A 59,606-nucleotide genomic window follows, 5' to 3' on the forward strand; every position below is an offset into this window, starting at 1 on the left:
GCTAAATTTAGTTTTTCATCCTTGCGTTACTTGTAACACGTTGATACCCACCCCTAGCAAACACACACACACACACAAAATTGCGAGGTTTGCTTTGTGGGCGTTACCATTGCATGATGACGTCAGTCATTGTGTGTAGGAAGAGTGGTTAGTCAGTTTGACTACAGAAGATAGTCTCACATAGCCTGACGATCAGAGATCTCTGCCGTCTGATATGTCTGGTGACACCTAAATTATCTTAAATCAAATGGGTTCAGATCTGAGCCAACGTCTCCTGCAGGAGGCGCGTCTGAACCCTGTCCTGGATGGGAGTCTCCAGACGTAAAAAACAGATGATGCGAGGCGTTGTGAGCTTGTAGATCGGCTATTTTCATGATATGTGTCTGTGCAACCGAAAATGTAATGCCTCAACACCTACAATTCCAAGTGCTTGTCAGGGTGGGGGGGTCCCCAGTTCAAATATGATAATTTTGGGGGGTCATGGCCTGAAAAGGTTGGTTCTCAACCTTTTCAGGCCATGACCCCCCAAAATTTGTGTACTTTTTCCCCCTCAACATTGTTTTGTAAAGAACTAAAGAACTAAAGAGCTGGAGGAAGGAGACCCCTGTTGCTGAACAAACACTCTAACACTCACCAAGTGCCGCGCTACAAACTTGTAGATCTTCTATTTTTTGAAAAATAGTGGAAAATGTGTGCAAATCTTTGAACATATATATATATTTTTTTAACATTTTTAACTCAAATCTTTGCTTCTGGGGGTCCCTGGAACTTATTTTGAGATGGGGGTCTGCGGCCAAATGCATATCATTTGGGGGGTCCTTGATATGAAAAAAGTTTGAGAACCACTGATAGTTTTGTTTTTTTTCAAAAAACTGTTAGGATTTAGAAGACATTTGTAGAATCCCCCAGAAGGAAATATTTTAGTTAAAAATGTTCGCTTTAAAAAAAATATATATATATATATTCAAAGATGTTCACACATTTTCAAACGTTTTAAAAAATAGCAGATCTACAAGCTCATAGCGTGGCACTCGGTGCCGCACTGAGCTTGTAGATCTGGTATTTTTTGAATAGCCAAAGAAATCTAGTATTCATACCAGTGCATTTTGTTTCACTGAAGTGTTCCAACACAAATCTCACGTCTGAACTGACTTTAAGTCTACCCCAAAACATTAAAGGTGATGCAAGTGATACATTTGTAACAAATTATAAATGATGCCTCAAAGCAGAGTTGTCGATGCAAGGTTTATTGAGAGCAATGTACCAGATAACGCACAACTAAATGTGCAGAACTGCATTTAGATCACATTAAAATATCACCATTAGCCAGATAATCATTTCGGGTTCAAAGTGAACCATATAGTTTACACTTTTATCCATAGAGAGTGCAATCATAGAAATATGATTGTCTCGATGTCTCATTTAAATGATTATGCTTTATCATTATACTGTGTGGTCATGTCAGCCAAACATGTTCCTTTCTCTCACACTCCACTCATTATTTTTGAATACATAATAAATATATTATTGGGGAAAATTATGTCAGTCATTCCTTTTTTTTTAACCCATTAAGACAGGTAACGCATACTGTGTCATTTTAGATGTTTAGCTATAACCATTATTTCATACTTTTTGCTATTCAAAAATAGCAGATCTACAAGCTCATAGTGCGGCACTGAGTGCTGCGCTATGAGCTTGTAGATCTGCAAAAAAAAAAAATATCGTTTTTTGCAAATCTTTGAATTTATATGTGTTATTTTTATTTTTTTGAAGCCAACATTTGTAACTCAAATCTTTGCTTCTGGAGGATTCTACAAATGTCTTTTAAATCCTAAGATTTGATCGTTTTGTTGCTATAATCAGAGGTTCTTGTCAAGGACCGGCCAAAATGTATGTGGCCGCGGACCCCCATCTCAAAATGTTCCAGGGACCCCCAGAAGCAAAGTTTTGAGTTACAACTGTATATAATTTATATATATATTCAAAGATTTGCACACATTTTCACGATTGTTTTTTTTTAAAATAGCAGATCTACAAGCTCATAGCGTGGCACTCTGTGCTATGAGCTTGTATATCTGCTATGTTTTAATAGCCAAAGACATCTAAAGTGACGCAGTACTAGCACGTTTAGTGTTCCAACTACAATTGAAGAAGCAGTGTTGGTTGTACGGTAGATAGGAACTATCCTCTCTAGATTCTCAATGGAGGGAACATTTTAGTACTACTATGGGATTAGATCCGAAGCGTGAATTAGACAGTATTTCTCCATATTCAAACCATCACAGGGTGATGGCTTTATGTGGGTGCTAAATAAAAAATAAACAAAAATTTGATTTATAATTTTCGATGCAGTCAAAATGTTTATTTTTTGAGCTAATTATATAGACCCTCTGTTTTTTTTTGTGCAAATATAACTTAAAGTAATGCGAGCAGGCTCATGATTCTTCAAAAGTACTGATGAATGTATCAAAGAGAGCACTGCAGCATCGAAGCTTGGTTGAAAATGTGCCATTAGATGATATCACAGATATAACAGGTTGACATGTAGCTTTAGCAACAGTATGTTTACACTTGGTAAATGCAATTCCATCTTCCAGTGCAGCGATTCTCAACCGGTGGGACGGGGCCCACTGATGGACCACAACGGTATTGCAACTGGGCCCCCGAATAATTGGCAAACACTAAGAATTGAATGATAAATACAACATTAATATAAAAATATTACTTTTTTTTTTCTTCTTTAAAACCTTGAAACGTGTTTTCGTTGTGATACCGACAAATAGCAACTTAAAGTATACTACGTTGGTTCCATCGATCCTAGCCGGAAAACAATCGATTGCTCGATCATTAACCCATTTAGACCAGGAAAGAATCTGTCATTTTTAGATTTATTTGGCTATTAAAAAGAAAATGTTTGTGCATATCTTTGAATATACATATATATTTCAAATCTTTGCTTCTGGGGATTCTACAAATGTCTTCTAAATCCTAACAGTTTTTTGAAAAACGTATGTTTCTATTTCGGCGGTTCTCAAACCTTTTCAGGTCAAGGACCCCTAAAATTATGTGTATTTGGCCGCGGACCCCCAACTCAAAATATTTCGTTCCAGGGACCCACAGAAGCAAATATTTGAGTTATAAATGCTCCCTTTAAAAAACATATTATTCAAAGATTTGCATAAATGTTCACGATTTTAATAAAAATAGCAGATATACAAGCTCATAGCACGGCACTCTGTGCCGTGCTATGAGCTTGTATATCTGCTATTTTTCAATAGCCCAAAGTATAAAATATGGATGAAGTGGTTACACAGATGTGTTCCCGGTCTTAATGGGTTAAAATACACATGCTCTGAAAACACTTTCAGGATGTTCAAGTGGGCCCAGATCCAGAAAAGGTTGAGAAACCACCGTTTCTAGTGACCAAAAAGTTCCTCAAAGTTGACCAGCTGCTTGAGCTGCTCCGTTTGCATGGAGTGACGCCTCAGCAAGTTCTTGACCTTCAGATCCCTCGGGAAGGAAGGGGCGCAGGGTTGGATGGTGGGTTTCGAACCCGCCGCCGCAACCCCGTTCAACGCCTTGCTGCTTCCACCGAAGTGGCCAGAAGCAGAGGCAGGGCTGACCCCGATGTCCGGTATGGGAGCGTGGGGGTTCAGCGGAGGCAGATAGTGGGGTCTAGTGTGAGAGATGTGATCCAGGAGGAGGGCCCCCGATCCCCTGCGCTCCAGCCCAGCGGTGCCACTCCGTCTCTGGACAGCGTTCTCCAGGGACTCCCTGGATCCTGAAAGTAGCATGAAGCATGATTTTTTTAAAGACGGGGTGCCGTGATTTTCAGTGACCCCCCCCCCCTAAAACATAATCATCAGGTATTATGGTTATACTAGGAGGACGATTTTTTTCAAAAAAGTGTACAGAAATTGTTAAAATTATGTTTTTATGCGGACACGCCTCCAGTTCATTAAGTATACCTGGTTCTTACCTTAGCACCTCCTCCACCACCTTAGCACCACCCACCTGTCCTAGTCCCTCCTCCTCCTCATTCCCACACCTGTTGTGTTATGATAATGAGGGGGAGGGTATGTTTTTACTATGTCACTAAAGCACTGTTTCTCTATTGGCACGTTTGACCCTCAAGGTTTCAGCCTCCAGGAAGAAACTCCAAATAGTCAGAGAAGACATAAAACACCATAAAACCACCACCGGGGGGCTTAATGAAGTTCTATCAACCTCATAGACACATGAAAAACAGAAAAGGTGCAAAAACATGGCACCAGCTCTTTAAATATATATGTTTTATTATATTGTATAATATAAAATATTATATCTCTGCTGTCGGGAAGAAACCAGCTAACTCCAAAATGTTCATTTTTCAGGAAATGACAAAAACAAAACAAAAAGTGGAGTTAGGAGGTTTTGTTCATCATTGATAAGAACAGCTGAATGGACCTCCAAGCTCACAATGAGGTTGGGGTCAAAAGGGGGTGGAGCCTGGAGTCAGAAAACCAGCTAACTCCACCCCCCTTTGGTGGACTTAGCTGGTTTAGCAGAAAGTTTGAGGATCCAATGGAGTTAGCTGGTTTTGTCAGAAGTGCTTTTTAATACTTTTCATTGGTTCAATATTTTTTACCAACGAGCAAACGCGTAAAGGGTGTTCAAAAGCGTCAAAATGGAGTTGGCTGGTTTCTGCCAGACAGCAACGATATATTGTATAATATAAAATATTATATTATTTCGTAATTGATTAACCACCTATTTTATACTTCGTTGTACAACGGTGTCTTACAAAAATCACAGATCTACAAGCTCATAATATGTTGTGGGCTATTTTAACTATTTTAGTTTTTCACCTATAATGACAAGCCCAACATATTGATAATCCATAATTGTATTTAAAAAAAATCAATACTTGACCCCAGATTTTTTGTAATCAGTTAAATCCAGTAGTTTGATTAGCTATTTAATTTTCTATTTACGATTTTTTTGCTCCTTCCTCATACCAATTACGGCGTACAGGTCGATACAGAGGATCGGTGCATTGCGTATACAACAATACCGATACCAGCATTTTAGGCATTATCGGACGCATTTCCGATACGGGTGTCTGTATTGGACCAACTCTACCTGTAAGGGGGGAAGATCTGCTGTTGACCAGTTTGCGTCTTTCCAGGCCCGCTCCGGCCCCCGCGGTGCTCTTGGACCCGTCCTCTCGGTGCTCGAACTGTGGCAGCTGGGAGTCGGAGCTGTAGTGGTCCATCCCGATGTTCCGCCTTCGGACCACGTTCCTATCAGGGGTGGAGCAGTTCATCGAAAATAATCGATTTAATAGGCTCTATGCACAGCAGCCATATTGGAAAGAAATTGGGCTTCTTCTTACTTCCTTCACAGGTGTTACCAATGATACTAATGAAGGCTCTGTTCCATTCTGGTCAGGGTGCTGATATCGTGCATGTTGGCTCACTAGAAACACTCCATTTTGGTTCCCAAATGGCCCCTTATCGTGGGTGTGTAACTCTGAGAGTGTACAAATGGAGTTGGTTCCATTTGTACACTCTCAGAGTTATGGGGTCCTTGAAAATAAGACAACCACTATGCCACACTAAATGGAACAGAGCACCTGTGAAGGAAGTAAGGAAGGGACCCAATTAATTCCCAATATGGCTGCTGTGCATAGAGCCTATTGATCTCATAGATCCCCTATTTTGGACACGAAAAGCCTCCAAAAATGTCCCAAAAAACAAATTTTGCACTGCTAAAAATAAAAGGATGTTCATCAATTTGTTGATGAATGTATGTGACGCCCGGGATTCGAACCCGGGTCTCCCGCGTGGAAAGCCAACATCTTAACCACTAAGCCAAAGGCATATCCCTCTCGCACGGGGGAGTTATTAGAATTTCACGCCATCAGGCCGAGGTAGTGAACCACTCTGTTACACCCCCCCTTTTGACCTCCTCCCACGGGGGAACCCGATGCGGGTCACGGCACCATTGTAACGACCGGGATCCGAACCCGGGTCTCCCGCGTGGAAAGCCAACATCATAACCACTAAGCCAAAGGACTATCCCCATCGCTCGGGGGAGATATTAGACTTTCAGGCCATCAGGCCGAGGTAGTGAACCACTCTGTTACATGTAGGCTGTCTGATTCTAACCTGACTTAAGTTTACGCCGACCCGTGCCCTGCAGTCGACCCAATCAGCGGCAGCTACGGGCGGGATCTTGGCGAGACCGGGTGTAATCTCTCAAGAACAGATTCTACACTGCGTTGGAATCTGTCTTGAAGTTTCGTCAGAACGTGTACACACTGTGTGGGAGTGGGCGTGGCTTCAGATCAGGAAGCAGGCCGCGCTTTATCCAATCAAATGTAGTGGGCGGGATTCACGTGTCCGTCATCCTTCCCGACTCGAAACTTAAACCGAAACTAATTTAACAATAGCCAGGGGCGGACTGGCCATTTGGCGTACCGGGCAAATGCCCGGTGGGCCGCTGGGCCAGTGGGCCACTGGGCCCAAAAAAAAAAAAAAATTTTTTTTTTTTTTTTTTTTTTTTTGGAAAAAATATTTTCGCTCCCGTTTTAGGATTATTACGGTAATTTCCGGGTCGCGCGGCCCAATTATTAGTTACGTTAATGTTTGGGCTGGGATGCTTTCCAGTAGGGGCCTCAGTGCGGCTGCAGAGTTCATGTGCAGCAGGGCTGGGCTGAAGCAGTGCAAACCCCCCCCCCCCCCCCCCCCCCCCCCCCGTTGACAAAACGGCCCGGGGGGTGGTGGGCCGCTTCGGACCAAAATGCCAGGGCTGAATTTTGGTCCCAGTCCGGCCCTGACAATAGCGTCCGCGGAGCAGACAACTACGGAAAGATGTTCACATTTGAACTTACTCTTTCATCAAAGAAACAAGTGGGCTTATAACCAAAACCATCCATGTTCTCTGGGAGAAGTGGTGTTAGTGTTCCGTGTAGAAATGTTATCTAGTCGGAATGAAAACGCAAGCTCACCACCGGAAGTGGAGCGATGAAGGCAGACTTAAACCCTGTTTCCTTGCGCACAGGTCCTTCGTTAGCATTGGCCCAGAGTCACACTGAGGAGGACGAACAGCAGAAGTCGCTGTTTTTCCTTTTCAGTGTGTCTCTGGGTTCCGAGATTGGACCGGGTGTGACGTGCCTGAGTAGCACCTGTTCCATGTAGTTCTTTCACTATTCATCCTGGCCGCTACCAGGAACGCTACCACAAACAACAACACTACAAGTTGCGCAGCTACTATATGTCGTGTAGACACTAAAGAGTTAGCTCGTCCAGACGGTGATAGACAGACGGTCTCATCCAATCACCTGCCAAGTAGCTTGAAAAAAGGGATCGCCCTCTTCAGCGGTTGGGCTACCGAGATCCCAGATGGAAGTAGGTTGTGAAACAAATGTGTGAAGCAAGCTCCTTCCATCTGGCGGATTCAGGTTAGTCTGATTCTACCGACAACATCATAATTTTTGAGTATGTATTGTATTGCTGTATAGGAATGTATGATGTGAACTATTACTAACTAAACCGCCTTTGTTTGTCTTTGTATGTTATTTTTCATGTTGCTCTGGACCATGTGTCCTTAATAAAGATTGATTGATTGATCGATAGAACAATCACTAATAAAAGAATCGTTAGTTGCAGCTCTACCTCAGACTGGACACAGCGAGGTGTGGAAGGCATTCCGACGAGCCTTTGTCCGCAGTCTCTTGGGGACGGGGGCAACCGTCGTCCGGGTGGAGGTTTGGGTGAGACGCCGAACTGGTGGCTGTGCTGTCGTATGACATCTTTCTACCCAGCAGGCCTCTCTTCACACCTCCTAGAGCTGACATTTTAGTTGAGGAAAACATTGCACAGGGCAGTTATGACAAATAACTTAAATATCCAAAGAAATTACTAAAACAATAATCAAATTATTCACCGGCTTCGAATGCTATCAATGCATTGAATGGGAGATTATCACATTTTATCAGACCATTGAATGGGCGAAGTAGGCGACATACTGACCTACCCGCGATTTATCAGACCACCATTGAATGGGCGAAGTAGGAGAGATTCTGACCTACCCACGATTTATCAGACGATTCATTGGGCGGAATCAGGAGATACTGACCTAACGGAGGCAGAGCAGTCCCCACAACATGATTCACAATTCTATGCCTATCGGTACATAACTCGGACGGCACTGAGTAGGCTCAAGCGAATGTCACAGCGTTCAGCACGGCAACTCGCTCGCTTAAGCTCGCTCGGTGGTGCTTCACGTGGCTTGAGACTGCGCGCCTCCATCATGGTCCGAAACCGAAACTTAACTTATAAGTCGAGATGTGTGCTTGTAGATGGGCGTCTGCATGTCAACCGCGTTATGTAATAGAGCAGGCTGACATTACTGCCACTAGAGGCCGCTATCCCCCTGGGTCGTGTACGGCATTAGTTTTTTTCTAATGAAAATCCCCATAGGGAAATCTTAGATGATGCAATGTAAGATTTCCCTATGGGGTAGCGGGAGTGACGTCAGGACACTCTTGTGATAGGCCCTTACCTCCTCCAGTGGCCTGGCTTTCAGCCGAGCGGCCCAGAGCCTTCAGAAGCCCAGTGGCGTCTTTGACGTCGATGCTGTGGTGACGCGAGACGGCAGGGGGTCTCCCCCCATGGGCACCACCGTGGCTGCTCACCCTGAACGACGGATCATCCTGTCACCGCCAACACATTTTGGTTAATGATAACGTGTCATTGATTTCATTGTTTTTTGGCATTGAACATTGGAACGTGAATCAAAATAACATTTCTGTTTGAATGTTGGGCTTTGTGAACAAGAATAGGCTCTCTGCACATCAGCCATAGTGTAACTTCCTTCACAGGTGTTACCAATGATACTAATGAAGGCTCTGTTCCATTCTGGTCAAACAGAGTCAGGGTGCTGATATTGTACATGTTGGCTCACTGGAAACACTGTGCTACACCAGTGGGTCTCAAAGTGTGGTCCAAGGACCCTCATGGTTCCTTGAGGGGGTTCCAAATGTCCCCTTACGGGTGTGTAACTCTGAGAGTGTACAAATGGAACCAAATGGACCCGTAACCATTTGGTTCCATTTGTACACTCTCAGAGTTATGGGTGTCCTTGAAATTCAAACGTTTGAGAACCACTGTGCTACACTAAATGGGACAGAGCCTTCATTAGTATCATTGGTAACACCTGTGAAGGAAATAAGGAAGGGCCCAATTTCTTTACAATATGGCTGCTGTGCATAGAGCCTATTTCAGATACTGTATGATGAATCACTTAAAGCGGTAACTTTACGAATTTAATGAATACAATAACATTTTTTCCAATCTGTATGCAAGGGATAATTGTCGTTGTTATAACCCCCTTCAGGTTGACAACACCTCGGCGACAATTATCCCGCTTATTACACGGCTACTTAATAAATACATTAATACATTGACCCAAAAATAGTATAACAACAAAACAAAGTATTTCCTTGCTTAAAGGCATTGTAGGGAACATTAAGCCTAAATTAAAAAAATATTTATATATATATTTTTTGCATTTTTTCCCCTCTATCAGCCACTATATAATCATGCTGGGGTGTTTTCCTGCATTGAAACACAGTACTCTTTCTGAAAACCCTATTTTCCCTGCATTGTTTATGTGTGTGCAGTTGGTTTCCCGGCCACCAGGGCCTCCATAGACTTCCATAGACTTCCTTACGTACCGGACAAACATAACAACAACAACAACAATAGGGAAAATAGGGTTTTCAGAAAGAGGCCTGTGTTTCAATGCAGGAAAACACCCCAGCATGATTATATAGTGGCTGATAGAGGGGAAAAAAATGCAAAAAATATATACAGTGGGTACGGAAAGTATTCAGACCCCCTTACATTTTTCACTATTTGTCATATTGCAGCCATTTGCTAAAATCATTTAAGTTATTTTGTTTTCCTCATTCATGTACACACAGCACCCCATATTGACAAAAAAAAAACAAAATTGTAGAAATGTTTGCAGATTTATTAAAAAAGAAAAACTGAAATATCACATGGCCATAAGTATTCAGACCCTTTGCTGTGACACTCGTATATTTAAATGAGATGCTGTCCATTTCTTCTGATCATCCTTGAGATGGTTCTACACCTTCATTGGAATCCAGCTATGTTTAATAACATTGATTGGACTTGTTTGGGAAAGGCAAAAACCTGTCTATATAAGACCGTGCAGCTCACAGTACATGTCAGAGCAAATGAGAATCATGAGATCGAATGAACTGCCCGAAGAGCTCAGAGACAGAATTGTGGCAAGGCACAGATCTGGCCAAGGTTACAAAATAATTTCCGCTGCACTTAAGGTTCCTAAGAGCACAGTGGCCTCCATAATCCTTAAATGGAAGACGTTTGGGACAACCAGGACTCTTCCTAGAACTGGCCGTCCGGCCAAACTGTGCAATCGGGGGAGAAGAGCCTTGGTGAGAGCGGTAAAGAAGAACCCAAAGATCACTGTGGCTGAGCTCCAGAGATGCTTTGGGGAGATGGGAGAAAGTTCTAGAAAGTCAACCATCACTACAGCCCTCCACCAGTCGGGGCTTTATGGCAGAGTGGCCCGATGGAAGACTCTCCTCAATGCAAGACACATGAAATCCCGCTTAGAATTAAGGCCAAAAAGTTCTATCTTGGTCTCATCAGACCAGAGAATCTTATTTCTCATACTCTGGGAGTCCTTCATGTGTTTTTTGGCAAACTCTATGCGGGCTTTCATGTGTCTTGCATTGAGGAGAGGCTTCCGTCGGGCCACTCTGCCATAAAGCCCTGACTGGTGGAGGGCTGCAGTGATGGTTGACTTTCTAGAACTTTCTCCCATCTCCCCGAAGCATCTCTGGAACTCAGCCACAGTGATCTTTGGGTACTTTTTTTACCGCTCTCACCAAGGCTCTTCTCCCCCGATTGCTCAGTTTGGCCGGACGGCCAGTTCTAGGAAGAGTCCTGGTTGTCCCAAACGTCTTCCATTTAAGGATTATGGAGGCCGCTGTGCTCTCAGGAACCTTAAGTGCAGCGGAAATTATTTTGTAACCTTGGCCAGATCTGTGCCTTGCCACAATTCTGTCTCTGAGCTCTTCGGGCAGTTCCTTCGATCTCATGATTCTCATCTGCTCTGACATGCACTGTGAGCTGTACGGTCTTATATAGACAGGTTTTTGCCTTTCCCTGATTTAAAGGGTGGAGCATTCATTCCCTATTTACATCGTTCCTGTGTTGGCCGGTCCCCGACTAGACCCTCGGCAACCCGAAGGGCTAGACGCTCGGCCGCCCGAAGGGCGGCCGAGCTTCTAGTCAATGTAATTAAACATAGCTGGATTCCAATGAAGGTGTAGAACCATCTCAAGGATGATCAGAAGAAATGGACAGCATCTCAGTTAAATATATGAGTGTCAGAGCAAAGGGTCTGAATACTTATGGCCATGTGATATTTCAGTTTTTCTTTTTTAATAAATCTGCAAACATTTCTACAATTCTGTGTTTTTTTGTCAATATGGGGTGCTGTGTGTACATGAATGAGGGAAAAAAAATTAACTTAAAGGATTTCAGCAAATGGCTGCAATATGACAAATAGTGAAAAACGTAAGGGGGTCTGAATACTTTCCGTACCCACTGTATATAAATATTTTTTAAATTTAGGCTTAATGTTCCCTACATTGCCTTTAAGGTAATGAAATTGTTTTGCTGGGCGGACACGGTCGCCTCGGAAAACAAGGAAGTGTAGTTCATCAAATAGAATGCATTTTCGGTTACTACATTGTCTATTTTTCGCTTCAAATGTCTTCAAAAACATTCTTGAGAGCAATGTTTAGTTGTAAATGACATTGTGTGTTGTGTTTTCATTGCTGCCATGTTGGATACAGCATAACATTGAAGAAGTACAGCAGGTGCTCTGAGTCTTTCATTAGACAGCGGTCTGTTATTGAGCTCATCAGTTATTATTCAGAAATAACACACCGCTGAATTTAGCGATTGACCAATCAGAATCAAGCATTCAACCAAACCATGTAAAAAGGCAAATATTATGCTTATACTCCACTACAATTATTTGAAAACATTAGTTACTAGTTACTTTGTAGATTTTGAAAACATGCCTTGACCACATAAGCCCTATATACATTTTGGCCATTTGAAAATAGCAGATCTACAAGCTCACAATGCATTGTGAGCTTGTAGATCTGCTATTTTCAAAGGATTCTTCTAAATGTTATACATTTGAAAACTTGTGTAAAGGGACCTTCAGCATAATGAGTACTTTAACTTTTGGTACTTTAAGTACATTTTTGATACCAATACTTAGTACATTTCGAAATCCGGACTTTCACTTGTAGCAGAGTATTTCTAACAGTGCAGTATTGATACTGTACTTTTACTTAAGTAAAATATCTGAGTAGTTCTTCCACCACTGCCAACAGAAACGAATTGTGTCAAGCCTAGTACCTCGGGAGACATGACCTTCAGCTCCTCTGTCAGCGAGGAGGCCTGGTTCTGGTTCTGCTGAATCTGAAGGGAAGGAGGAATCTTCAGCCTGGGCTCTGAGGGCAGCCTCTGGAGGTTGAGGAGCTTGTTCACCCCGCCAGGACCACCTGGTGGTGACGGACGGGGGTCCCCCCGGGTGGGAGAGCCGGGCTGGGACGGCGCCACCACCACCAGGCATGGTGGTGGTGGTCCGCTGGCCGAACCTTTGGGGTCTCTGAGGCCCATAAGGGGGCTTCCGAATTGGGGAGGACAAGCGTTTGCTGGAAAAGGCATGGGCGACAGAACATTGTGAATGCTGAATATCGATTGCGTGGAACAAATGTCCAAAACCGTTCTTTTTTTATTATAATTATAAAAATAAAAATAAATAAACATTTTAAAATAGTGAAAGTAGGAGTGTTGGAAAAAATCGATTAATGTAAAAATAGTGATTCTTAAATTCTTAAAAAAGTTTACTATAAAAAAAGATAATCGTGAGATAGATTAGATAAAGCAGAACATTCACATCACTAGAACATAGCAGATCTACAAGCTCACAACTACGTGTTGCACATCGTTAATAATTTCAAGAAAAAACTAACATTTTAAATACGGAGATACAAGCTTTCAGTGAAGTATTGTTGTCTAGATGTGGACTAGTACAGGGGTCTTCAAGGTTTTTCAGGCCAAGGACCACTTTAGCTGAGAGAGAGATGAAGCAGGGACCCCCCCACTACATACTGTATTGTATAAAATTGTGTTGCAGATTAATTTTTCATAGATTTCATAGATAGCTTCATAGATTTGTTTGACGGCACTATCATCAGTGTCGTTTAAATTAATGTCCCCCCCCTTTTTTGACATTTAACCACTTAAAGGGATATTTCACTTTCTTTTTTACATTTTTGGGATAATTTTATCGTCTACTCAGGCTTTTGTGAGCCCACCAGACAGTTTTTAAGTTGCTTAATTCAATGTTTAGAGATTTGCTATTCATTTTATCAGACATGCCCCCTTCTCATACAAACCCATTGTAACATTAAACTCCATTTTAACCATGTTAGATTCATTGAGGACACACGTCCTTGGTTCTGGTGACTGATATTGGCCCAATGCGTGAGGGGGGCGGGTTTTTCAATTACTTTTTTTATTTTTTATTTTTGGGGAAAATGAAACAAATTATGAAAAACTATAAAAAAGAAATAAAAAAAAGCTTTCTCTGAAGTGGATGATAAAAAAAAATCACACCCACTGTGAAGTGAGCGGTGCTATTTAAAAACAACAGTGGTCATCATCACAGTGATGGAAGCAGTGAGTGGTGCTATTTATAGGTTATTAATTTCATCATGCATCTCGCTAGCCAATCACAGTACTGAGCAAAGGGTCTGAATACCAATCAGCCAATCACAGTACAGCGAAAGACACATTTTCACGACAGAAAGAAAAACTCTCACCACAGATGGGTCCCAAACCCACTTATAGGAGCGGCTACACCGCTCAATAAATAAATCTAAAAATGATTTGGCACCTAAATATGGTACTAATGGTAGGCACCTAACTATGAGGAACTTCTAGGCCAAGGGCAGTGGTTGTCAAAGTGGGGTCCGGGGCCTCAGGAGTCCTTGACGGGGTTCCAGGGGGTCCCCAGCTATAGGAACCAAATGAACTCTTATGAATCTGACTAATTATGTATCAATTTGGGGGTCCTTGACATGAACAAGTTTGAGAACCTGCACTGCCCTATAGGGGTCCCTGACGGCCTAGACCATTGGAATAGTATGTAAACATCAGAAGTTGCCCCTTACGCTTTGCGTGTGGTTCTTGTGGTGGCGCGTGCAGCTGGATGTCAGAAGGAGACATCGTGCAACAAGGTGCCGCTGGGTAATGTAGTCTCTCCTCCAGGTCAGGGGGCGGGGGCACGTTGAGGTACTGTTTGGTCATGTGACCGCCAGAGGGCAGCCTGTCCGTGGTGATGATGATGACCTCTTTGCCCTTGGCCTTGCAGGCGTCCAGCAGAACTCGGAGGACCTCCTTGTCGCCGGAGTTGACGGCGTAGACCAGAGCAGACGAGCCTGCGCGTAAGGGTTGAAAAGTTAGGGCCCTATCTTGCGCGCCGCCTTATCCCTTATGCCTAAACTTTTTTGCCATGTTTTGCTATTTTGAATAACATTTTTAGATAGTGAAAATGGACGATCTACATCGACATGTCGTGAGCTTGTAGATCGGCTGTTTGAACTCTTTCCAGACGTTTTCCAAAATAGTCAAAATAAAAAAATGGGGTAAGGCGGCGCACAAGATAGGGTCCTTAGTCAAACAAATTGATTTAATCGATCATTAAAAAATATATAAATATATCAATAATCAATCATTTAAAGGTGCTTAAGGGATATTCAGGTTCAAAGCTTTTTTGTTAAAAAGTTAAATATATATTGTGTTAGAAATCATTACTTCCAATTTCACGTGTTTGTATTCTGTATGAGTTCTCTCTCCTGACTGGATGAAATTGGTATCCCAAATTGAGAGACGGAGAGACCCCTGTTGTAAAATTGTTTTTAATTGATGAAAAGTTGAGTGTTTTCAAATGTAGGAAGCGGGAAAAAAATGATATTTACCCATAACAATTGGTCCGCGACCCAAACAGTTCTCTATAGCAATGATTGCTCTCAAAATATAGAGCTATTTAACACATGTTATAACCAAAAGTATCACTTACTGCACCTTTTATTAAAACAATCAATTGTAATACAATTTTGGGCATGTCAATATAGCCACTTCTTGGTTATTCGATTAATCTAAAAAGTAATCAATAGAATAATGTCTAAGAAAATCATGGATTGTTCCAGGCGTACGGTACCGGCGTGGTCTTCCAGACTGGGGTCAGCGCCGCTGTTCAGCAGCAGAGACAGAACCTCGGCCCCGGCCTGTCGGAGGCAGGCGTGCATCAAGGCCGTCCTCCCTGTCTTGTCCTGGATGTTTGGGTCGGCGCCGCTCTCCAACAGATACCTTCCAGGAGACAGACGTGGACAAGCTTCTCAAACGTTTTCATGTCAAACTAGAAAAAGTGCTCCTCGGAGCACAGGTCTCCGCCAGGTCAGGTACGTTATTCTGGCCTCCTGGTGGCGCTATAATAGGCCAATGTGAAAGGGTGCCAACCGTGCCATTTATTCTTGCATTGACATTGCATTCACTGCATTTATTCCAAAAATGTGTTTTGCTAAGTTAGACCTGCTGGTGGCGCTATAACAGGCCAATGTGAAAAGGGTGGCATTTCTTCCTCGGCCTAGTGGGAATGTGCGTGTGAAATTTCAAGGAAATCGCAAGCTGCGTGTATACTTTGAGGCTTTTTGTTCAAAACGGACCAACCCTGCAAACTTTGGAAGCCAACCTTAGGCAATGATGAGGATGGAATATGGGAAATCGGACAGATCCGTGTTGATCACATGACTATAGACATACTGTGTACCGATTTGCATGACGTTTGGATAAAATCTGTAGGAGTAATATAAAAAAAATGGGTTTTGCACAAATTGGCCTCCTGGTGGCGCTATAACATGGCAGAGGTTCTGAATTGGCATCCAGGGAGTGTGTGTGCACAGTTTCGGAGCGACCGGGCCAACGGTGCCGGAGATTAGCTGGTAACACACGGACAGGACGGACGGACGGACGGACGGACACACGGACGGACGGACAGGGGGTAAAACATACTCTCTCGCCATGCCTTTCGGCCTGGTGGAGACAATTAAAACGTGTTGGGCACCCCTGTGGCCATATCATGATAAGCGAACATTTGCTGAAAATCTACAAGCTCCCAAGGCGTCGCAACATGCACCCTACATCTTCAAGATAAAGTTAGCATGCTCAAATGGAAGGCAATGTTCTTGCATTAACCCATTTATACCGGGAGGAAAGCATCCGTCTCATTTTAAGATTGATTTGGCTATTCAATAATAGCACATCTACAAGCTCATGTGAGCTTGTAGATCTGCTATTTTTGAAAAATCTTGATAATTTGTGCCATTCTTTGAATATACATATATTTTTAAAGCAATTTTTTTAAACTCCAATATTTGCTTCTGGGGGTCCCTGGGACAAAATATTTTGAGATGGGGGGGGGGGGGGGGGTCCTTGACAAGAAAACATTTGAGCACCACTTGTTATAAAAAAAACATTTTTTTTTTGAAGAATCCCCAGAAGCAAAGATTTGAGTTAAAATGTTTGCTTAAAGATGTATATTCAAAGATTTTAAAAAAGAATAGCAGATATACATGAGCTTGTATATCTGCTATTTTTGAATAGCGAAATAAATCTTAAATGACAGAGATGCGTTCCCGGATTGGGTTGGTGGTTCTCAAACGTTTCCATGTCAAAATAAAACCCCATCTGAAAATATTTTGACCAGATTTTGACCAGCTAAAAGTGGTTAATCTGATTTTGATGCTATATAAACACTTTGCTGAGGACACCCCTATGGGCAAAGCATGATAAGCCAACATTCGCTGAAAATCTTCAAGCTCCCAAGGCGTCGCAACATGCACCCTATAACTTCAACATGAAGTTAGCATGCTCAAATGGAAGGCATTGTTCTTGCATTAATTACATTACATTGCATTACAGTCATAACGCATTACTACAAGGAGAAGCTGTAATATATTATTAAAATGACACTACGCTACTACGTTACTTTGTGCGTTACCCACCAAAGTGAAGGTGTTTTTTTTTATCCACCCACAAAGCCGCAGCCTACAGCAAAATCCCTGTTAAAAGAGCACACCTCTCTCTACAGGCTATCATTGTCAACAAATCTCTGTGATTCTAATTTTACTATAATCAGCTGAAGGGAGAGTGTCAATTCCTTGTGCCAATTGTGTTTATATAAGATGGTAGTCTATTTAATTTATTTAAAGAAGGCAAGTTAAGCATCGCGCAATGCAATGTTCCAATTTACACACCTCAATTTTATTCATCGATTACGCAGGAAATAATGAATTGATTACAAAAATATAAAATAATCTCTAATCAGTAACATGTAGGTGATACTTACAGTGGGGCAAAAAAGTATTTAGTCAGCCACCATTGTGCAAGTTCTCCCACTTAAAAAGATGAGAGAGGCCTGTAATTTTCATCATAGTTATACATCAACTATGAGAGACAAAATTAGGGGAAAAAAATCCAGAAAATCACATTGTCTGATTTTTAAAGAATTTATTTGCAAATTATGAGGAAAATAAGTATTTGGTCAATAACAAAAGTTCATCTCAATACTTTGTTATATACCCTTTGTTGGCAATGACAGAGGTCAAACGTTTTCTGTAAGTCTTCACAAGGTTACCACGCACTGTTGCTGGTATGTTGGCCCATTCCTCCACGCGAGATCTCACCCCGTAGGATCTTTTTTATTTATTTATTTTTTTAAGAACGGTGAGCAAAAATGCCAGAACCACACAGGGGGACTTAGTGAATGACCTGCAGAGAGCTGGGACCAAAGTAACAAAGGCTACCATCAGTAACACACTACGCCACCAGGGACTCAAATCCTGTAGTGCCAGACGTGTCCCCCTGCTTAAGCCAGTAGATGTCCAGGCCCGTCTGAGGTTTGCTAGAGAGCATTTGGATGATCCAGAAGAGGATTGGGAGAATGTCATATGGTCAGATGAAACCAAAATAGAACTTTTTGGTAGAAACTCAACTTCTCGTGTTTGGAGGAGAAAGAATGCTGAGTTGCAACCAAAGAACACCATACCTACTGTGAAGCATGGGGGTGGAAACATAATGCTTTGGGGCTGTTTTTCTGCAAAGGGACCAGGACGACTGATCCGTGTAAAGGGAATAATGAATGGGGCCATGTATCGTGAGATTTTGAGTGAAAACCTCCTTCCATCAGCAAGGGCATTGAAGATGAAACGTGGCTAGGTCTTTCAGCATGACCATGATCCCAAACACACCACCCGGGCAACGAAGGAGTGGCTTCGTAAGAAGCATTTCAAGGTCCTGGAGTGGCCTAGCCAGTCTCCAGATCTCAACCCCATAGAAAATCTTTGAAGGGAGTTGAAAGTCTGTGTTGCCCAGCGGCAGCCCCGAAACATCACTGCTCTAGAGGAGATCTGCATGGAGGAATGGGCCAACATACCAGCAACAGTGTGTGGTAACCTTGTGAAGACTTACAGAAAACGTTTGACCTCTGTCATTGCCAACAAAGGGTATATAACAAAGTATTGAGATGAACTTTTGTTATTGACCAAATACTTATTTTCCTCATAATTTGCAAATAAATTCTTTAAAAATCAGACAATGTGATTTTCTGGATTTTTTTTCCTAATTTTGTCTCTCATAGTTGATGTATAACTATGATGAAAATTACAGGAATCTCTCATCTTTTTAAGTGGGAGAACTTGCACAATGGTGGCTGACTAAATACTTATTTGCCCCACTGTATGTCTATCAAATGTGTTTTTATTGAAAGACAATTAAAGTCCAGAGCTAAGTTAGAAGCCAAACATCGGGTGTGTGTGCTCAATGTAAAATCCCCACGGTGCGGCTGCAGAGTTCATGTCAGACTCTGTTGGAACCAAGGGCCAAGGCTTGGATATTTACGATGAGGCCAACACGGAAGCTTATGAATGGCCAGAGTGGCGTTGTTTTACCCTGCGCCGACCTGCGGTGTCAGAAAGAATTAATTTTAACGCAAGTGAATGGGTTTTTTGACAAACTTTAGACTAGATTTTCTTACCGTAATAAAAAGTGTCATAAATTCTATATGCTTCTCCAGTCGCTATAGTCGGGGATCCAGTCACCGAAAATTTGAGAGGACCTGTGATGTCATGCTATACTTTTTTTTTGTGTTTTTTCTATTAATTTGGTCATTAAGTTCCACAGAATGAGAGGCCTGCTCTGCCGGAAACATCGCGAAAAAAAGTTGTGGACATGTTTGTATAATGAAGCCTTTATTTTTTGACCGTGTGATGTGAATTAGGTTTATTTTCTTAAAGTCCTCAAAAGGTTGTGTAGGCTGTCAATAAATGATTCCCAGATACACAGAACACATATGTGAACACCACCAAGTCCAAAAATACACTCACAAAGCCTTTCCAAATGATTTATAGCCATTTTTGGTACCAAAAATGCACCGTTTTTTTTTGCATTTTCCCCAATACTTTCATCTTTACTTCAATAGTAATCAACTTTTCCATGGGTTATGACATCAGCCAATGTCTCATTCTTTTCATCAATTATAGTCACATTCCACAAAAAAAAATATTAAAATCAACCCTAAATTAAAGGAACTGTGGTGACTTTAATACTCTTATGCTCAAAATTCCCAGAGCCTTTTTTTTTCTTGAAAACACCTGTACCCCCACAAAAGAAACGTGTAACACAACAAATTCAAAACACAAGTATTTTTTATTATAAAATAAACAGATGTGCACAGCTGATTCTTTATGTTAGTTGAAAAATCACACCTAGTGTGAAGTGAGCTGTGCTATTCATGAATACTAATATATATTGTCTCTGTTGTGATGTCATAGTGATGAAATTGCTATCCTTGATCTTGATTGGCGTACATACATGCTAAACGTCCCATGACGCTTGGAGCTAAACTCCTTCCAGGAGCACAGCTCAAAAAAGGAAATTAAACATTGGCTGAATAAAATAAAGATTATGACATGTCTAATATCACGAAAATGAAAATGATCAGGAAAATGAAAACAACTAACTAATCAACTCACTCACTGTCACTGTCTTCGAGTGTGAGTTCAACTTGTGAACATTTTTTGGGGTCCCCAGTGCAGAGACAGGCAATGACACACTTGACACCGGCTCTTGCACAGGAGCATCCTCTGGCACACTTGCTTTTCTTGCAGTGGCAATATTTGGTGCGCTTGTATTGTGCAGGTTTTGCATCCTTCAGCATCATTGTTGCCACCAGCTTACCATTGACAAGCTCTCTGCCAAAGTTGGTTGCCACAGGGTAGATTGGCTGAGACATGTGTGCCCTCTTACATACAACCAACTGATGCAGGGCTCTGAGAAGGTGTAATTGGAAGGCATCTTCAGTAGGTGGAAGGCAACGCATGTCTCCTTTGATGTTGCCAAAAAGATGGGCTCGCAGTGCATCCAAGTTACCACTGAAGTCACTCCTCTCATACAGTGAAGCCATGTATCGTCTAGCGGCTAGACTCTAGCCGCTGTCACAATATCTTGTGTAACATCCAGACTTTCCCCAGAGTCACCGTATTGGCACAGAGGCAGAAGGTCTTTCAGGTGATCAACGGCAGCTTTGTAGGCATGTCTTTTTCCTCTTCTGTAAAGATAGCTCACTGTGTCACATCCAGTCAGTATGTAGGTGCTGAGGAGTATGGATGAAAGATCGGAAGCTTCAACATCATACTTCACTGCCAGGGCATCCACAATTGCATGAGCAGGTAGGTAGATATCTATCTTCTTTACCCATAGCTCCTGTAGGCCATCCATGTGTGTGATGTAATATACACATCATGATCACATCTGTGTCAGTAGCCACAACTACAGCCCGTTCGTGGTGCAGATGTTCTTTCTACTGAGTATGCAATGTGGGCAAACATCCTGGTATCTGCCTCCTCATGCTTCTCACAGGACAGTTCTGGAAGCTCAACCTGACAATCTGCTGATAACAGAACAGTGCGACTAGGATCACGGAAAGGTCCACCCAGAATAAGTGTGCATCCAGCAGGAAGTGATTTGTGCTGAGCAGTCCATGCTTCTCCCATATAGTTCAACAGGTTTGCTTTATTCAGTGGATTTTGAACAAAGCCTTTCCATTCAGGTAAGGCAAGAGTATCATGTGGCTTGTACTCCTTCATCTTGCTGGGGCAAGTCTTCATTCTCTTCTCTCGTTCCTCGCCTTTCAGACTTTCAGCTGGAGAGACATCATATCGATCACCAACAAAGTGGATGCAGTCACAGTTGTCTGGGATACCACTAAGGAGCTGCTTCAGGTATTTTACTTGCAGTTCATGGAAGGTGCTGCAACCAAGATGTTGGTGACGCTGGATGAATGCCATGGCATCAACCACCATTACAACAGGCTTGTCGAATGGTGGCAATCTGTCCACTTCACACCATGAACTGCCTAGGGATGTCTTGATTGCAGCCAAGTAGTCAGCCTTATTCCCTTTTCGCATGGCATAACCTTGGTCAAGGGATGGATCTGGCTCAAACAGGGAGGCTGGGCAACTTGTCCACTCATGACCGAAGACTTCTACATTCTTGTCTTCATCCAAGTCCTGCACAAAGTACAGGTTTCGGACAACAGCACTCTCTTCCTTGTAGACCTTCTTGGCTTTGAGCGCCATGGACATTGGCTTTTTTGTCTTTGCTGCAAATGTGGTAAGTTTCATTGGAGCTATTTTCTCACTGTCATGTTCTTCTTGCTGCAGCCAGTGCCTCCAATCCTTTTTCACGGGCGTACACCAAGTCTTTAGATGCAGATTTGTGGCCAGTTGAAATGTTAAGCAGCTCCTGTTCTTCACATATGAAGGGATTGATCATCTGGTTTTTGACTACATCTGTTATTTTCAGAACAGTTTCTGTGTCCTTTTGTCCTTGGCTTTTGGAGTCTTCATGGTGTTTGGTGTCCAGATGTACCATAGCCTTTGTCTGCTCTGAAACCGCTGTCAGACACGGAAGAGCGCGCAAGTATTTCTCCATGGCTGCTGGCTGCTGACTGATGCCAGTGAAGAGTTTTGTTTTGGCATCACGGTTGTATGTTTTCTCAAGTGCCATGTCTGTCCAGACACCATTGAAACGACCTTCAGTTTGATGCACAGTAAACTTCCCATCCTTGAATTCTCTATGGATGTCCGGAGCCAGTGTAGGTAGGCTTCTCATGGCTTCCAAGTAGTGGGGCAGGCAGGATACATACTTGTAGTGGCCAGCAGCTACAAGGTATGGTAACATCCTCTCTACTTCAGCCAGGTGTTCCTCCCACAGGCCTGCACGCTCAGCATGGATGAACCGCTTCAGAATCATCACCATGTCCATCTACTGTAGCCAGAGCTTTGAGGTAGGTGAAGTACATGTGTCATCAAACTCAGTCATCAAACATGACAGCTCCTTCAGCTGGTCAGTTGCATCAGCACATGCAGAAGATGCCTTCTCCTCATCCTTTTCTGAAAGGGCATCTAGGAGTAGCTGGACATTGATGGTAAGTGCAGATATCCACTCCAGGTCCTTCTCTTCAATGATTAGCCATTTGGAACTTGCTTCCCAGTGTAGGGCAAACATGGCTGCATGTACCATACTGTGGGCACGCAGCATTGCGTAGTAGTCTTTCCCACTGATGGTTTTGTTTGCTGTTCCACGGACACAAACATCAGCTTCTACCATGATGTCTTCGATTCCAGTTGCCTGCATGAAATGCCCAATTGCGTTTAGGAAATTCTGAGCAATGTGAAATCCACCCATGCGCAAGAGAATGTCTATAAATCATTTGGAAAGGCTTTGTGAGTGTATTTTTGGACTTGGTGTTGTTCACATATGTGTTCTGTGTATCTGGGAATCATTTATTGACAGCCTACACAACCTACTGAGCACTTTAATAAAAGAAACCTAGTTTTTTACAATAGGCGAAAATGAGCAAAAAAATAAAGGCTTCATTATACAAAAATGGCCATAACTTTTTTTCGCGATGTTTCCGGCAGAGCAGGCCTCTCATTCTGTGGCTTCATTATACAAAAATGGCCATAACTTTTTTTCGCGATGTTTCCGGCAGAGCAGGCCTCTCATTCTGTGGACCTTAATGACCAAATTAATAGAAAAAACACAAAAAAAAAATGAGCAAAAAAATAAAGGCTTCATTATACAAAAATGGCCATAACTTTTTTTCGCGATGTTTCCGGCAGAGCAGGCCTCTCATTCTGTGGCTTCATTATACAAAAATGGCCATAACGTTTTTTCGCGATGTTTCCGGCAGAGCAGGCCTCTCATTCTGTGGACCTTAATGACCAAATTAATAGAAAAAACACAAAAAAAAAGTATAGCATGACATCACAGGTTCAACCCATTTTCAAGAGCTTTTGGGCCTGTGGATCCCCGACTATAAGAACCAGTATGCGCGCAATGAAACCCATTAGGTTACATGTCGCCATTCCGACATGGGCTTAGGCTCTGTATCGACTCCAACCAGGGAACGACTCCTCTGACGATCTTTGAGAGTCAGGTGGCTATCCTTGGTCTGAAATGGCTGAGAAGGCCCCAGGGATTGTTGTGTTACACGTTTCTTTTGTGGAGGTACAGGTGTTTTCAAGAAGAAAAAAAGGCTCTGGGAATTTTGAGCATAAGGGTAATAAAGTCACCACAGTTCCTTTAATTTAGGGTTGATTTTAATAGATGAAAGTATTGGGGAAAATGCAAAAAACGGGTGCATTTTTGGTACCAATAATGTCTATAAATCATTTGGAAAGGCTTTGTGAGTGTATTTTTGGACTTGGTGTTGTTCACATATGTGTTCTGTGTATCTGGGAATCATTTATTGACAGCCTACACAACCTACTGAGCACTTTAATAAAAGAAACCTAGTTTTTTACAATAGGCGAAAATGAGCAAAAAAATAAAGGCTTCATTATACAAAAATGGCCATAACTTTTTTTCGCGATGTTTCCAGCAGAGCAGGCCTCTCATTCTGTGCACCTTAATGACCAAATGAATAGAAAAAACACCAAAAAAAAGTATCGCATGACACAGGTCACAGGTTCAACCCATTTTCAAGAGCTTTTGGGCCTGTGGATCCCCGACTACTAGTTTAAAGTCTCCTTTCAATCATCATGATGTGCGTTTTGCTAAATTATGGTCCCATTTATTTTAAAATTGACGATAAAGTAGGCTATTCTCTAGGAGGGGCGGGATGATTTGATTGACAAGCTACACAACCAATAGCATTCATTCCCCGCCCCCACTCTTGATTGACAAGCTACCCAACCAATAATGGTCTGGTCTCATTCTGCAGGATATGACGCGATATGACACGATATTGAAAGATGGCGGACCTACAGTCTTGGAACAATCGGCTTAATTTTCGGTTTGTAGAAAGCAGGGGAGTGGCTTTGTCCATCTCATTATATACAGATGTGCCACTTCAAAACTTCACACGTTACTGTTCTTTCCCTGAAAGTCCCCTGAAAATGCATTTTTTTCCTCCCTTTTCTGCCCTTAAAATGCACTGTTTTGCCCCTGAAAAGAAGTTGTCACTACACACCCCCGTTTTTCCCTTCAACAGACATCCATATACATGAGAACAAAAGAATGTGTGTTTAAGAAGGTGTCAGACTCATTATGAGGCGAAAGGTGATTTGACCAGTTGCTCAAATTAATTAGCATCATAAAAGCAGTGATCATCAAAATAATTCAGCATTTTAAATGCCCTTCTTTGTCCCTCTTATTGCCCTGGGAATCCCCTGAAAATGTACTGTCTTGGCGATGGCAGGACATGTGAAGTTTTGAAGTGGCACATCTGTAGTCTATGGTTGGAACGGAGCTCTCTGTCGGAACGTGAGCAGTGTTGCCAGATTGTGCGAGAAGAATAAGCAACTTGGTCTATGAAAACGAGGCCAAAAGAAGCGACTATAATAGGCCACATGAGCACTTCAAACCTATAAATATGTCGTCCATTAAACAATGTGCATATTTATATATGTTGGCTATTTGAAAATAGACGACCTACAACCTCACAACCGTTCTACCAAATGGACCCGTAAGGGTCCATTTGGTTCCATTTGTACACTCTCAGAGTTATGGAGGTCGTGGAAACCACTGTGCTACACTAAATGGAACAGAGCCTTCATTAGTATCATTGGTAACACCTGTGAAAGAAGTGATAATATGGCTGCTGTGCATAGAGCCTATTAAGACTAAGTTGTCAATTATTGGAAAAGAGGACATGGTTCTATGAATACGATAGGGCAGTTTCTCAACTTTGGGTCCAGGGATCACCGGGGGTCCAAACGGACCCTTATACGGGTCTGTAACTCTCACGGGTCCATTTGGTTCCATTTGTACGCCCTCAGAGTTACATAAACACTGAGGATTTTACAGTGACGATTAGGGTCCCAGAGATTTAAAAAAAATCACACCCAGTGTGAAGTGAGTGGTGATATTTATGAGTTATTAATTTCATCATGCGTCTCGGTAGCCAATCACAGCACGTCCTGCAAAGTGACGTGCTTACATTTTTTACATTATTATTAATTTCATCATGCTTCTCGCTAGCCAATCACAGCTCATCTGCGAAATTTGAAGTTAATTTCATCATGTGTCTCGCTAGCCAATCACAGCACGTCCTGCAGAGCTAGCCTATGGGCGTGTTTTCCACAGCATGGCGTCACAGCGAAAGACTGTCGTTGTGTAAAAGTGTAAAAGGTTGCGAATGATCGTGACAGGACCAGTGGTGGAAAGTAACTAAGCACATGTCCTCAAGAACTGTACTTAAGTAAAGTACAAATACCTCAAAATTGTACTCCAATTTCCAATACTTTTACTTATACTCCACTACATCTCAGAAGCAAATATTGTACTTTTACTCCACTACAATTATCTGAAAACGAGTTACTAATTACTTTGTAGATTGTCATTATTATTACAAAACATACATTAACCACTTCAGCCTTATGTATATTTCGGCCATTTGAAAATAGCCGATCTACAAGCTCACAATGCGTCGCGATGTGACACATTGTGAGCTTGTAGATCTGCTGTTTTCAAACGACTTTTATACATTTGACTTTGACGTTTGACGATTTTTATACATTGGGACATTCTGCATAATGAGTATTTTTACTTTAGGTACTTTTTGATACCACTACTTTTGTACTTTTACCCAAGTCAATTTCGAATTCCGGACTTATACATGAGTATTTCTACATTGCAGTATTGATACTTTTTACGTAAAGTAAAACATGTGAGTATACTTTTCTCACAACTGGTGACAGAACATACCGGACCATCTTGTGTTTGGGGACGCTCTGTGCGTCGGCGTGCTGCGTCCTGCAGGCCACCATGAGGGGCGTCTCGCCGCGGTCGTTGCTCTCGTTGATGTAAGCCCCGCCCTCCAGGAGGAGCCTGGTGAGGCGCAGGCGGCTCAGGTGCACGGCTTTCAGCAGAGAGTTGCCGTCGGTGCGAACCTCGCTGCACTCTGACATCCTGCTGGTCAGGGCTGGTACTACTCCAGGCACAGCTCCATTGTATGGATTCAGCGGGTATTTCCTCAATTCATCGCTGAAAACACAACAGTTTGCAAAAAAAGGCACGGTGGCACAGATTCATACAAAATAATGCTAAAAGGATTAAAAACCCAAATAAACCCATGGCTTGTTTGTTGCCATTAAGGCAGTGATGTGTTCTAGGTTTTTTCCGGAAGTATACGATAATCATTCCCTGAACGACATGCGCGTTGGCCGTGGGTTTACGCTATCGCGTTTTCAATGGATGAAATGGTTAGTAGAGGACTACGCTTGGCTATGAACATTTCACAGATTCATACAAAATAATGCTAAAAGGATTAAAAACCCAAATAAACCCATGGCTTGTTTGTTGCCATTAAGGCAGTGATGTGTTCTAGGTTTTTTCCGGAAGTATACGATAATCATTCCCTGAACGACATGCGCGTTGGCCGTGGGTTTACGCTATCGCGTTTTCAATGGATGAAATGGTTAGTAGAGGACTACGCTTGGCTATGAACATTTCATCCAGGTCATTCTACGTATAGCGTAACACGGTAGAACACACCACTGCATTAAGGTGCTGTGTATTCAATTCATAGAGACATTTAATGACAAACAATAATATACAGTAATATGCAAAAACATCATATATACGAGTAGTAATAAAAAAAGATATGTACAGTAAACAGTTGGGGGCAGAGGCGTCGCTAGGTCTCTGCTAGGTTGGGGGCTTAGCCCACCAGGCAACGGGCACATGTGCCCCCCCCCTGCGCGTTTTTTGTTCCTTTATTTAGGTTTTAGGGTTAGGGGTAGGGTTAGGTTAGGGTTATAGATATATGATTTAAAAAAAAATAATAATAATAATATCTTTTTTTTTATTGGTGGCTTTGGATAAAACATTGGTGGCTATAGCCACCGAAGCCCCCGCGTAACAACGACACTGGTTGGGGGAGGGTCATTTCCAGTGATAAGCTTAGACTTTTTACTTTTTACAGGTGCCAGTTACAAATTGCAGCCACCTGTAGGGTGCTCTTTTAGAGCGGTTTTCAAAGGAGGGTAAGGAGTCACACTTTAGAATCAGCATCAACTAAAGTGTCACATCACTGGTTTTCAGGTTTTCAGGCCACGACCCACGAAAATGAACTGGCGACGCCCACCCTGACAAGCACTTATTTTAGGCATTATATTTATTTAATATTACAACTACAAGTTCACAATGCTATGGGCACCACGAGGCGTTCTGAGCTTGTAGATTGGCTGATTTCACAATCTTTGCCCCTGTCTTTAATAATATTTGAAAATGTTGTCAATTTGGTATTAAAAAGGTCCTAAAGTTCTTTAAAATGTAACTTTAGAAATGTGCAGATACCCTGTATACTATAGACTCATACTGTATGTCGGTTTGTTTACTGTTGGGTGAGAAAACAATTCTGGAAATTAACCTAATCATCTGGGGACCCCCCACAATAGTCTGGGGAACCCCCTAGGGGTCCCGAGCCCCAGTCTGGGAACCATTGGGTTAGACAAAATTGGACCAATAGCGAGTGTAAAGGATTTGGCTTCAAGTTCACAAGCGCTGTATTAGTGCAGACTTGTCAGATGCTATGGACTCGGCCATGAACGCTATCAATAGGCTCTATGCACAGCAGCCATATTATCACTTCCTTCACAGGTGTTACCAATGATACTAATGAGGGCTCTGTTCCATTAGTGTAGCACAGTGGTTTCCATGACCCCCATAACTCTGAGAGTGTACAAATGGAACCAAATGCACCCTTGCGGGTCCATTTGGTTCCATTTGTACACTCTCAGAGTTACACACCTGTAAGGGGCCATTTGGAAGCCCATGAGGGTCCCTGGACCCCAACTGTAGACCCACTGGTGTAGCAGAGTGTTTCCAGTGAGCCAACATGCACAATATCAGCACCCTGACTATGTTTGACCAGAATGGAACAGAGCCTTCATTAGTATCATTGGTAACACCTGTGAATGTCTTCATAATATGGCTGCTGTGAATAGAGCCTATTGTGTCAAGAACACTGCTTTGGAAACGTGTCTCGTCTCTACTGCAGAAGAACACACTGCTCTACTTCCATTCTGAGGTTCGATAGCTTTCACGTGGAACAGTGGTGTCATGCATGTTGGAGTTGCACACGTCTACAGTGTTGTTTCTGGTCATGGTCATGGTCTGTGTTTTTAAAGAGAGGGAGTGGTCAGTCTTTTGCTTTTATTGAGATGGTATGAAGCTGAGAGGGAAGGTGTAGGAGGAGCACTTTGTAAACCTGTTCTGAAAATTGCTTTAAAAAATAACATGTAATATTAGTATTATTATTTTTTTACTCCATGGCCACTGCTACTGGCGGCCATACCCATAAAGAAAACAGATAGATGCTTTTTTTTTTTAAATGTAAAAATGTTGTAAAACAATAACACACACACGCACGCACACACACACACACACACACACACACACACACACACACACACACACACACACACACACACACACACACACACACGCTCACACCTAGTTACTTTTGTCTCAAGCTGTGTTCCTCAAAGGCAGACGCCACTCACACTACACCCACTGTCAACCATGGATGTATGTGAAGCTCTCAACTTAAGTGATTAACTCTACAGTGTGACGGAGGTGTGACAGACGCAGTGACTCGACTGAGATGTAGTGGAGTAGAAGTATAAAGTATTGATAACATGTAAGTAAAGTCAAAGCACCTCAAACCTCAAAAGTACCTCAGAATTGTAATTAAGTACAGTACTTGAGTACTGTGCTTTGCACCAGTGGTGGTACCTGCCTCGGTTGCCTGTGACAGCTTTTAAGACCTGAGACCGATGCTACAAATGCCTTCTAAACCAGTAGTTCTCAAACTTTTTTTGTGGCAAGGACCCCCAAAATGATATGTATTAGGCCACGGACCCATCTGCCAATTGATTTAATCTTCTCTCCCAGAAGAGAAGATTTGCATTAAAAAAAAAAACTAAATTATTCAACAACGAGGTGACGTGCTGTGAGTTTGTACATCTGCTACTTTTGAATAGCCAACGCAACAAAAAAAAATGTATTTTGGTTAATTACAGCTACAATGTTTACAGTAAGCATTTGGGTTATTTTTGTTGGCAGGAAAAAAGAAAAGACTGTTACCGTAGTGAATGAGTAAATGTACTTAGTTACTTTCCACCACTGGGTGGGGGTCCTCAGTAGGGGTCCTGCTCAGTGCTTTGAGGGGCTGGCCGGTGGCCTTCAAGCGACGCTTGCTACACAGAGAATATGTGATGACAAGCCTCGGACTGACTGGGAGAAAATAGCATTCTGACTGCGTGGTTGTCAAGGACCCCCAAACTAATTATGTCTTTGACCGCGGACCCCCGTCTGAAAACATTTTGTGCCAGGGACCCCCATACAAGATATGTGCGTCAAAAATATTCAAAATGGATCTGTTTTGAAGATATTTCGAAAATAGCATATCTACAAGCTCACAACACGTTGCATGGACCTGTGGTTCTCAAACTATTTCATGTCAAAGACCCCCAAAATGATATGTATTTGGCCGTGGACCCCTATCTGAAAATGTTTTGTGCCAGGGACCCCCAGAAGCAAAGATTTGAGTAAAACATGTTCGCTTAATATATACTGTATATATTCAAAGATTTGCTCAAATGTCCAAGCTTTTAAAAAAATGTAGATCTACAAGCTCATAGCGCGGCCCTGAGTGCCGCGCTATGAGTTTGTATATCTGCTATTTTTGAATAGCCAAAGTATAAAATATGGTTAAAGGTTGAAAAGATTGTGACGCTGTATTTACTACTTTTGCTGGGCCCTCCCCCAAGTAAGATATTTTCGTACATTAGCACAGTTTAGGACTTGACATTGATTAAGCATAATTGCACAAAAACAATAACGTATTTATGTATTTTAAAAAAACTTTTGATCTGCTATTTTCAGCCAACAGCAACTGTCTAGAGCAGTGATTCTCAACATTTTGGGAGCCCAAATGTATATTTTCTGCTCTGGAAAATCTATGTTTATTATTCTGTTGTTTACATAAGTTAGTAAAATACATCTCTAGCCTATCAGATGTTACATCAAAGTGGGCTGTTACTGTTAGTATATGATTTAATTCCCAGGGAGAAAGAAAAAATAAGAGATAAAAAAATAAACATTTTAAGTACAATTGTATGTGCTTAAAATAGGTCAGTGATACAGGGGTATTATTATTTACTGTTAAACAGCAGCTCCAATTATATATTGGTACTTAAAACTTGTTACAAACTTGGGGCATACTCCCTGGATGCCAGAGCAGAACCTCTGCCCCGTTTTTTTTTTTTTTTTTTCAGATCGGCCTGTTATAGCGCCACCAGGAGCTGGCGCTATAACGGGCCGATTTTTTGCAAATCACATTTTTTTATATTACTCCAACAGATTTTGTCCAAACATCAGTCCAAACATTAAACCAAACGGGTCTGTCAGATATTCGATTCTTTGCAGGAGTGGCCTGTTTAAAATGTCTCAAATCATGAACACAGCGTTCACGCACATTCCCACTAGGCCGAGGAAGAATTGCCACTCGAAATTGTTCAACCTTGTGGTGGTGCTATAACAGGCCGATTCGCGTTTGTACCTATACTGTAACTGCACCGATCTGCATAAGACTTTGTATCCACACTCCCTAGAGGCCAAGGAAAAACCTCTGCCCTATATTCTTCACATCTGCCTTTTATAGCGCCACCAGGAGGCCGACTTATGTAAAACAATTTGTTTGATATGACTCCTTCAGATTTTATCCACTTATCACGCAAATTGGTACACATGATCTCTATAGTCATGTGATCAACAAGGATCAGTCGGATTTTTCATATTCCATCCTGATTGGCTAAGGACTGCCCTGTTTTGAACAAAACACCTCAAATCCTGAACGCAGCATCCGATTGCCGTGAAACTTTGCTCTCACATTCCCACTACACCGAGGAACAAATGCCACCCTTTTCACATTGCCCTATTATAGCGCCATCAGGAGGCTGAGTTTTGCCAAACACATTTTTTTATTTTACTCATACAGATTTTGTCCTAACGCAAATCCGTACACATTACCTCTATAGTGATCAAGATGGATCTGTCTGATTCTTCATATTCCATCAACATTGCTGGCCCACAGTAACCTACCTGACCTGGCGGAGACCTGTGCTCCTAAACCTTTTCTAGTCTGTGGTGGAAAAAGTACTCAATTGCTTTGCTTAAGTAAAAGTACCAATACTGCAACGTAGAACTCTGTTACAAGTAAACGTCCGGAATTAAAAATGTACTTGAGAGTGCAAAAGTATTGGCATCAAAATGTGCTTAAAGTACCAAAAGTAAAAGTACTAAAATATTTGAAAATAGCAGATCTACATGCTCACAACGCGTAGCGATGCAACGCAACGCGTTGTGAGCTTGTAGATTGGCTATTTTCAAATAGCCTATGTATAAAATATGTTTAAAGTGGTTAATGTATGCTTTATTACATAAAAATGTATATCTGAAAAGTAACTAGTAACTCAAGTTTTCAAATAATTGTAGTGGAGTAAAAGTACACTATTTGCCTCTGAGATGTAGTGGAATTGGAACTACTCAGTTTCATACCTCAAAATGTTACTTAAGTACAGTACTTAAGTAAATGTACTTAGTTACTTTTCCACCACTGCTGAATAGAATATGAAATCCATATGGTAACCTCCGTGAGCTTGTGATGTCACAGAGAGACGCCAGAGGGTGGCGTCATCAGTGACACCATGTTTCTATAACGTTTCCGTGTGGCGGAATAGCCTCCATATATGGCCATGTTACGTTGGCCGTTTGTGACGTCCACCATCCGTTCACCCATAAGCCAATTTTAATATGAGAAGATTATTACAAAACATACATTAAAACCCATTCCATCCAGGGACGCATCTTTGTCACTTTAGATGTCTTTGGCTATTCAAAAATAGCAGATATACAAACTCATAGCGCGGCACCGAGTGCCGCGCTATGAGCTTGTAGATCTGCTATTTTTGAAAAATCACGAAAATGTGTGCAAATCTTTGAATATATTTTTTAAAGCGAACGTTTGTAACTCAAATCTTTGCTTCTGGGGGTCCCTGGAACAAAATATTTTACAAACGCTTTAAAAAATGATATATAAAGATTTGCAGATATGTAAGATTATAAGATATAAAACATTGCAGATCTACGAGCTCATTGTATAGCAATGAGCTCAATGTAGCACTTGGTGCTGTGCTATGAGCTTGTAGATCTGCTATTTTGAATAGCCAAAGACATCTAAAAAGGACAGATGCGTTCCTGGATTGAATGGGTTAACCACTTTTAACCTATTTTCTTGGGCATTTTTTTTTAAAGAATCGACCCATTTGAACAGTTTGGGTACTTTAACTTTGGTACTAAGCATATTTTGATGCCAATACTTTTGTACTTTCAGCCGAGTCAAATTTTGAATACAGGTGGGTCCTTTAATTGCAACAGACTATTGTTATATTGAGGTATTGCTACCTTTAATTAAGTAAAACAAATCTTCCTCTACTGCTAGTAAAACAACTTTTGCCTATAAATGTCAGATTTACACTGTGCTCAACGTTGTGTATGTGCCTCCATCGTACACCATTCATAAACTGTCCTTGTATGGCTCAACGTACCTCAGTTTGAATAGCTCTTCTGCAGCGCATCAAAGGAAAGAAAATCCCACAGGTGTCATTCATTCCATCCTGTTAATCCCACTGTGGAGGAACTGTTGCTTCCATGGAGCTGCACGCTCAGTGACTGAGGGAGAGCGACAGGATGACGCAGAGAGAGACATGAGAAGAGAGGGAGACAGGATGAAAGTGAGACAGACAGACAGCAACGCTCGGTGAGCGATGGGAGGGAGACAGGATGGAGTGAGCGGTGTTGCCAGATTTTGTGAGAGAAACAAGCGGGGCCAGGTCTGGGAAAACAAGCCCAAAAGAAGCGACCGTATAGGCCACATGATCACACACACACACACACACACACACACACACACACACACACACACACACACACACACACACACACACACACACACACACACACACACACACACACACACACACACACACACACACACACACACACACAGGGGGGTCCTCAGCAAAGTGACTTAATGGTAGTATCAAAATGAGTAGAACCACTTTAACCCTATTCACCTGTTTCCTAGGCTTTCCACTTCCTATAGACGGATTTCCGCGCGACGTCATCACAGAGCAGAATGCGCAATCTGCGCATGCTCGGGGGAAACGAAAACACACATCCTGTATGGGGGGGTTGCAGGCAGTGTTAATTTAGTTGACTAAGACTACAAGAGTAAGACTAAAAATATTTTGATATTTAGTCGACCAAGACTAGACTAAGACTATTTCAGATGACCAAAATAGGACTACAACTAAATGATGTGTTATTCAAAAGACTAAGACTAAATCAGAATTTGCTGTCAAAGTTAACACTGGTTGAAGGCACCAGGCATTTTCAGATGTAGGTCCGCGGCAATGGTGTAAAGTAACTAAGTACATTTACTCAAGAACTGTACGTAAGTACAATTTTGAGGTGCTTTGACTTTATTGGAGTATTTCCAATTGTCTGTGCTTTTACTTCTACTCCACTACATCTCAGAGGCAAATGTTGTACTTTTACTCCACTACAATTATTTTAAAACTTTAGTTACTAGTTACTTTACAGATATAAATCATTACAACATAAAAAAATACATTAACCACTTTAGCTCTGTTTTATACGTAGGCTATTTGAAAATAGCCGATCTACAAGCTCACAACGCGTCGCGATGCGACACGTTGTGAGCTTGTAGATCTGCTATTTTCAAACATTTCAGTACTTTTACTTTTGGTACTTTAAGTACATTTTGATACCAATACTTCAGTACTTTTACTCAAGTATATTTTTAATTCCGGACGTTTAGTTGTAACGGAGTACTTCTACATTGCGGTATTGCTACTTTTACTTAAGTAAAACATTTTTGAGTACTTTTCCCACCACTGGACACATAAATAGGAATTTTGGGGGGTCCTTGACGTGAACAAGTTCGAGAACCACCATGTTCAGGAAGGAAGCCCAAATAAGCAACTACACGAAGCCGACATGGCAACAGTGATGAAGCGAGGTGATGAGAGAGGAAGCGAGCAGCCCTAAGCCAAGTGGGCGTGGCCTGGGGCTGCCACATAGCCAATGGCAGCGCAGTGTATTGTCACCACCGGTGACAGCACCAGAATGCTGCTCTCAGGGTATCAAGGATGTGCGCAGGCAGGGGTGGAAAGTAATGAAGTACATTTACTCAAGTGCTGTATTTAAGTACTATTTTTGAGGTATTGTACTTTACTTGAGTTTATTTTTTATTGATAATTTATAGTTTTACCCCAATACGCAATTATTTGAACACTTCAGTTACAAGTTACTTTATACTTTATTGTTACTAAACCGTAACCACTTGAAGGTGAAGGTCTATTCTATACTAAGGCCATTAAAAAATAGCAGACCTACAAGTGGTGTAACAACTTGTGAGCTTGTAGATCAGCAATTTTTTGTGGGAAAAACACTGACAACTTTGTGTGTGTGTGTGTGTGTGTGTGTGTGTGTGTGTGTGTGTGTGTGTGTGTGTGTGTGTGTGTGCGTGCGTGCGTGCGTGCGTGCGTGCGTGTGCATTATTTTATGCCAATACCTTTGTACTTTTACTCAAGTAAAAGTTTGAATACAGGCCTTTGCACTTGTAACGGAGTATTTCCACATTGTGGTAATGATACTTTCACTCCAGTCACACAAGTGAGTACTGAGGACGTGCGCAAGCAGACAGACAGACAGACAGACAGACAGACAGACAGACAGACAGACAGAAAGACAGGTACAGTAGGCAGAGCAGTGGGATGCATTCAGTGTTTGCTGTGTGACAACACTGAAGCCGGCGTCACCGCTCCTCTCAAGGTTGCAGACAAATGGATTGTGTGTGTGTGTGTGTGTGTGTGTGTGTGTGTGTGTGTGTGTGTGTGTGTGTGTGTGTGTGTGTGTGTGTGTGTGTGTGTGTGCTTCAGAGTGAGTGAGGTGGAGCTGTTATGTACTCAAACCTTTGTCTGTCTGCTGTCAAGGATGGACGGGGGTGATAACGCTCAACAATGTAACTCACTTTCTAGTGCAGCAAATGGTTTCAGATTCAAATTGCGTTTAAGTTTAACCACTGATGCCCTATTCAAACGGCTTAAAAAATAGCTGATCTACAAGCTCACAACGCATTACGTCTTTTTTGGAAAAAATAGCCGCTACACAGTATTCAAACTCATATTGTCATGCTGATCAGAGCAATAGGCTCTATGCACAGCAGCCATATTGTGAAGACATTCACAGGTGTTACCAATGATACTAATGAAGGCTCTGTTCCATTCTGGTCAAACAGAGTCAGGGTGCTGATAGTGTGCATGTTGGCTCACTGGAAACACTCTGCTACACCAGTGGGTCTAAAGTTGGGGTCCAGGGACCCTCATGGTTCCTTGAGGGGGGTTCCAAATGGCCTCTTACGGGTGTGTAACTCAAATGGAACCGGGTGTGTACAAATGGAACCAAATCAGGCGCGCGGGAAGTACTTAATAGCCAGGGGGGCTGAGCGTCGGGGGGAATCCGCTTGACGCATGCGCGTGCGTGCATTCGTTTTTTCGGTTTCGGTTCGAAAAATGTGCGGGTTTGGGTGGGTTTGGCACTTTTTTTCCTTTACTTTATTTCGGTTTTAGGGTTAGGGTTAGGTTAGGGTTACGTTATTTAATTCTCGTTCTCATAAATAAAATCCAAAAATCTAAAAAAAAAAAAAAAATCCCTTCCCATCACCAGCCCCCGTAGCCCCCCCCCTTCCCGCGCCACTGAACCAATTTGCACTCTCAGTGTTCCATTGAGAGTGTTCCATTTACACTCTCAGAGTTATGGGGGTCACTGTGCTACACTAAATGGAACAGAGCCTTCATTAGTGTCATTCATTGGTAACACCTGTGAAGGAAGTGATAATATGGCTGCTGTGCATAGAGCCTATGGTCACCGAGTCATTTGAAGGGCTAAACACTGCTGTAACACTGCTGTAGTGCCCCATTTGTGTGAAATATAGGGGTTTTCGGTGTGACTATTTTCATGCCAGACCCCTGAACAGGGTTTTGTGCCAAGTTTGGTGTGGATCGGAGCAACGGTGCGCCTTGCAAGTCCGTATTTTACGTTTGTGACGTCCACCGTCGACCCACCATCTGGATAATTTGAATATAGGATTCGTGAAAGTTTCACCTATAATGACACAATGACAAAATAGAGACATTAGGTTGAAAATGATTAACATGTTTAACATTAACATCTATCTATCTACTGTAGCTATCTATCTATCTATCTATCTATCTCTCTCTCTTTCTCTCTCTCTGTCTCTCTCTCTCTCTTCTCTCTCTCTCTCTCTCTCTCTCTCTCTCTCTCTCTCTCTCTCTCTGTAGGATATAATCTGTAGGAGTAAATGGGTTTTGCACAAATCGGCCTCCTGGTGGCGCTTTAACAGGCCCATGTGAAAAATTCTGAATGGGCATCCAGGGAGTGTGTGTGCACAGTTTCGGAGCAGCCGGACTAACGGTGCCAGAGATTAGCTGGTCGTAGACAGACGGACGGACGGACGGACGGACGGACGGACGGACGGACACGCGTACAGAGGGTAAAACATACTCTCGCCATGCCTTTCGGCCTGGCGGAGACAAAAAGCTGCAGTCAAAATAAACACAATTTTTGTCATTACCACCACGGTAACACTTTAGTTAAAGGTTGTGTCTATAATGCATTAAAATCACATTTAAAACGCATTATAATGCACTTATAAGGCATTATAACACACTTGTCATTCGGACAAAATTCATTTCAGTGGCTTCCATCTCTCTTGTCTTTTATCATAAACCACACCCTCTTCTTTCTTTACTCACTACTTTCTGTTTTATCAGCCTGCAACTTCTCATCAAGAGGCGTGTGCTTGTGTGTGTGCGTGTGTGTGTTTGTATATGAGCATTCGTATGTGCGTCATAAAGAAAGAGAAAGAGAGAGAGAGAGAGAGAGAGAGAGAGAGAGAGAGAGAGAGAGAGAGAGAGAGAGAGAGAGCACTGTGAAATAGAATTTCATTTAACCAGTAGATGAATGAATCAATGATTTATTTTGGTCATACATTATGAAGGACAAATCTTGACATCAATACATAACATCATACAGTTACATGCACCAATTCATTCACACAATGAAATAATACTCGTCCAATATATGAACAAAAAAGGAATAGGTAGAAGCTCAGTTAATTTAGAAATGATAAGCCCTTATATAGAGAAATAATAATAATAATAATAAATATTAAACGCTAATAACGCTCAGGTCCTGGACCTGGTGAGACGAAGGAGGGGCCCGGACAGGAGGCCATCCACAGAGCCTAGTCCCTCCACGTGCCAGAGCCTCCCCCGGTCCCGGCAGAGTAGTTCCAGAGAAGCGGACTGAGTGGACCTGTCTTTCCCTAAGAGGACTGACCGTGGGTAGCTCATAGAGTTATAATATATCTAGAGGGCGGATTGCCCCGCTCCCAGCTATTCATTTCTATTCAAGTGCTCAGTGGCGTTTTGAAGCACCCGGAAGTAAGACTAGGAACCAATATGGAACCAATGGAATGGATCCATGGGTCGTGACGCGTCGTGAGCATGCGCACAAAACGGGGGACGCACGCGCAGTAGCATTTAAGTGCATTCTCAGATTTGACCACCAGGCTTGGCCGCTTCACTGTTCTACCGTACTTCTGGGGGCTTGGGGTAGCTACTGGGACGTAAGTCGGGGCTTGATCAACCCCGGCTGGGTCACCTGGGCGAGGGTGTATGTTGCGAGACCCGAAACACACACAACACTGATGATACGTCCCAGGTGCATCCATGTGATATCTTTTTTTATAATAATATAATAATAATACAGGGGGGAAAAATAATAATGAATTAACTCAACACAGCGCTCAGTTTTAGCTGGTCTCTAAGACCATTCCATAGTTTAACTCCCAAAACCGAAACACATATTTTACAATGGTTCTCACTTTACACATTTTACATAATACACTCAGGAAGAAGGAAGAGCTTGCTCCTGCAGGGCCTCGTGTTGTAGGTCCAATCCAGTTTGTTGTTCATGTTCCAGGAACTTGTCAAAAAACAATTAATTTGATTCATTAGTATCCTCTACTTCCTGCCTTAAGAGCTATAATTGCCTCCCTGGTGATGTTATTTTTAACAAATCTTTCTATTTGTTTGCAATTTGAACTAGAGAGAGAGTTGACAGGTTGGCTCCGCTTTAAACTCCATCTCATCTATCTGAAAGAGCATGATGAACCATTGTGAAGAAAACAGGTCAACATCTATGTACCTCATCTACTGTAGCCTACATCAGTGGTTCTCAAACATTGTCATGTGAAGGACCCCCAAATTAATATGTATTTGGTCGTGGACCCCCATATAAGATTTGTGTTTTTAAAATGTTTCATATATATACTTTTTTTTAAAAAAAGCAGATCTACAAGCTCACAAGTTAACGCATTGTGAGCTTGTCACGTTGTGAGCTTGTAGATCGGCTATCATTTCAAATAGCCAACGTATATAGTAGGGTTAATGTGGTTAAAGTTATTTTGATGCTATATCAACATATTTTTCTGGGGACTACCTGGAACTCCCTCAAGGACAACTGGGGGGTCCCTGGACCCCACTTTGAGAACCACTCATCTACATCAACATAACTACCAAATGAATTGCATAGCCGGAAAAGAAATGCCCTACCTGTGGAGATATGGACTCGGATGGTGTGGTGGTATATTGAACTGCCAGCAATGCCTGACAACGACAGCAGAGACATAAATCATCACAGTGCCACAGAGAAAACTAGAAAATGTGCTCCTCGGAGCACAGGTCTCCGCCAGTACTGTTCCTGATTAATCCTGTCTTACCTATTTATATTACATATTGTCACGTGTCACTTGACCAATGTTAGCTTGGCTGATGGAAGCTCACTTCAAAAAATAGTGACACACCTATTTATAGGTTTTTATTTCGTCATGCGTCTCGCTAGCCAATCAAAAGCATTGGTGACAACATATTGTCACGTGTCACGTGAAGCTTGACCAATGTTAGCTTGGCTGAGACAGACGGACACACGGAAGGACAAGAACGAAAAAATACTCTCCACCTCTGGCGGAGACAAAAAACTAAAAAACTAAAAAACTAATGTTATTTTATCAATGTGAAATACATTTACCTGTTCAGTCATGCGAAGTCCAAGTATAGTCCCGATCAAACAACCAATCACACCAATCATCAGTTTGGCTGCTAGAAAAAAGATCACACGCAGCAGGCCTACATAGGGAACAGGACCTATTGACAAGGCAAGCAGAACTGATTTAACCAGTAGACTAAACCAGTAGAACTGGTAGATTAAAAGATTCATCTATTGGACATCATTATCTAAACATATTTGGATATTTCAATATAGCACACCAAATTATAGTAAATTGTCAAAATAACTGTATTTTTACTCTTACTGCCAAACCGTAGGTCTACCTGTGGCTATGAGGACTTGCTCCGTGTTCCAAAAAGGGTGGTTAATAGCACAGGTCAGCTTCAAAAGGCCTGCTCCCTCTGGGAGGTCTAGCTGGCTTCTCACTGTGTAGAATCCATCTGGGTGATGCAGGGTGTCCACTCTCGGTATGGACGAGTAATTTCCCATGTTCTCCCAGACAACGGAAGCAGCAGGTTTCCCCCATTCAGCTAAGCACACAGCCACGCGCCTGCTGCCATGCCACTCCAGCTTGGCTGACACATGGAGAGGGACTGGACAGGACAGAAAGACAGACATTCACTGAATAATAACAAGGACACCAAACACAATGACAATGACAGCAAAGTCTTGACAGAAATTACGATCTTACCTATGACAGATAAAGTATAGATTATAGAGTCACTTCCTCCTTTGTATGCTCTATCACATTTGTAGATCCCCTCGTCGCTGTTTGATATGCTTGGGATGAACAAGTCTCCAAAAGTAGATGTGTTGCGGAGAGTCTTCCCATCCTTACAGGAGTTCTCACTGCGACCATCATCGTTAAAGGCTATCCGACACTGCTTCTTCTTCAAGTCTATTTTCCATATTGTGTAAAACACTTCACTCTGTGTCGTGTTGACACATGTCAGGGTAACATTAAACCCCTGGTTGATAGTTGCATTTGCACTGACAACTGAGTAACAAAAACATACATGTTAATAGATCTAGAGATGTATTTAAATATAAGGGTACTGCACACTGGTGAAAATGTTGTATGATTTATTGTATGATTTCTTACATGTCAACAATGTTATATCCTGATATACAGTGTGTAGAATAACCTGGAATTTACTACATCAAAGATGTATTCAAAACTAAAACAGGAGATATCTTCAAAAGTATTGTAGTAGGTAACATAATGATGATACATTCATCATTTTTGGCATTTTGAATGCCTAAATGTTCTATATTGTCAGGAAACTGAATAATCGATGTACTTAACCCACTCAAACCAGGAACGCATCTAGTGTGTAACCACTTGAACTTGAACCAAAAATCTATACAACATTATTATAAAAAGAAATATATATATACAACAAATTATATAAGAAATATTATAACAAAAAGTTTGAGAACCACTGATTATAGCAACATACGTTTAAAAATATATATATTAGAAGGGATTTGTAGAATCCCCTCAGAAGCAAAGATTTGAGTTAAAAATGTATATATATTCAAAGATAAGCAAAAAGAAATGATCTTTCGAAAAAATAAATACAGATCTACAAGCTCATGGTGCGGCACTCTGTGCCTTGTAGATCTCTATTTTTTGAATAGCCCAAAGAAATATAAAAAATTACACGGAGGTGGTCCCGGATTGCATGGGTTAATTTCATGTACAGTAAGATCAATTCAGGCTTTAAGTTGCATAGATCTTAAAGTGGGACATTTTTTTCCTTCTCCAACGTGCAATCTACTGTTCTATTCTATTCTGTTCTGTTCTGTTCTGTTCTGTTCTGTTCTGTTCTGTTCTGTTCTGTTCTGTTCTATTCTATTCCATGATCTTCTTTATTACTGTTTCTATTTAACATATCTCAATATAGTAAATTCACCACTCAAATTCCCAAATTCATGGAAAAACTCAAATATGGGAAAACATTTTTAAATATAATATATATTTTTACCATCAAGTGGAGACTGGTTATTATGGTTAGAACCTGAGAGATGAAAGAGCAAGTTAGCAAAAAAGTGGGCAAATGATCATAATCATCAGTAGCAGCAAGAGCAATCAATAGCAATCATATATATATATATTGCATAACATCTTTTTTGCATGATTCAACAGAGAGATTGGCAGTCGAATCAGACTGATTTGACTGCCGGTTCCACGCACCGCACAAAGTGCCCTTTCTTTTCACTTGACCAGCTGCCCCTCAAAATGTCTGTGCACGCCACTGCGTACGGAATTCTCTCTCTCTCTCTCTCTCTCTCTCTCTCTCTCTCTCTCTCTCTCTCTCTCTCTCTCTCTCTCTCTCTCTCTCCACTTTCTAACTCTCTCGCTCTCTCTCTTGCTCTCCCTCGCTCCCTCCTCTCTCTGTCAAAAGCTTTGCTTGGCTTCCACACATTTTAAGCTGGAATATCAACTCGACCAACTTGATGTTGAATCTCCACCAGACAACTGGTGCCAATTGAGAGGGGCAACGGCCGTCGTGGCCGCTGTGAAATTTCTGCCCTGGCTCAACCTCACATAGATTGTGGTATTTTTTTCTTTGATATGGTTCAGGACAGCTGCTGTCATAAACCCATTCATATCATCATATCAGTGCTTTCCTCTGACTCTTAATTGCACTGACCACACAGACATTGTGACAGAACATATTAATACTGTGGGCACAATGTTGATTCAGAGTATATAATGAAAAATACCAAATTATACACAGATGACCTATCTTTTTTATATATCCAATAGTGGATCATCCTTACGTTTTTAATTGCCAGATGACTAGGCATGTGCAACTCATTAAAACTTTCTCCTGCCAGTTCAGATATCAAATCACACCAAAAAACAACATTATTTTGCTGAAGAAGATGCTCCAACCTGGTTTTTGACTCCACGTTTCTGATGCCATAAGGAGGGTTAACACTCCTAAAATCCACATGATTCCCCTCAGCTCAAGTTATCTCTTCCAACTAAACAATAGCGTGTAAGAGCAAGAAAAAGCACTATCAAAATACTAAGTAAGATCTAGTCATATGATGAGCAGTGTCGCCTTGGCTTCACACACTTCCACAATGAAATCATACAATTGTATCTAGCTGGATTCTCCTCAGCTGCCTCCCCCCAATAAGAACTCTTTCTGCACAAAGTGCGTTGTCATTGCTATGCGTATGAGTAAAAAAGGACTTTAACTAATCCCTCCCACCAAACCCAGCAGCTTCCATGATCCTTATCTCTAAGGATGTGGTTCACCAGTCAGACCGGTGAACCACATCTTGCAACATGCAGTTTGCAAAAAAAAACAAGAAAAACCAAGGTTGTGCTGTTAATTTGCATTACTCTGTCAGTGGTTCTCAAACTTGTTCATGTCAAAGACCCCCAGATTAATATGTATTTGGTTGCAGACCCCCATCTGAAAATATTTTGAGCACATTCTTCCCCCCTTTTTTTTATATGATCTACAACCTCAACGCATCACTGGCACACTTTGTGAGCTTGTATAACACATTTTGCTGGGGACCTGGAAACCCCTCAAGGACCCCTGGGGGTCCCTGGACCGCACTTTGAGAACCATTGATCTATGTTGTCTAGGCTAGGCTAAAAGCTTTTGGTTTTCTTTTAGCTCAGCACAACCTCATAGTTTCTTTCCTTTTTTGTCTCCGCCAGGCCGAAAGGCATGGCGAGAGAGTATGTTTTACCCCCTGTCCGTCCGTCTGTGTGTGTGTCCGTGTGTCCGTGTGTCTGTGTGTCCGTCATTCTGTCATTTTGTGTACAGCTAATCTCTGGCACCGTTGGCTTGATCGCAGCTAAACTGTGCACACACACTACCTGGATGCCAGAGCAGAAGTTTCTGGCACTTCTTCAAATGAATACTCCTACAGATTTTATCCAAACATCATGCAAATCAGTACACAGTATCTCTATAGTCATGTGATCAACACAGATCTGTCCAATATTCCATATTTCATCCTGATTGGCTAAGGTTGGCTTCCAAAGTTTGCAGGATTGCTCCGTTTTTAACAAAATGCATCAAATCATGAACGCAGCATGCGATTTCCGTGAGATTTCACACGCACATTCCCACTAGGCCGAGGAAGAAATGCCACTTGAAAATGTTCAAATCAGCCTCATGGTGGCGCAATAAATGGCCGATTTGTGTTTTTAACTATAACTGCACCGATCTGCATGAAACTTTGCACGCATACTCCCTAGAGGCCAAGGAAATGTCCTACTGCCCTGCATTTTTCACATTTACCTTTCATAGCGCCACCAAGAGACCGACTTATGTAAAAAAAAAAATTATATTAAGCCTTCAGAATGTATCCAAATGTCACGCAAATGGGTACACATGATCTCTATAGTCATGTGATCACGATGGATCTTTTACATTTTTCATTTTCCATCCTGATTGGCTAACATTGACATCTAAAGTTTGCAGGAGTGGCCCGTTTTGAACAAAATGCCACAAATCATGAACGCAGCGTCCGATTGCGGTGACACTTTGCACGCACATTCGCACTACATTGAAGAACAAATGCCACCCTTTTAACATTGCCCTATTATAGCGCCACCAGGAGGCCGATTTTGCAAGACTTTTCTTTTTTATATTACTCCTACAAATTCAAACATCATGCAAATCGGTACACATTGTCTCTATAGTCAAGTGATCAAGTTGGTTCCGTCTGATTTTTCATATTCCATCCTGATTGGCTAATTCCGAACATTGCTGCCCCACAATAACCTACCTGACCTGGCGGAGACCTGTGCTCCGAGGAGCACTTTTTTACGGGGCCAGGCTTCCAGCATGGACCCGTATTGTTATTCTGATTATTCCGTTTCTTCTGCCACTTTTGGCAGTTCTGGCTGAACCGTGCAGTCGCTTTTTATGAAACTCGGCCATATGATAGATGGTCATGAAAAACGATCAAGAAATAATTCTCACAATCTTTCGTCAAAAGGTGGCGCTATAGCACTCAATTGAAAAATGCCAACTTTGAACAGGTACAACTCATGCCCTGTTTCACCTACAGCCATGAAACTTCGATGCACACATGCGTCTCCTCATGCTGAACAACTTTCACACTCTGACTTTTGACCTCTGACCTTTAGATCTCCCACCATTTTGAATTATATGAAAAACAGTTAAAACCTCCTCCTGGGATTTTTGAGCAATCTGCACGAAACTTTTTACACATGAACTTTGGACCTATGCCAAAAAACGTTTGAAAAATATTTTCCATAAGTGAAAAAATGAAGCTTTAATGAGCCAATGAATATTGCAGTTTTATGACAATTATTCATCTGCCCCTAACACATACATGCAGACTTACCATTCTTTGAAACTTTGCAGAAATGTAAAGGGCCATTCCAAATATCACTGAAACCAATCTTACTCCAATTGGTCAAACGGGGGCGCTATAGCAATTTTTTGAAAATTGAAACTTTGAACAGGCAAAAGTCATGCCTCGTTTGGCCGACAGCCATTAGACCTGCTTACACATGTGCCTTGACTAATGAGGAACACATCTATCACGTTGACCAGTAAGCACCGCCCTTAGATTGTCCGCAATCTTGAGCAGTTTGAAAAACACTTAAACCCAGGATTTTTCAGCTATTTGCGTGAAACTGTATGATCAGTGTGATCTCTTTTTTCAGAGGTTTGTCTGTTGGTCCAATAGCGTCCCGCTTGTATGTCTCACAACCTCAAGGTCACAGGTTCAAGCCTCACTTGGTGCAGACTTCATCTAAGTTGCATTTCACACAACAGGACTATCAATGAATACATTTGCAATTGTTAAAGATAACATGAAATACTTAATTGAGTGTTTTTTACATACTTCATTGTGAAAATAGCTGATCTACAATCTCACAACTTTTCAGATAGCAATGAGAGTATGTTTTTTCAATGTATAACATACTTCATTGTGAAAATAGCCGATGTACAATCTGACAACTTTTAATGGTTTGTGAGCTTGTAGATCGGCTACTTTCACTAGTTTTGGTTCTGAGGAGATGTACAATTTCTTCATTGGTAAATGGTTTGTGAACGAGTGATCTTTGTGTTAGTGAAACAGGGGCTTGGGTCATGACAGAAGGCAAGAGTTTGTGATCCTCAACAGACAATATCAGCCTGGACAAAGCTATAGCACTATAGGTAGTGTTGCAGCTACCTAAGAGTGCCTCACGATCGCAAGGTTGCTGGTTCAAGCCTCACATGATGCAGACTCATTTAAGTTGAATTGCAAAAAACATGACTCAATCTATTCCGTTTCCATGGCTCTCTCTCTCTCTTCAATCTATTCCGTTTCTATCTTCAATCTATTCCGTTTCCATGTCTCTGTCTCTTCAATCTATTCCGTTTCTATCTTCAATCTATTCCGTTTCCATGTCTCTCTCTCTGTCTCTTCAATCTATTCCGTCTCTCTCTCCCTGTGTCCCTGAGCAAGACTCTTAACCCCTAATTGCTCACAGGCCCTCATTGGAAACAAGACCACAAGGACTTTCATGAACTGACCTGTTAAAGGAATTATCATTTCTCTTTCTCTCTCCTGGCCCCGTATTATCGCTGCTTGCAGCTATATTCTAGTTTTGTCTTTCTTTCTTTTCCCACAACAACACTTTCATGTTTGTTTATGTATGAAGAAAGTGTGAAACAGGTATCCTGCTATTATATGGCCATATCGGTCGGATCTGTGACTCTGGATGACCGGATCTCCATATATGCCTATATACTGTACTGTATGGGTGTATCGGTCAGATTGGCGGTTCTGGACAACACCGGCTCCACGCCAGGCATGGCTCTCCCTCGGGTTATATCTCGGGAGATATTGTGCATTTATTATAAGATTTATTGTAACATACATGTATGATGTCGTTGCTATAACAGCTTTTAACCATCATAATGCAAATAAATAGAAGTACCATTCTGTAAACCTTTTCTATAATGAAATAGTTGCTATTTTTGTACCCTAAATTTTGGTCCTGTCTCATTTATCAGCCTTCTGCTGTATTCTTGAACAGAATATATGACAAGAGTTGCAATCATTCAGAAGTTGGGGAGAGTCCATAAATGACAGTAAAGTGACAATTAAATGACTTTTAAGACCTTTTTAACTTTAAGCGCCCAATGCATTGTCAATGGCAATGGTCATTTAAAGGGGGGAAAGTACAAACTTTGGCTTTTACCTTTATCTAATCTTTCATTGAAGACCACGCAAGTGAACAGATTGAGTAAGAACCGGTCTTGGCTGGTTCAAATCCAACAAGGACATGTTTTGAACTTTTACCTGACTCTTGCACCTTTATCTAATCTTTCACTGAAGAATGTGCAAGAGACCTGAGAAAGTATTAACCATGGTGGAGCAGTGGTTAAGATACAGGCCTTGCACACAGATGGTCCTGAGCTCAAAACCGGCAAGGGAATCTTTCCAACTTTTACCTGGGGCTTTTACCTTTATCTAATCTTTTAGTGAATACCACGCAAGTTAACAGAATAATAAGAACCTCTGTGGTGCAGTGGTTTAGATACAGGGCTTGCGACCAGAAGGTTCCTGGTTCAAATTCAACTAGGACATTTTCCCAACTTTTATCTGACTCTTGTGGTCTGTATCTAATCTTTCAGTGAACAGCCTGCAAGAGACCAGATAAGCTATGGACCATGGTGGAGCAGTGGATAGGATACAGCCTTGCACACAGAAGGTTCTGAGTTCAAAATCAACAAGGAATATTTTCCAACTTTTACGTGGCTGTTTCACCTTTATCTAACCTTTCAATGAAGAACATGCAAGTGAACAGAATAAGGATGAATTACAGTGGTGCAGTGATTGAGATACAGGGCTTATAACCAGAAGGTTGCTGGTTCAAATCCAACAAGGACATTTTTTTAAACTTTTACCTGACTCCTGCACCTTTATCTAATCTTTTAGTGAACAAAAGGCAAGTGGACAAAGTCACTAAGAATCACTGTGGTGCAGTGGTTAAGATACAGGGCTTACAACCGGAAGGTTCCCAGTTCAAATCCAACTTGGCCATTTCTCCAACATTTACCTGACTCTTGCACCTTCAAATCCCACACATGCTGATTTGCCATTTCCAGGATTTGATTTCCAGGATTTGAGTCTTGAGTCCCAAGACTCAAGACCCAAAAGAGTCTTGAGTCGACCCAATTACTCCCGCGGAGACATCAAATTTCTCTTTTGGGCCTTGATTCTGGTACTCCAGGCCCAAAAGAGAAATTTGATGTCTCCGCGGGAGTAATTGGTTCGACTCAAGACCCAAAAGAGGGGGAACTGACTGTAATGATTCAAAATGTCATTTATAGAATAGAAACCCCATTCAAACTTTAAAATGTTCATCCTAATATGGACATTTTTGCCTGAAAAGGGATCTTTGAAATGTTTCATTGTTTTAGAATAGTACTCCTTTAAAAGTTCAGAGATTTATAATGGAGGTCGATGGAAGATTTTGGGACCTCAAAAAAATACTTTCACCTAGAAACTCGATTCACAGTTCAAAAATTCCACCTTGCTGTGGACATGCATCCTTGAAATGTTTTACTTTGAAATGATTTGTAGTTTTTGAAATATTTAACTTTAAGCGCCCAATGCATTGTCAATGGCAATGGACATTTAAAGGGGGGGGGGAAAGTACAAACTTTGGCTTTTACCTTTATCTAATCTTTCATTGAAGACCACGCAAGTGAACAGATTGAGTAAGAACCACTGTGGTGCAGTGGTTTAGATACAGGGCTTGTAACCCGAAGGTTCACAGTTCAAAACCAACTAGGACATTTTTCCAACTTTTACCTGACTCTTGTGGTCTGTATCTTTCAATGAAGAATGTGCAAGAGACCTAAAACATATTAACCATGGTGGAGCAGTGGTTAAGATACAGGCCTTGCACACATATGGTCCTGAGTTCAAAACCAGCAAGGACATCTTTCCAATTTTTACCTGGGGCTTTTACCTTCATCTAATCTTTTAGTGAATACCACGCAAGTTAACAGAATAATAAGAACCAGAAGGTTGCTGGTTCAAATCCAACAAGGACATTTTTTTTTACTTTTACCTGACTCCTGCACCTTTATCTAATCTTGTAGTGAACAACACGCAAGTGAACAAAGTCAGTAAGAGTCACTGTGGTGCAGTGGTTAAGATGCAGGGCTTACAACCGGAAGGTTCCCGTTCAAATCCAACTTGGACATTTTCCCAACTTTTATCTGACTCTTGTGGTCTGTATCTAATCTTTCAGTGAACAGCCTGCAAGAGACCAGAGAAACTATGAACCATGGTGGAGCAGTGGATAGGATACAGGCCTTGCACACAGAAGGTTCTGAGTTCAAAACCAAAAAGGAATACTTTCCAACTTTTACGTGGCTGTTTCACCTTTATCTAACCTTTCAATGAAGAACATGCAAGTGAACAGAATGAGGATGAATTACAGTGGTGCAGTGATTGAGATACAGGTCTTATAACCAGAAGGTTGCTGGTTCAAATCCATAAGTCCACCTTAGTGAACAACACGCAAGAGAAAAAAGTCAGTAAGAATCACAAGATTTGAGTCTTGAGTCCCAAGACTCAAGACCCAAAAGAGTCTTGAGTCGAACCAATTACTCCCACGGAGACATCAAATTTCTCTTTTGGGCCTTGAGTCCCAAGACACAAGGCCCAAAAGAGAAATTTGATGTCTCCGCGGGAGTAATTGGTTCGACTCAAGACCCAAAAGAAGGTGAACTGACTGTGACAGGTTTTTGGGGGGACGATTTTGGCCTCCACACTTAATGATTTTTTTGGGATTTAACTTTCGTTTCGGTAGTGACCAACTTTCGTTTTGGTAGTGACACAATGATGAAAAAATACATTTACTAAGTCCAGAGCTCGATGAATGTTAGGGACCAAAAAAAGTCACTACAAAGTACTACCAATCAACTCTAAATTGCCTGAAACGTACTCCTAACTGTTTTTTGGGGCTACAATTTTGGCCTCCACACTTAGTGATTTTTTCGGATTTAACTTTTGTTTCGGTAGTGACCAACTTTTGTTTCGGTAGTGACACAATGGTGAAAAAATAGATGTACTAAGTCCACCTTAGTGAACAACACGCAAGAGAACAAAGTCAGTAAGAATCACTGTGAATCACAAGATTTGAGTCTTGAGTCCCAAGGCTCAAGACCCAAAAGAGTCTTGAGTCGAACCAATTACTCCCGCGGAGACATCAAATTTCTCTTTTGGGCCTTGAGTCCCAAGACTCAAGGCCCAAAAGAGAAATTTGATGTCTCCGCGGGAGTAATTGGTTCGACTCAAGACCCAAAAGAAGGTGAACTGACAGGTTTTTGGGGGGACGATTTTGGCCTCCACACTTAGTGATTTTTTCGGATTTAACTTTCGTTTCGGTAGTGACCAACTTTCGTTTCGGTAGTGACACAATGGTGAAAACATGTATTTACTAAGTCCAGAGCTCGATGAATGTTAGGGACCAAAAAAAGTCACTACAAAGTACTACCAATCAACTCTAAATTGCCTGAAACGTACTCCTAACATGTTTTTGGGGGGACTATTTTGGCCTCCACACTTAGTGATTTTTTCGGATTTAACTTTCGTTTCGGTAGTGACCAACTTTTGTTTCGGTAGTGACACAATGGTGAAAAAATAAATGTACTAAGTCCAGAGCTCGATGAATGTTAGGGACCAAAGAAAGTCACTACAAAGTACTACCAATCAACTCTAAATTGCCTGAAACGTACTCCTAACAGGTTTTTGGGGGGACGATTTTGGCCTCCACACTTAGTGATTTTTTTCGGATTTAAATTTCGTTTGAAATATTTAATACCTTAAAAAAAGAGAAGAAAGAAATGAAAAAAGACCATTACTGCATCAAAAGTAATCAACAAACTATACTATAAAAACTGGTCAAACATTGGCCAAATTGTCAAATAATATAAGAAAGAGGCAACAATTGTGAAAATAGACAATCTACAAGCTCACAACGCCTCGCAACAAGCTTGCAGATCAGCTAGTTTCACAATATTTATCTGTGGAACAGTCAAACTAAATTTAATTCCAAATGCTTGTCAGGGTGGGAGGTACCCAGTTCAAACTGATTATTTTGGGGGGTAATACCCAGTTCAAACTGATTATTTTGGGGGGTAATACCCAGTTCAAACTGATTATTTTGGCGGGTAATACCCAGTTCAAAAATGATTATTTTGGAGGGTAATACCCAGTTCAAAAATGATTATTTTGGGGGTAATACCCAGTTCAAAAATGATTATTTTGGGGGTAATACCCAGTTCAAAAATGATTATTTTGGATTACATTACATTACATTGCATTACAGTCATTTAGCAGACGCTTTTATCCAAAGCGACTTACAATAAGTGCATTCAACATAGGTAGGGAATGAAACTACTAATCACCAGAAGTCTTAAGTGCATTTCCTGTAAAAACAAGCAACCAAGAGTATACCTAGCGCTAAGGTAAAAGTGCAATATATCAGCTACCTACTTTCTTAAACACATGAGATAAAATAGCCAAATCAAATGAGCACGAGCTAATACAAAAATGTATCGACTAAGCAAGCTCCATACTGTCCACAGCCCTCCTATGAGACACAGACCAAGTAGAAAAAAATGGTACCATTTTATCATGAGTATTAGTGAGGACCAATTATATGAAGATAGGTTGAAAATCGGTGAAGTCGTCCTTTAATGCTAGGATTTATGTTGGGGGGACTGAGTGATCCCAAACTTGTTTTCATCAGAACTAGCCTTTTACAGCAAACACTTTTGTGTCAAACTAAATATCGTCTCTGTCGGGTGGAAACCTCATATATCCAAAACTGTTACTTTCCAGCAAAAGTAGCAGATCGACAAGCTCGTAACGCGGCGCTTCGCACCACATTTCGAGCTTGTTGATCTGCTACTTTTGCTGCTTTTGTGTGACGCAAGCACAAAAAGTTAGCATGCGGAGATAAGAGCTTTCTGCGCGACGGTGACGACATCTAGGTCGAATAAGTTATTCATTCAAAGACAGATCAGTGTCTGGTGTGTCCAGAGCTCTGCGTAGGTTCTGCCAGAACAGTCCAGGGTGCTGCCCAGCCTGGGACCAGCTCAGGTAGGTTTGTCTCTTCACCAGCCTCCTCATGTGATGGTAGGGAGACAACTGCTGGGCTGGGATGTCCTCCAGAAACACCAGGATCAACACGTCCTTCTGCTCATCAAAGAGACGGTAGCTGCACACAGGAAAGGAACCCGCCAGCACGATGGGGTAAGAATTTAAACGATTGGGTGACACTCTCTATGAAGCTGCAAACATTTGATATAGGGTATAGCAGTGGCGGCCACTGTGTCGTGCCACTGAAGAAAACACATTCATTTTTTCCCGTAGAGATTTCCGAAAATATTTATTTACATTATTTTAAAGGAGAGATCCGGACATTTTAAGTGTTATCCTTGATGTGTCGCTAATCACTCACCAACATAGAAAGGGCCGTTGAGTTATTCCAGAGAGTCCCCTGTCGTCCAGTCTGGCGACCACCTCCATTGGCATAATGGGAGCCGTGTGTAAGAGTGAAAATCGTCTATTTTAATCAATGAAAAGTTGTTGTTTTTTCTACTACCACTCATCGTGAGTCGAGCGGTAGCTCTTGCGCGACATTCAGCGCACGTTTGAGTATCATGAGACTCCACGATGAGTGGTAGTAGAAAAAAAATAATCTTTTCATCGGTTAAAATAGACGATTTTCACTCTTACACACGGCCAATGGAGGGGGTCGCCAGACTGGACGACAGGGGATTCTCTGGAATAACTCAACGGCCCTTTCTATGTTGGTGAGTGATTAGCGACACATCAAAGATAACACTTAAAATGTCCGGATCTCTCCTTTAAGCCTGGAACAAAGCCAAAAATATTTATATTGCACTGAAAATACAGGATTTTGCTGTCAAAGGTCAAACAAATGGTGCCCCCCCACCTGGCCATCTGGATCTCTCTAGAGCACCATTCACTCTCCAGGTAATGATGGCTGATCACACAGATGGTCTTTCTGCTTCCATAGATGGCATCTGTAATGTTCTCTACGATGGGTTTACCTGGAAACAAACCGTATAAAATATTATTCAAATCTGATTCCTAATGATTTCATATCTCATTTATAAGAAATAGACAGACAGACAGACAGACAGACATATCAATCGACCGACCGACCAACAAACAGAGTCATGATAATGGCCCTAATTCACTAAGAGGGTCGTAAATATGAGGTAAATAAAGTTCATAAAGGAGGTCGTATTTTCGGTACTCAAAAACTGACGTGCAATTCTCAAAGGGGTTCGTATATCCCTGAGACGTGCGTATGACCAGGTGTAGGACATGATTAATCTGGAAGGCTTCATCCAACAGCATCCAGCTTCAACGTCACTTTACTGAACAGTGTTGCCATGTCCGCTTATTATAAGCGAATTTGGGCTTATTTTTCTGTAAAGTTGCTTGTAAATATTGGTAGCTGTGGGGTGCGGTTGGTTTGTTGGGCTTGTTTCTGAAGTGTAGTTGATTATTTGGGCTTGCTTCACAATTGTTCAATTATTTTAACCGGTGGTTCTCAAATATTTTTGTCATGGACCCCCAAGTTAATATGTAGGCTAATTTATCCCTATAAGCCCCATCTGAAAATGTTTTGTGCCAGCTGGAGCCCCGTCTACAAGCTCATTATAATGGCCTAAGTGCCAGTTGCTTCTTTTGAGCTTGTTTTCCTAGATCTGGTTGCTTATTTCTCTCACAACATCTGGCAACGCTGATGCAAGTTCAACTCGTCTCTCGTCTAAAGATAACAGATGCGGCCGTCGCATCGCCTTGACAACTTACTGTTCTGTCTGGAAGCGGATCACATAATAAATGCTCTCAAGTGTATTGAGAATAAAGAAGTTTACACGGTTTAACCCCATTACCAAATAAAAGGCTAATAAAACATGGAAAGGATATTATATAAGCCTTTTCTAATAATGAACATTGCGCACCTTTACCGAGGTAAAAAGATGATGAAATCCAGCAAGTGGAACGCTGCTATCCGATTATGGACCAGAGCTTATTGATTACTTGTTGATTAAATGAGTTAATTTTGGATTAATATATCACTGTCCTACGTCGGAATGGGGAATGGATCTTCTGGACACAGCTTTCATCCACTATAGTTTCCTCTAATTGATTTTGACATGAAGAATAAAGCATTCTAAAGACATGCGCACATTTCAGCCCTGGTAAGACAGCCTCGGGGCTGACTTGAGAACGTGCGCACCTCACGCACAAAACACAGACCAAAAAACATTAATGAATCTGACTGTAGGTGTAGGATTTGTCTTAAATGCCGGTACGTACAAAATATGTAAATATGTAAATGTCATAAATCGCTTAGAGAATTAGGCCAATGGCCCCGATTCATAAAGGGATTTGCACCATATTTTGTACGTACCGGCATTTAGGACAAATCCTACACCTGCAGTCGGGCTCATAAAGAATTTTTGGTGCGCACGGTCTCAGGTCAGCCCCGAGGCTGTCTTACCAGGGCTGAAATGTGCGCATGTCTTTAGAATGCTTTATTCTTCATGCCAAAATCAATTACAACAGTGGCAAACCTCAAATAAAATATATATGTGCCGAACATTTGTCAACACATATATATAAAAAATAAAAAATAAATGTCAAACGATGTATTGCTTGTAGCCTATGCATAATATAGACATGATGTAGATTCCACCGCTTTTTATTTATTTTCTAGGCTATGAGTCGCATTTAGAGCTGAATTATTAGGTCCCTGAGTGTGTTTGCCAGCGGGCCTTCTCAGCCAAAGTGTCACGTAATAATGAAAATAGGCTTCATGCCTTAATGAAACTGGGACTGACGCACCAGTGTCCGTGCCGCGGTATTAATTTGTAGGCTAATAGCCTACTGTAGGCTACTCTACTGTATATTGATCACATGAACGCCACACACAACAGCTTAATAAATGTTACCATCTGATGAGGAAACTATAGTGATGAAAGCTGTGTCCAGAAGATCCATTCCCCATTCAGACGTAGGACAGTGATATATTAATCCAAAATTAACTAATTTAATCAATAAGTAATCAATAAGCTCTGGTCCATAATCGGATAGCAGCGTTCCACTTGTATGCCCTGGATTTATTCTCAACATCATCTTTTTACCTGGTAAACGTGAGCATGTTATATCCTTTCCAGGTTATTAGTCTATTATTTGCTGGCGGGGTTAAACCTTGTAAACATTACACATTACGTTCAGCTGATCCATCGTGCAATAGTGGGACTTGCTTCCAGACAGATCAGAATGATGTTCAAGTTCTCTGTCAGTGTCAAGGCATTGCGGCCGACAGCTGTAAATTTGGACGAGAAGTTAAACGCCGGTGTTGCCAGATTTTGTGAGAGAAATAAGCAACCAGGTCTATGAAAATAAGCCCAAAAGAAGCAACTGGCACTTAGGCCATTATAAGCACTTTAATTAAACCGTTGTGAGCTTGTAGATCTGCTATATTTAAACAAAAATCTTGTAATACAATGTGGAATATTTGGAAGATTTTAAACATTCTAACAACACAAATCTGCCTCCAGCTGGCACAAAACATTTTCAGATGGGGCTTATAGGGATAAATTAGCCTACATATTAACTTGGGGGTCCATGACATAAAAATATTTGAGAACCACTGGTTAAAACAATTGAACAATTGTGAAGCAAGCCCAAATAACCAACTACACTTTAGAAACAAGCCCAAAAAACTGCACCCCACTTCTACCAATATTTACAAGCAACTTTACAGAAAAATAAGCGCAAATTCGCTTATAATAAGCGGACATGGCAACACTGTGCCGTAAAGTGACGTTAAAGTTGGATGCTGTTGGATGCAGACTTCGAGATTAATCAGCTCCTACACCTGGTCATACGCACGTCTCTGTCATACAGGAACCCCTTTATGAATTGCACGTCCGTTTGTGAGTACCAAAAATACGACCTCCTTTACGAACTTTATTTACACCATATTTACGACCCTCTTTATTAATCGGGGCCAATGTTCCTAAAGACAACACTAGAGACGGGTCCCTAAAAGTTAGTGACAGAAAGAGACAAATAACAGCATAAGTGACTAAGTGAGAGACAGAGATCGGTTTGTACCTGGTAGGAAGTCTCGGTGGTGCAGACAGAGTCTCCAGCCCTGCTCTCCCTCCAGCACTGGTAGCATTTCTCTGTAAACCCAGAGCTCATCGTGAACGTTGTAGGAGATGAAGGCATCGTAGCGCTGAGGAGACCCCCTCTTTCTTTCCTTGGCGTCCTTGGCGTCATAAAGGACGGCCAGGAAGAGGTAGTAGGCATAGAGAAGATGCAACCTCAGGAAGTGGTAGGTGAAGGATGTGAGCAGAGTCAGCACAATCACACAAGTGGAGGAAATGTAGCAGATGTAGCTAGCGACCGAACAGGAATGATAGTCAAAGTCCAGAAACCTGGTTCCCTTTTTAGCCAGAGGATAGGCACACGTATAGCGGTAAACATCAACTACATAAACCTGCATTTGGTTGTTCTGCATCCACTGCAGAAAGTCATAATTAGAGCAATCGCAAGCGAAAGGGTTGTCAGCCATGTTAACATACCTGAGAGCAGGCAGAAAACGGAACACAGAGACATCGATCACCGTGAACTCGTTCTGGCTCAGGTCCAGCCAAGAGAGTCGAGTCAGGTTGGCTTGTGCCAGGAAATCCAGGGACTTCAGTTTATTGTTGGACAGGTTGAGAGCCTCCAGGTGTGGAGTGTTTTTAAAATGTATATATGGTCTGTGAGGAGTAGTAAATAATTGTGCATTGCATTGTATTGTAAGTCTTGTCAGGCTCTTCAGCGATGGCAAATGGAATAAAGATGCATTGATTTTAACAACATAAACCAATAGACTGAGAGTTTCAAGTTTATCTAGTCCTTCAAAAGCGGTGCCATCCAATTCCACTGATTTTCTCGATTCCACGTCTAAGTGTTTGAGTGATTTCAGACCTGTAAACTCCCCCTTCTGAAGGAATGGAAGTAAATTCCCACTTAAATCCAAGTATTCCAGTTTCTCCAGACCAAATTTGAATGTACCGGCAAACAATGTCACAATGGTGTTGTGACCCACAGTTAGAACCTTTAACTCATTGAGATGTTGAAAAACACACCCGTTTAGTTCAAAGATCTGGTTGTAATCTAGATGAAGGTGTGTGAGTCTGGTTAAATGTAAGAAGTCTAAGCAGCTCAAGTCATTAATATCATTGTCGATAAGGTTTAGGATTTGAAGCGTGGAGAGATTCTTAACATCATCTGGCACTTTGGAAAGGTGGTTACTGGCGAGGTTCAGATGACGCAGTTGCTTCATTTGTTTTATTGAATCCTTAGACAGCTCAGTCAGGTAGTTAAATGGTAGATCCAGGTTGGTTAGCTGAGTGCAATGTGCCAGTTGTTCACTTAGGTTGGCAATTATGCTATAGGTTACTTTGAGTGTCCTCAGTGTAGGTATTTTGCAGGCAATGTTTAAGGCTCTGTTTATCCACTTCTCCGTGTTAGAGAGCTCCAGGTACTCTAGTGAACCAAGGTTCTGTAGAGACTTTCTGATGGAGTTAAAAGGTGTAGAGTGATGCAAATAGTCACTAAAATACACCTTACTTATATTCCTGAGAAAATACTTGTCTGGTATGTCCCACTCCCATCCATCACCACAACAGTCTGACATGTCGATTGTCTCAAGATGTGGAAATGCAGCCGTTGTGATGCTAAACTTTTGTATCGACTCTGAAGTAACTTTCAGCTCCCTGAGCCCACATGACATGTTAAATGGAAGATCTTTTGACTGAAAAGACGCTAACTCATGAATTGAGATGTTCAGCGCCTGTAAGCGTGGCAGTTGCAAGATGGTGACGATGTCTGTCATTTGATGTATATGGTTGGACTCCAGATTTAGTGCCTCTAAACTGGGGAGTAACTGGAAGGCAGCAGGGTTGATGAATTGGATATTGTTTACATCCAAGCGCATTATTTCAAGGTTAGACAGTCCCTGAAACATATTGTCTGTCAGTGTTGTTAGGTGGTTGTTGTTCATATGGAGCACTTTAAGTTCCACAACATCGATAAAAGCCCCGTCATCTACATGGGTTATGGAATTAAAACCCAGAGCCAAATCTCTGAGATTTGATAGACGGTAAAAATCAGTCCTGTTTATTTTTCGAATGGCATTTCTCTGGAGTGTTAAAGATGTGACGTCTCTGGGAATGTCATCTGGTATGCTAACAAGTTGACGATGTTCACAATACACTGAAACACCAGCTGTGACATTTTCAGAGTAAACAACAGTGCAGTCTTTCAGCAGGTAAGCCGGTATGGGACTAAGATGAAGCGTGCACAGCAGGAATAATAATGGGTAACAATGGCAGCTTCCTGTCTGTAGCATCATGGCTGTGTTCAGGGTCAACTGTCAGGTGCTTTTGGTGGAGTAATTCTGTTGTGGACACTGGTTGATGACAACACCGTTCAGCATCGATGATCTAAAGAGGATAGGGGTGTAAAAAGTATTCACTTTATTTACTTAAGTACCAGTATCAATACCACAATATAGAAATACTTTGTTACAAGTATTGTATTGTATTCAAACTTTACTTGAGTAAAAGTAAAAGTATTGGCATCAAATATACTTAAAGTACCAAAAGTAAAAGTACTCAACTACTCATGCAGAATGTCCCATTTCACAAGTTCAATATCCATAAAAAAATAGCAGATCTACAAGTTCACACAGATCTACAAGTTGTGAGCTTGTAGATCAGCTATTTTTAAATAGCCAAAGTATATAGAGGGCTGTACAAAAATGTACATTTTTGTTACTAGTTACTTCAAAGTAACTATTGACTAAAGTTTCAAAGACTTTTTGTGGAGTAAAAAGTACAATATTTGTGTCTGAGATGTAGAGGAGTAGAAGTAAAAACTGAAATATCAAAGAAACTACAACTTAGAAAATAAACTAGAACACTGAGCAGGGGTCTTCAACGTTTTCAGGCCAAGGACCCCCTAGCTGAGAGAGAGAGATGAAGCATGCAGGGACCCCCTCTCTATTGTATAATATTGTTTCAGATAAACTTTTGTAGAGTTTATAGAGTTTTAGCAATGTGTAAGTGTCATATTGTATTGTTTGTATGGACCCTGAGTCTGAAATAAAGATTGAATTGAATTTTGCTGCTCTTTTTTCCCTCTACACAACCTATAACTCTTTGCCAAAAATAGCTGATCCACAAGGTCACAACGCCTCGCGCTGCGAGGCGTTGTGACCTTGTAGATCGGCTATTTTTGGCCAAAGTTCTCCTCAGTAAAGGGATGCTAGGGTTCAAGTGGTTAATGTAAAAAAAAAACATACCACACAAAGATTTGGCGGACCCCCTGTAGTAACTCTGAGGACCCCCTAGGGGTCCCGGACCCCTTGTTGAAGACCCCTGACTTAAGACAATAGAACTGTATCAACTTCCTTATTTAGCCTGTTTCACTTCACTTCGCAATATAGAAATTAGTTAGCCTGTTTCA

The 59,606-nt window shown here is 41.6% G+C and overlaps 1 protein-coding gene across 1 annotated transcript; it reads right to left on the minus strand.

Annotated features, from left to right (window-relative positions):
• Positions 1-3,416: 3,416 nt before the first annotated feature.
• ankrd34bb (ankyrin repeat domain 34Bb) lies at positions 3,417-26,665 on the minus strand (the record flags this gene model as incomplete). Its single annotated transcript, XM_084054340.1, has 8 exons — positions 3,417-3,781; positions 5,122-5,282; positions 7,659-7,833; positions 8,548-8,698; positions 12,480-12,778; positions 14,303-14,569; positions 15,352-15,500; positions 26,463-26,665. 8 exons carry the CDS (start codon positions 26,663-26,665, stop codon positions 3,417-3,419), a joined length of 1,770 nt encoding a protein of 589 aa, XP_083910466.1.
• Between the last annotated feature and the right edge of the window lie 32,941 nt (positions 26,666-59,606).

Source organism: Gymnoscopelus microlampas, assembly GCF_963454915.1.
Source record: "Gymnoscopelus microlampas genome assembly, chromosome: 4".
Classification (NCBI taxonomy): Eukaryota; Metazoa; Chordata; class Actinopteri; order Myctophiformes; family Myctophidae; genus Gymnoscopelus; species Gymnoscopelus microlampas.